Genomic DNA, 72,089 nt, shown 5'->3' with positions numbered 1-72,089 from the left:
TTTAAAAGGTTGACCATCACTGCCCTAGCACCACACGATGGGGTGAGCTCCCGTCCTTGTTTCAGGTCCTGCCAACCTAGCGGTTCGAAAGCATGTAAATTCGAGTAGATAAATAGATACCAGTTCTGTGGGAAGGTCACAGAGCTCCGTGACGTCATACGGGCCACATGACTGCAGAAATGTCTTTGGAAAGTGCTGGCTCAATGGTCTTGAAACAGAGCTGAGCACCGCCTCCTATAGTCGGCAACAACTAGCGGAGTAAAACCCTCAGGGACGCCATACTTTTACCACCACAGCGCTACTGAGCACTCAGGTTTTCCACAGGATGAGACACATGAAGTAGTTACAGATGTATTGGTTTACTTTCCTATAAAAGAGATGTGATTTTTGTTTTAGTGGTGATGGGGGGGGGGAGATGCCTGGCAAAGGAGAAAGAAGCCACAGCGAGATAGATGCAGCTTTTTCAAACTTCTGAATATTCCAGTAGAAGCTTCTCGTGTGCCTCCTTCTGCCATCACCTACCCTCCACCAGCACAGCCACACACAAACACAAATACTGAAGGTAGGGCTGGCATCTTCATTATGTGGATTATGCTTCAGAGTAAGGCTCCAGCCAAATTTTGACAATGGCCGTTTAATTGCTTTCTGTGTGCCAAAGGAAAAGGGGAAGATCCCTATTGCTCCCTTATTGGTGTCTCTCCCTTTCCTGCAGTCTTATAATATTAAAGTTTTACCTCCTGGTCAAAAAGCAAGGGACATCAATATTTGCAGAGGAAGTTAACCTATGGCAGGCTCAGTGAGAAATAATATGCTTATATAAAGGTAAAGGTTCCCCCGCCCATGCGTGCTAGTTGCTTCCGACTCTAGGGGCTGGTGCTCATCTCCGTTTCAAAGCCGAAGAGTCAGCGCTTGTCCGAGGACGTCTCCGTGGTCATGTGGCCGGCATGACTAGACGCCAAAGGCGCACGGAACGCTGTTACCTTCCCAACGTAGTGGTCCCCATTTTTCTACTTGCATTTAAGAATTATTTAGGCTACTGACCTAAGAGTTAAATTCCAGATGCAAAAAATAAATAAATAAAATAAGGCGCAAGGTCTCGTTCATTGCCAGATGCAGGACAAAAGTTATCCTTTTTCATCATATCTGTAAAGAAGCCTATAATAATAAAAGGCAATTTTTACAAATGCTCAAAATACACCTCAGTGTCCAAAACCGTAGCATACGTCTGCAGAGCACAGTCAAAACAAGCATCGTTTATAAGAAAGATCTGGTTGTGGGTATATCAGAGGCCTGTTTAGGTTTAGTAGTATCACAACTGGGAAGTTTTCTTTAAAACTCATTTTTTGTTTTAGGGGTTGTTTTTCCCCCCTTCCAAAGCGAGGAAAGGAGCTTGTTAGTCCTCCTTGGGAGGGAATTCAACATCTGTGATTGTCGAATCACAGATTGAATAGGAAAAAAAAATCTGATTTCTTTTTTTTTGGAAAAATAAATTTGCTCGTCAGAACTTTACTAATCAGGGATCTTAGGGCCTGATTTCTGATCTTAATTTTAATGTCTAGGCAAATTTGGTTAAATAAATGGGGTAAATAAATTTTCACTTTACAAATCCGTAATTAGTATACTGCTGACTTTATTTTGACTCGGAAGCTAAGCAAGATCAAACCTAGCTAATACTTCAGTGTGTGTTCATTGGGGAACTGTAGAGCTATCGGCTAGACCAGGGGTAGGCAACCTTGGATCTTTTATGACTCGTGGACTTCAACTCCCAGAATTCCTGAGCCAGCCATACTGGTGCAGGAATTCTGGGAATTGAAGTCCACGAGTCATAAAAGAGCCAAGGTTGCCTACCCCTGGGCTAGACAAGGAAGTTGAAAACCTTTCCAGAAAGTGTCCGCATCACATCTTTTCGGAAAAGCTGCCAAGAAAACTGTGTTCCTATATCCAACAAATCACCAAAAGTTGTGTTCTCTTAGAAGAGACCTCACTTGTATTCGCTGTTTATGCAGGGTCAGGAATACATTATTCATGTAATAGAATCAATTACTCTCCTGCTTGTTGGTGAACCCTGTTTATACACATCATTGTTAATGAAGCTGCATTTAAAACGCAGTTTACAGTTTAAAGAGCAGGACATTAGTCAGGTTTTCATGTAATTACAGGTAATCCTCGGCTTACGACCACAATTGGGACCAGAATTTCCATTGCTAAGCAAGGCAGTTGTTAAGTGGGTCGTGCCTAATTTTACGACCTTGTCTGCCATGGTTGTTAAGCGAATCGCTGCAGTTGTTAAGCGACTCAACACAGTCATTAAGTGAATCTGGCTTCCCTTATTGACTTTGTCGGACGCCAACTGGGAAGACCACAAATGGGGATCAGGGGACCCTGGAAAGCCCCATGCTGGTTGTCAATCACCCACATTTTGATTACATGACCCTGGGGACACTGCAACAGTCATGTTAATGAAGTGTTAAGTCACTTCAGTGTTGTTGTAACTTCAAATGGCCGTTAGATGAATGGTTGCAAGTCGAGCATTACCTGTAATGGACAGAAGACCATTTTTGTCTTAATAAGGGCACAACTGAGAAATTTGCTTCAGACAGTAAAAAAATATAATCCCATCCAATTAGGTGCCTTCTTGTTGTGGTGCTCTAATAATATTCCCCAAGAGACCCACATAGGTCCAACCTGAAGATGCTCAAAATGTTGAAAACCTGGCCGTTTCCCCAGGACCTATAAGGTAGGCACTCAGCCTCTATGGATTATTATCCAGTTTTTGTCTTTGGGATGTCCATGTTCTTTGCTCTTGTTGTCCTCCTGCTTTAACATTGTAAGATAGCCAGAGACTTCTGGAGTTAGATAGTTTCTAAATCAGCCTATATAATCTCATCCATCCATCCATCCATCCATCCATCCATCCATCCAAGCAATTTAGAGCAATGTTTCTCAACTCTGAGAACTTTAAGATATTTGGTCCTCAGCTCCCATAATTCTCCAACCAGCATGAGAATGCTAGCTGGGGAATTCTGGGAGCTGAAGTTCACACATAAAGTTCTCAAGGTTGAGAAACGCTGCTCTAAATTACTTGGATGGATAGATGGATGGATGGATGGATGGATGGATGGATGGATGGATGGATGCGATATAACTGAATATATCCACCCACATATTGCTTTCCTGAGGCAGTTCTTTGATCACCCTGGGAGACAGGACCCGGAACTCAAAATAGGGGACAATTATTAATCGCTGTTAATGCTTGTGTTTTAACACAATTACCCAGAGAATGTGTTGTCTACAAAACTCTTGCATGTCCCCTGAAAATATGTAGCCCATTTTCATGAAAACCATCAAAATTCCTCTTTCCCAGTCATTAATAGACAAATCAAAGCACAGCCATCTTTCAGCTTTTGCTGTACAAACATGCACATAAAATTGATGTGAATGTTGCTCTCTCTCTTTTTTTAAAAAAAAAAGATTCATCAGGAAACAAGATTCTCTAGACTTAGGAATGAGTGCATAAAACTGACATACAGCTGAAATAAGAGTAGTGGGTGCCCTTTCGTTGGCTGAGGTGGCACCTCCAACAGTGCCTTCTTTATGTCCCTTCTTTTATTTCATGCAACAGTTCTGAAACCAAATTTTGATTTGCTCCTTGGTCAACCCCAGAGCGCGAGTGATCTCTATCCTCTGCCAGATAGCAACTCAAGTAGAAGTAAAGGTATCTAATGGAAGAGCCAGTTTGATGTGGCGGTTAAGGCACCCTACTAGAAACCAGGGGATTGGAGTTCTAGTTCTCCAGGCACAAAGCTATCTGGTTCATTTTGGGGCCAACCATTTCCTCTTAAATTTAGGAAAGAGGCAGTGGCAAATCACTTCCAAAACCTTGCCATGAAAACTGCAGTAACTAGTTCAAGCAGTTGCCAGAATCAGCACCGATTCAAAAGCACCCCCTCCAAAAAAGAAATCCATCTAATACCTTATGCTATGAAGAAGTCACCGAGCAAGCCAAACGCCTTGAATTAGTCTGTGAGTTTATAGCATCAGGAAGCAAAGGATAGGCCATATGCTGCTTCTGGACATCAGCATCACATCCCTGGTCAATTTATTCTAGTAGTGGTAAGGAAGTAGAAGGGAAGCAAGGCCATCACTAGCCCATCACCCATAAAGTAATGATACCACAAGAGATCCAATGTGCATTTTTGCTTTCTATACTAAAGAGAATCGAGATGGGAGAATCCTGAGTTTCTTCTTCACGCCTTCCTGTTTTTTCCTAGCAAATTTCATACAGATAGTCCTCAATTTACAACCACAACTGAGCCCAAAATTTCTGTTACTAAGCAAGACATTTGTTCAGTGACTTTTGCCCCACTTTACTATCTTTCTTGCCATCGTTGTTAAGTGAATCACTGCAGTTGTTAAGTTAGTAACATGGCTGTTAAGTGAATCTGGATTCCCTGTTGACCTTGCTTGTCAGAACATGACAAAGGGTGACCACATAAATCTGGGACACGGCAACCATCATAAATATGAGTCAGTTGCCAAGCATCTCATGGGGATGTTGATCATATGGGGATGTTGCAATGGTCGTAAGTGTGAAAAAAGATAAGTTATATTTTCAGTACCGTTGTAACTTTTAACAGTCACAAAATGAATCATTGTAAGCCAAGGACTAGCTCACAGGTCAGCAACCTGCGGCTCTTGAGCCACCTGCGACTCTTTCAGCCTTCTCCTGCAGCTCCCAGTCATCCTCTGCCATTTGCAGAGAGAGAGAGAGACACAGAGAGGCACTTGTGCGTCTCTCTCTCTCTCTCTCTGAGTGTGTGTGTGTGTGTGTGTGTGTGTATGTGTGTATGTAAAAAAGAGAGTAGCCTCACACTGTTCTTTGAGAAGCTGACAAGCTTTTTCAGTGGGGCTCCTGCCTTTGCTGCGTCTCCACAGGAAGCAGCAGAAAGCAGCAGCTCTCAAGGACAGGAGAGCCAGCCCAATAAGAATGTGTGTCAGCTTGTCCGAGAACAGCGTGAAGCCAGCTTGCCAGGTGAGCAGAAGATCGGAGAGAGGGAGAGGGAGAGGAGGAGGAGGGAGGGAGAGGAGGAGGAGGAGGGAGGGAGGGTGGGTGGGAGGGAAAGAGAGAGAGAGAGAGAGAGAGAGAAAATTCATGCACAGCAGCCTCTATTTCTTTTAAATTAAACTCTTCAGGTTTTGCGGCTCCCAGTGGTTTTTTTCCTCTGGGAAACGAGTCCAAGTGGCTCTTTGAGTGTTTAAGGTTGCCGACCCCTGGACTAGCTGTACTTTCCTCATACTTGCTGCATACTGTTATTCAAGGCTCTCTCCATACCCTTCTACAGCTATGAAAAATAACCTCCCCCATTTACCACATAGGCTGGTCTTCATCCACCTTAATTTCCAAACCAATTTGACTCCCTACAGTAAAATCTGTTGATTTAATTGACTAGCTTAATTCTTAATACTATGTGTGCTTTTCCCCTGTCATTCTAAAGTGTTTAATATCTACTATGTGTGTCATTATTATATAATCCTAGGATCCTTTGAAAAATCCTGTAAAACAGATGGTGTTACCTATATTCCACTATGTAGGGACGCGGTGGCTCAGTGGGTTAGAACGCTGAGCTTGTCGATCAGAAGGTTGGCAGTTTGGCGGGTTGAGTGCCACGTAACAGAGTGAGCGTCTGTTACTCGTCCCAGCTTCTGCCAACCTAGCAGTTCGAAAGCACGTAAAAATGCAAGTAGAAAAATAGGGACCACTACGGTGGGAAGGTAACAGCGTTCCGTGTGCCTTTGGTGTATAGTCATGCCGGCCACATGACCACGAAGATGTCCTCGGACAAGTGCTGGCTTTTCGGCTTTGAAACGGAGATGAGCACCGGCCCCTAGAGTTGGAAACGACTAGCACACATGTGTGGGGGAACCTTTACCTTTACCTATATTCCACTAAACCTCTCCTGTATGTTTGTAACCTTCAGTTGGCCCAAATGGTGCATCAGGGAGTTCCTCAGGGATCGGTTCTCTCGCCTCTCCTGTTCAACATCTATATGAAGCCGCTGGGTGAGATCATTCGTGGTTTTGGAGTTGGGTATCACCAATATGCTGATGATACCCAGCTTTTTATTTCGACCCCAAACCACCCCAGTGATGCCCTCGACGTGATGTCCCGTTGCCTGGAGGCGGTCCGGGTCTGGATGGGGAGGAACAGGCTTCGACTCAACCCTGACAAGACTGAGTGGCTGTTCGTGCCGGCATCCCGAGAAATTCCGATTATTCTATCATTGGCCATGGGGGGTGAGCTATTACCCCCCGTAGATAGGGCCCGCAAGTTGGGGGTCCTTCTAGACTCACAGCTCTCTTTGGAAGAGCATATTGGAGCTGTGACTAGGGGGGCCTTTGCCCAGGTTCGCCTGGTGCGCCAGTTGCGGCCCTATCTAGACCGGGATGCCTTGCGCACAGTCACTCATGCGCTCGTGACCTCTCGTCTAGACTACTGTAATGCTCTCTACATGGGGCTGCCCTTGAGGTCCACCCGGAGACTCCAGCTGGTGCAGAATGCAGCCACGCGAGTCGTCTTGGGAGTTTCCCGCTACTCCCATGTTACACCTCTGCTCCGCGAGCTGCATTGGCTACTGGTTGCTCTCCGGGTGAGGTTCAAGGTGTTAGTTATGACGTACAAAGCCCTTCATGGCATGGGTCCGGATTACCTACGGCAACACCTGCGACTGGCGTCAACTTCCTTCCGTCCAGTGCGCTCCCACAGAGAGGGCCTCCTCAGGGTGCCGCCGATCAAAGAATGCCGATTGGTGACCCCCAGGGGGAGAGCGTTCTCTGTGGGCACGCCAGACCTCTGGAACCGCTTACCGGTTGAGCTCCGGACGGCCCCCGACCTTCGCTCCTTCCGGCGCGATCTTAAAACCTTCTTTTTCGAACAAGCTGGCCTGGTCTGATGGGATAGGGTTGGGTTTTTAAAATTAGTTTTTAACTTAATATGTATTGATTTTATGGGCATGATGTTTAATGGTTTTTTAATGGTTTTTTAATTTTTGTATTTGATTTTTATTGTGTATTGCCCTGTTCACCGCCCTGAGTCCTTCGGGAGAAGGGCGGTATAGAAATCAAATTATTAAATTAAATTAAATTAAATTAAAATAGTGCAAAAATATTTGAATAAAGGGACCGCAAGTCCACTTATTTAAAGAATGCATACAAAATCTGGAACTGTATCATGTAATTGAAATTTCAAGGATCTTCACACTCGTTTTCACAAAGTTGTGGCTGCTGCATTGTGGCCAGAGTCAGCCACAGTTGTGCGATCCTCATTTCCAAATATTCCTTGCCAGATTCCCACAAGGAAAATCAATGGGGAAGGCAGCAGGAAGTCAGAAATCACTCCCATTCCCCCCCCCCTTTTTTTTGTCCACCCACGCTCATTTTGTTTCTCGGTTTAGGTAAGGAAATATCTCTGAAAGGATAACTCCATCAGTCATGGGTTGTCCAGTTAGTTCTAAAATGCAGAAAGTGGGGCTGAAGCATTTGTAGACACTGAATGCCTGACAAAAACTAAAACTTAGAGAAAATACACATATCCTAAGGCTCCAGTTTGCCAATTTTCCATATGTAAGAAGTTTGCTCTGAAACATGTTTCGTGCCCTGTTTTATATTCTGCTTTTCCTTCCTTCCTTCCTTCCTTCCTTCCTTCCTTCCTTCCTTCCTTCCTTCCTTCCTTCCTTCCTTCCTTCCTTCCCTCCCTCCCTCCCTCCCTCCCTTCCTCCCTCCACAGGAGTGGTACGAGCCTCAAGCATCTTTCCTATCCTAAGTGCTCTTTTGCTGTTGCTAGGGGGTTTCTGCGTAGCTGCCAGCCGTGTCTACAAGTCGAAGCGCAACATTATTCTAGGTGCTGGCATCCTGTTTGTTGCTGCAGGTAAGTGGTGTAGTGAGGGTCGTACAGGTAGTCCTTGACTTACGACCACAATTGGGACCGCAACATTTGTCACTAAGTGATGTGGTCATTAAGTGAGTCCTCATGTGAGTGTGTCCAATTTTACCTCTTTTTTCCGCTGGGATTGATGAGTGAATCTAGCTTCCCCCATTGCCTTTGCTTCATGGAAGCTTGCTGGGAAGGTTGCAAACGGCGATCAAACGGGATGCTGCAACCATCGTAAATACTTGTTAGTTGCCAAGCAACCTAATAGCGATCATGTCACCATGGGAACACTGCAACAGTCCTTAAGCGTAAGGACCGGGTTCCAAGTCATTTTTCCCCAACACCATCTCAACTTTGAATGGTTGCTAAATGAATGGTCGTAAGTCAAGGACTGCTGGTACAGTAAGTAGATGCAAACTGTCCCTCTCTGGATCTGTAGAGAGATTAGTGCCATAGATAGTTTGTTCATCAGAGCTCTCAGCCAAACGCTTCATCCTGTAATCTAAGGGTCCCCAACCCCCAGTCTGTGGACCGACACCAGGCCGCAGCATGCCAGAAACCGGGCTGTGCAAACAAGCGAAGCCCCAACCATGGGATGCAGGTATCACACAAAACCATGCCCTCTCCGGTCTGTGGGAAAAACCTCTCTCCATGGAACCGATCCCTGGTGCCTAAAAGGTTGGGGGTGGGGGGAGGGCGCTGCTGTAATCCATCTCTCCTGATCCATTACTTGCTTTGTACCATTTTATGCATCCTTCTTCAGCTTCACGACGGTTGCCACTTTCCCCTTCCGGTTGTGTCCATAGCAATCAGAAATGTAACTGGCAATTCTAGGAATTGCAGGCTTGGTTTATGAATGGATCTATGAAGGGATCTAGAGTGGGGGAAAGCCGTTCTGATATCGCATGCATTCTTAGAACTGAAGAAGCTTCTTGGATGAGAAGCAAAATGTCTTCAAAGTCCAGCTGCCTTTTGGAAAAGCACCTTTGGGTTGCTGCAAGAAAACTCTGCATCAGGGTCCTGTCCAAGCTGGGAATAAACAAAATGGAGACTGCTTTAGAAAGAAGGTTGTGGTTTATTGAAGAGCAGAGCCAGACAGAAGAATGGCTCTGGGAAAGCTGACCACATGTAGCTGGGAGTGGTGGGTTTTTATACCTTTCTAGGGCTCTTGAGGTTGTTTCGTATTCCTGTTTGAGGCTTTGTATTTCCTGGGTCATGTACTTTGACCTGAGTCTGAGTGTGCTCTTTTGGTATAGGTGGGCTAATCCTATTATGTCACCAAAGGTCATGTCTTTTAGAGTATGGGTGGAGTATGTAGATTTTGGAGGTCTTTGTCTTCCTAATCTCATAGCTTTTAGCTTCCTGGCTCCAACCTTCCTGAATGGATTATTACATCTGCATTTCTAAAAGCTGGTTTCTGCTGAGTTTTCTAGCTTGGGGGAGGGAGACGTTTCTGCCTTTTTAAAGATCTTCTCCATTATTCCTTTGGAGAAATATATTCTGCCTTTTTAATATTCCCCAAAATATTTCTTTCTCTGGATCCTTCCCACAGGGTCATTCCTATTTGCCATAGATTCCTTTCCTACTCGATATGGAAGGGTTTAGAACTGTCCTGGTTTACAATATCTCCAGGATATCTTATTAGCAAGCCTAATTTTAGCCAGAGGTACAGGTTAAGCGTTGCAATACAAGTGTGCTACACAGCCCAAATGGCTTTACCGTTTGAAGGCGCTAAGCCCATATGTCGCATTATTTCATATTCATAGACATGCCATGTTTTCTCCGTCTTCCCGCTCTTTATTTATTCATCGTTCATCATTCTTATACCCATCCATTTATCTATCTCTTCCTTCTCCAGTCCTGTAAAATAAGGCAAGGGCTTTAAATGACTCCAAGCCCTCTCATTTTCCTACTCCTCCCATTGTATACATCTAAATGTAATGGATCCTCTATCTTTCCATTCAACCAGCCATATAATCAAAATCTGCATCTTGGCCCTTATCAGCAGGACCCGAGGAAAGTCAAGGACCACCAAGTACCAATAGAAACCACGGATGTTTCAGAATCAGAGGCCTTGCAGAAAAGTGTTTGCAATTCTTTCTGTGGAGTCCTTGCTGCACTATGAGCTTGGGGGGGGGGGGGGGTTGCAGACCTTTCATTAACCAATTAGTTAACATCATCAATGATTCAAACCCCATCCCCCTCTAGCACTTATGATGTTGCCTAGTTGGCTAATGAAACATTTGCAAGAAAACCACAAAGCTGAGAGAGCATCAAGGACCCTGTAATATATTGGGCTTTGTCTTGCTAAAGGAATATCAGGTGGGGTTAATTGCTGGAAGGTTGCTCAAGCAGGGAAGCTGGCTAATGGCTCCCAGCTCCTCAGACAATCCGTCTCCAGCACCGCCATTGGCTGCCTCTAGGGTGGCAAGAGGTTGCTTTAAACCTATTGGCCGCCGCCTAGAGGCCAGGGTATAAATTGCTGCACTCGCAGCCCTGTTTCTCAGTTCAGTTCCAGCAACCAAATAAATGATCTTTGCTGAACTCACTCGCCTCGTCTCGTCAATCAAGCAACGAACCCAGTATCTAACAGACCCCACAGTCCAACCTTGAGCTACAAATATTCTGTTACAGGCATTTCTTTCTGAATAGGGGAATGAGAGGCCAATCTCTCTCTCTCTCTCTCTCTCTCTCTCTCTCTGTGTGTGTGTGTGTGTGTGTGCGTGTGTGTGTGTAGGTGTTCTCTGTCATCCAGGGTAGAGTGTGCAAGCTGTGATCCATGGATCACGTTTTTTGTAGCTTTCAGAGCTTCTCAGATTGCACTACTCAAATTAGTAGTTAATGACCAACTTATACCAGTGTGCTTTTCAGCTTTTTAAAAAACAAAAGTAAAATTAGGGTATTACTCCCCAGTCCCTCTCCTCCTCCTCCTCCAAAGAAGGAGAGAAAGGAGCTGAGAAGTTCTTCTCCTGTCTCTTAAAGGGATAGTTCTCAGCCTACCAATACAAATGAAATAAAATCAGCTACAGTATTGCCAGAGGTCCTTCAATCTGAAGCTATGCAGCTATAGTCCTGCTATTGAATCGTCATTCAGGTAGTCCTCAACTTACAACCACAATCAGGACCAGAATTTCCATTGTTAAGCAATAAAATGAATTGTACCCAATTTGATGACCCTTTTTTGCTGCAGTTGCTAAGCGGTTCACTGCAGTTGTTCAGTGAATCGTGTGACTGTTAAGCAAATTGGGCGTCCCCCCCCCCATTGACTTTTCCTGTTGGAAGGCAACTGGGAAGGTGACAAATGGCAATCACATCACCGTGGGACGCGACAACTAAGTACATCACAGATGCCAAGTCCCTGAATTTTGGTTACATGACTCTGGAGATGCTGCAATACAGGTAGTCCTTGATGTACAACCACAGTTGAGCCCCAAATTTCTGTTGCTAAGTGAAACATTTGGTGAGTTTTGCCCCACTTTACAATCTTTCATGCCACAGTTGTTAAGTGAGCTACTGCAGCTGTTCCGTTGGTAACACAGTTGAGGGTGAAGGTTCATTCTCCAAGCTTGTGGGTTGGTTTCTGAACGTTTCATTACCAGGCTAGGTAACATCTTCAGTGGAGTTTAGGGGAAGTCACTGTCAGTGCTCCTCTGTTTATAAGGGCTTCGTGTGGTCAGTGGGTCTTGTGATGAGTCAGGTGTGCGTGTGTCAAGTGAGAGTCTTGTAATGAGTCTTGTGGTGGGGTCAGGTGTGAGTCATCAGTGGGTCTTGTGATGGGTCAGGTGTGTGTCAAATGAGGGTCTTGTAATAAGTCTTGTAAAGAGTCAAGTATGAGTGGCAAGTGTCTTGTGATGGGTCAGGTGTGATAGTTCAAGTAAAGGTCTTGTGATGGGTCAGGTATGGTTGTGTCAGGTGAGGGTCTTGTAATGGGTCTTGTGATGGGTCAGGTGTGGGTGTATCATGAGGGTCTTGTGATGGGTCTTGTGATGGGTCAGGTATGCTTGTCTCAAGTGGGGGTCTTGTGATGGGTCTTGTGATGGGTCAGGTATGGTTGTGTCAAGTGACAGTCTTGTGATGGGTCTTGTGATGGGTCAGGTGTGGTGAGTCAAGTCTTGTGATGGGTCTTGTGATGGGTCAGGTGTGGGTGTGTCAAGTGAGGGTCTTGTGATGGGTCTTGTGATGGGTCAGGTGTGATAGTTCAAGTGAAGGTCTTGTGATGGGTCAGGTGTGTCAACAGTGGAAGTCTTGGGTCTTATGATGGGTCAGGTGTGATGGGTCAAGTAAAGGTCTTGTGATGGGTCAGGTATGGTTGTGTCAGGTGAGGGTCTTGTAATGGGTCTTGTGATGGGTCAGGTGTGGGTGTATCATGAGGGTCTTGTGATGGGTCTTGTGATGGGTCAGGTATGGTTGTCTCAAGTGGGGGTCTTGTGATGGGTCTTGTGATGGGTCAGGTATGGTTGTGTCAAGTGACAGTCTTGTGATGGGTCTTGTGATGGGTCAGGTGTGGTGAGTCAAGTCTTGTGATGGGTCTTGTGATGGGTCAGGTGTGGGTGTGTCAAGTGAGGGTCTTGTGATGGGTCAGGTGTGTCAACAGTGGAAGTCTTGGGTCTTATGATGGGTCAGGTGTGATGGGTCAAGTGAGGGTCTTGTAATGGGTCTTGTGATGGGTCAGGTATGGTTGTGTCAGGTGAGTGTCTTGTGATGGGTCTTGTGATGGATCTTATGATTGGTCAGGTGTAATGGGTCTTGTGATGGGTCAGGTGTGGGTGTATCATGAGGGTCTTGTGATGGGTCTTGTGATGGGTCAGGTATGGTTGTGTCAAGTGACAGTCTTGTGATGGGTCTTGTGATGGGTCAGGTATGGTGAGTCAAGTCTTGTGATGGGTCTTGTGATGGGTCAGCTGTGGGTGTGTCAAGTGAGGGTCTTGTGATGGGTCTTGTGATGGGTCAGGTGTGATAGTTCAAGTGAAGGTCTTGTGATGGGTCAGGTGTGAACAGTGGAAGTCTTGTGATGGGTCTTATGATGGGTCAGGTGTGATGGGTCAAGTGAGGGTCTTGTAATGGGTCTTGTGGTGGGTCAGGTATGGTTGTGTCAGGTGAGTGTCTTGTGATGGGTCTTGTGATGGATCTTATGATTGGTCAGGTGTGGGTGTGTCAAGTGAGGGTCTTGGGTCTTGTGATGGGTCAGGTGTGAGTCATCAGTGGGAGTCTTGTGATGGGTCAGGTATGGTTGTGTCAGGTGAGGGTCTTGTGATGGGTCTTGTGATGTGTCAGGTGTGAGTCATTAGTGGGAGTCTTGTGATGGGTCAGGTGTGGGTGTGTCAAGTGAGGGTCTTGGGTCTTGTGATGGGTCAAGTGTGAGTCATCAGTGTGAGTCTTGTGATGGGTCTTGTGATGAGTCAGGTGTGGGTGTGTCAAGTGAGGGTCTTCTGAGGGGTCAGGTGTGAATCATCAGTGTGAGTCTTGGGATGGGTGTTGTGATGGGTCAGTGTGGTTGTGTCAAGTGAGGGTCTTGTAATGGGTCTTGGGATGAGTCAGCTGTGGGTGTGTCAAGTGAGAGTCTTGTGATGGGTCTTGTGATGGGGAGGTTACCTCAGGTCAGAGTTATTGGGAGGTGAATTGCTGGTGGGAAGCAGTTTGCATGAATCGGTTGAGGGTTGGTGGTCTCTGGTTGGCTGTGCAGTTGATTTGGATTCTGAGGGGTTCGTAGGCTGGTTGTAGATCAATGTGCCTGTTGATGGAATTGCTTGTGGAGTGCCATGTTTCGATGAACTGACGAGTGTGGTGGGTAGTAGCATGGCCGATGGTTTTTGTGCTTCTCCAATCAAACTAGTGCTGTTTGGTGTCAGTGTGGGTAGCGATTTAAGGATTTGGGATTGTGGCATTTGACTGCCAGCCAGTGTTTGTGGATCCTGGTTTTTCAGTGAGGTGATGTTTGTCCCACATAGAATTGGTTGCAAGGGTTACAATTGATTTTGTAGATTACCTCGTTTCTTTCATCCTTCTGTATCTTGTCTTTGGCTCTGGATAATTCCTGGTGGAGTCTGGCTGTGGGATTATGGGCTATTGCTCTTCCTAGCGGTTGGAGAATTCTGGCTGTCATTTCCGACACCCGTTTTGTGTATGGTAGAGTTCGTTTTTGCACAGTGGTTGGCTGTGTGGTGTGGTGTGATTAGGGTGCTGTGTGTCGGAATGTGAAATTTTGGGGATTGCCGTTACAGAGTAAGATGTCAATCAGCCATTTCTCTTCATGCTTTTCTTAATGTTGTGCTACGGCAGTGTGCCCTGGCCTTTCTGAAGACAGTCTGGACACAGCTTCTTTTGTGTGGGGTGGGGCATTTGCTTGCAAAGCTGAGGGTCTGGCCCATCACAAGACCCAACACAGACCCTCACTTGACACACCCACACCTGAAGTCGTTACAAAGAAAACACTGACACCGACGTCCCCTAAACTCTGCTGAAGATGTTACCTAGCCTGGTAACAAAATGTTCGGACACCAACCTACAAGCTCGGAGAACGAACCCCCACCCTCATCCTCCCCCCGAGCTACGGATATTTGCCACTATTGCAAGTAATATGGTTGTTAAGTGAGCCCAGCTTCCCCATTGACTTGTCTGAAGGTCGTAAAAGGTGATCACATGACCCTGGAACACTGCAGCCGTCATAAATACATGCCACTTGCCAAGCAGCTCAGTTTTGATCACGGGACCATGGGGGATGCTGCAATAGTCGTAAGTGTGAAAAATGATCATAAGTCACTTTTTCCCAGTGCCGTTGTAAGTTCGAATGGTCACCTAAATGAACCGTTGTGAGTCAAGGACCACCTGTAGTTGTAAATGCAAAGATTGGTTCCAAGTCATCTTTTTTTAAAGTTCTGTTGTAACCTCAAATGTTTGCTAAACAAATGGTTGCAAGTTTAGGGGTTTTCCTTTTTCCTTCTTCTTTTACTAATCAGTCCATTGTTGCCTTCTCTGTGCCACAGGCCTCAGTAACATCATCGGCGTCATTGTCTACATCTCGGCCAATGCTGGTGATCCCGGCACAAAACGTGACGATGAGAAGAAGAGCCACTATTCTTACGGCTGGTCCTTTTATTTTGGTGGCCTTTCCTTCATCCTGGCCGAGATGATTGGCGTGCTGGCAGTCAACATATACATCGAGAAGAATCGCGAGGCCCATTGCAAAAGCCGCACAGAACTCTTGAAGAACACTTCTTCCTCCTCCTCGGCAATCTTGCGCCTGCCCAGTTACCGTTTCCGATACCGCCGTCGGTCACGTTCCAGCTCCCGCTCCACCGAGCCATCCCAGTCTCGAGAAACCTCTCCCGTTGGCCTGAAGGGCTTCCCTTCCACCGACATCTCTATGTACACACTGTCTAGGGACCCATCCAAGGCCAACGTCAGTTCCCTCTACGGCGGTGCCAGTGAGACCGCCTCCACAGGGGCAACAACCTCCGGGGCAACTGGGACTGGTGGCGGATTCTTACAGTTGCACAATACCTTCCCCAAAGATCCCGGAGTGTCCGTCACGGTGACTGGGGCCGGGGTAGCAGGAGCCACTGGTACCCTGGGTAAAGATGCTTCCTCCAACACCAACACACTCAACAGGAAGACCACGCCAGTGTAGGGATGGACTTGAGAGAGGAGAGGGCATGGGAAGGAAAAAAAGGGGAAGAAAAAAAATACTGTCCAGAGGACATCAGGCGAGTCAGAATGTTGAGAAGCGAGAAATCAATCCACCCAGTGAGCACTTTTCTTGCTTGCTTTGCTTTGCTTCTTCATCTTCTCCCCTCCTTCCTCTTCTTTCCACTCCTCTCCCTCTCCCTTCCCCTCTTTCCTCTCTGCTCCTTTCCTTCTCCTTTCCACTCCTCTCCCTCACCCTTCCCCTCTTTCCTCTCTGCTCCTCTCCTTCTCCTTTCCACTCCTCTCCCTCACCCTTCCCCTCTTTCCTCTCTGCTCCTCTCCTTCTCCTTTCCACTCCTCTCTCTCACCCTTCCCCTTTCTCTCCTTTCCATTCCTCTCTCCCCTCCCCTCTTTCATCTCCTCTCCTCTCTCACCCCTCCCCTCCTCCCTCTCCCCTCTCTTTCCATCCACTCCTTTCCCCTCTTCTCCCTCTCCTTCATTTCTCAATCCATTCACCCAACCACCTAACCAGGAATTTGCTTCCCCTGATTCACCCAACCACAGGATCCAAGACGACAATTTTAGTGGAACAGAGATGGAGGAGTCAGGCTAGGCTCAGCAAGAAGCTTTCAAAAAGGGGTGCAGGGATCACCCATTCTTATTCCCCAGATCAAAAGAAATTACTCAAACATCAGTCCTTTCAAGCAGGCACCTTGAGGAGAACCAGAATTGATGGTGGACTACTCAAAAGGAATGCTGTGATTATTTACTCTGTAGCCATGGGGAAGAAAGGTAATTCTTCTTATACACTAAGAAGTGAAGACCTCTCCTACAGCCTGCCAAGTGTGGATGAAGGCCCAGCCCCCACTCCTAAGCCTCCTACAAATGGCTTCCACAGCATACCGTGCCAAATTTGGGGCTGCAGTGTAGATCAAGAGATTATTTGTTTCCTCCAGGGGTGAAAGGAAACCCTCTCTTCCACTGCAGCTTAATTAAGGGCTGACAAAAGTTTGTGCCAAAACAGTGCTGGAGAAAAGTACAAAAAAAAGGGGGTGGGTGGGTTTGAAAATCGAAATGGACCTACTGCCCCCTAGTGGTTGTCAGAAGTATTTCGAATCCACTAGCTTTGCCATATTTCCTTCCTTTTTATCCTTGACTTTGGCCCAACTCTTAAGACCGAGCCATAGCTTTTCCTGAGATGAAGCTGCCTCTGGAGAAGAGGGAATCCTTGCTGTATTATAAAATTGTCCCTTGTCCATATTGAATGATATTCTACCAACTAGTCCTAGTGGTTTGTCTTGTCCACCCCACAGAGCAGACTTCCCCAGATACGTTCAACCATAGTTCCCTAGTTGTCAAGACAACCATAAGGGGAGATCTGATCCATCACATCTGGAAGAGAACTGGTTGGAGAAGGCTGCTGCAGTAGAACAACTGACAGATTTTTCCCAGTGTTATCATTTTCTTTTCTACATCTGGAAGAACTTTAAAACAAAGAAACAGAGATGGTTTATATCTCTGCTTAGTCCTACCTACCCCAGAATCAGCTTCCTAGGAAGACTTTTTACATACAGTATATGATAAATTTATAAGTGCACAGAGACAAATATACGCAGAGAGATATTTATGAAGAGACTACTGAAATTATTGAAATGTTTCATAGGACTTGGTTAACGAAACTTTTGGTCAGTAGTGAAACACAGGATCTTCCTTACCCTCATATTTCTTTCACTGGTGGATGCTTTCCCTGAATCTGCAAATCCTCACTGCCAACCTCGCCTCTCCTTGTTATACCATTGCAGCACCCAGGGACCCCTTAAGAGCCGGGGCAGTTTTTTTTTCAACCTTGGCCACTTAAGATGTATAGATTTCAACTCACAGAATTCCCCAGCCAGACCTATTGATTGGGGAACTCTGGAAGTTGAAGTCCGTGCATCTTAAAGTTTCCAAACTTGAAAAACACTGCTCTAGTGCATAATTTATATGCTACTTACCCCATCTCCCACTTAGTGACATTCTCACCCAAAGTTTACTTTGGCTACATCCTGACTACAAAGCAAAAGCTGAAAGTTGCTGGTTTACCAAGATTATTAAAAGACTATGTGGGTTGACTGGCAGTCAGGTGCCAGATAGATACTGTTTTATTTTTATTTTAATTTTTATAGTGACCCTGAAACATGGACTCAGGGAAGTTTTCGGTAAATAGATATTAGTAAAATGGAGAACTGTAATCTAACGTATAGGGAAGTGGGATGGAAGAGAAGCTGGTAACATTCCAAAATTAAATGTAAATTAAAAGATGGATCACCAGAATCTTACTTCTCCTTCCATGAATGAGAAGTACTGTAGACCAAATGATCCACATTCTGCAGTATATTAAACAAATATTCAAATCAGCTGAAACTACATAGGCAGCCCATGGAGGCTGTTGCAATCTTGCTTAGTTAGTAAGTATTAATTAGAAGCAGTAGAACTGTGTCTAAGCAAACCTACTGTCTGGTTGTTCAGTGAATTAGTATCATTCTGGCTACTGAATTTTGCTTTGGAATTCACAGGTTACAGAATTAATAGCAAAGTCCTATTTGTCTTTACTATATCAGCCCTACTCCTAATGGGGCTTATTCCCTACTAAGCAGGTTTAGGATTGCCACTCTAGGGTCACACATGCAGAATTCCAGGCCAGAAGAGAAGGTGATTTGACTCAGCTCTCATCACGATACCATTGGAAGACCTGAGGTTAGAGATAAATTAGACAGTTAGAATAATTAACCAGTGGAACGACTTGCCTCCAGAAGTTCTGGGCGCTCCACCACTGGAGGTTTTTAAGAAGAGATTGGACGACCATTTGTCTGAAATGGTGTAGGGTTTCCTGCTTCAGCAGTGGGACTAGAAGACCTTCAAAGCCCTTTCCAACTCTGTTATTCTGTTAAATTATCATGGAGAAAATCTATCTGTGTGGTTGCTTGGAATAAAAAATGACTTGATGGCATATAATCAATCACTTGTCATGAAGAGTAACTAAAACCTTTGAACAATTTATTGTTTGGGTAATAGAAATACAGTTTGCCAAGATGTTCATTAGGGACATGCTTTGTTCTTTCAGTAGCTAATATTATGGGAAAGCCATGTCTCAAAAAACAGTTAGAAACTGTTAATTGTCTCTTTAGTGTTTCCTCTAGCCTTTTGAGAACTAGTATTTTTCTCTCTCTCTTACGTTTTAGTGAAAATGTATTCTTTGTTCGGAGGCAGGTCTTAGAAAATGTAGAGAAGGGTGAGATTTTTCCCCCCATTCTTTTTGTGACAATGATATCATTTTTTTAAAAAAAAACTCTTCAGAAAGAAGGACATTTAAAACGTGGAAAGAGAAAGGGGACACTGTTCAGTGGAAAAGCAACATCCGTTCCAAGTTTTTCTGTATAAAGTGGGTATATATATATATATATATATATATATATATATATATATATATATATATATATATATATATAAAGTATTCAAAATACAAGAACAAAACACTGACAAATATCCAGTGAGTGTGCTACACAGAGAAACTCATAGCTGGAGGGGGGAAAAAACAACAATAGAAACATGAACCACGAAAACACTTGTCTGTCTGTCATAATAGCAACAAACAAATGCATGGATTTTTACTGGAATCTACCTTTCAAATAAAGTCCTATGAAAACACTTTCTGGGAAGATGTTATTGAAGGGGAAGACAAGCATATCCAAGCTGTGAGTGGCAGAAAGGCCCCACACATTTTGTGAGCCTTGAGAACAGATAACTCATTCAGGGGCCTGTGAAGGAAAACCGAGGCTTTAATTCCAGAATGTCTACAAGGTAGGGTCAAAAAAATGTCAGGGTGGGAACTGCAGTGGTATGATTGAAAATCTACCTGGTTTTTTTTAGTGTGCATATACAAAACAGGTATAGCTTTTATTACACCTGTTGAGGCCACCTAGTTGGTTTTTATTTTTTATTTTTTTATTTTTGCCCTACAGACACTTCTACAATGTATGGACATTTTTTTTAAACAAAACAAAACGTGCTAGTCTGTCTAGAATGGATCTGTCTGGCTGGGCAAAGCAAGACACATGCACTTGTCTCATACACATATTATCCAGTTTATTTTTGCTTCACACCTTGAGGTTTCTCAAGGGTGCTTTCCCCCCCCCCCAAAAGGCAATAGGACTTTCTTTTGTTTTTTTCCTTGAAAAAACAAAGGAAGTCCAATTGCCTTTTGGGGAAAAAAAACAGGACCTTTGGGACAAAGGTTACCTGGATGACTGAGAAACTCAGTCACATTTTCTTTAGCAAGAGTAAGTTGCCTAATTGCCAAAGAAAGGGTTAAGAGGGCTTAATTCCATCCACAAACCTTGCCTAAACTGGCACTTAATTGCAGCCCAACCGTGTGTGGCATTTCCCGTTTGGGTAGCTTTTGATTCCACCAATATTTCAAAAATATAAATTTGTTGGGCCAGTGACCCACTGCCAATGCTCAAAATCGCTCATTCCCTGGCACCTGCTGGATGCGCATCTATAACATATGTGCAGTCCTATTTGAGATACAAATTTAAAAAAAAAACTAAAATTCACTCATTCCTGCAATCCTATTCCTGGCTTAACAAAGTACAATTGCCCTGTTCGCATATTGTATCATAGCGTTTCCAAACGCATAATATATATTTATTTGGTTTTGGCCCCATTTTTAGCCTTTTCTAAAACTCCAACTCACCGCCCTGTTCTTAGGACGCATTTAACTAAGTCAATGGGCAAGTTAGGAATTACCAAGCAATGAATGAAGCGATTCTGACAATTAATCATAGCAGCTTAGTTGTGCCATTCGGTCTACATTGTTGCTGCCTGCATCTTATACCCTGCCACTAATACAGGTAGTCCTCGACTTACGACCACAAGTGAGCCCCAAATTTCTGTTGCTAAGTGAGACATTTGTTGAGTGAGTTTTGCCCCATTTTACGACCTTTCTTGCCACAGTTGTTAAGTGAATCCCCGCAGTTGTTAATTTAGTAACACAGCTGTTAAGTGAAACCGGTTTCCCCACCGACTTTGCTTGTCAGAAGGTTGCAAAAGAGGATTCACGTGATGCTGGGACATAATGACGGTCATAAATATGAACCAATTTCCAAATATCTGAATTTTGATGACACGATCATGGGGATGCTGCGAAGGTTGTAACGGAAAAACGGTCATAAGTCACATTTTTCGGTGACGTTGTAACTTTGAAAGGTCACTAAATGAACAGTTGTATGTCGAGGACTACCTGTACGTTGGGCTCTTTCTGAGACCTCTCTACATAGATTGCACCTGTGTCCTGTCTAGTGTGGTAGAGCCCAGGATCAATGGATCTGGTGCTTAGTGTCTGTTCTTAGTGCGGCTATGATCGGTGCCTCAGTGCTGTGTTTTAATCTAGCTCTTTCCAGCCCCTGGCAGGATTTCCCAATGTTTGCCTACCCAGCTATCTGTTGATGGCACATCCCATGCAAGGTCTTGTCTTTTCAGGGCGTTTCCTCCCTTTGATCGTCTTCCCACATCTGCTTCTGATGCCTCAGACCAGGGGTAGGCAACCTTGGCTCTTTTATGACTCATGGACTTCAACTCCCAGAATTCCTGAGCCAGCCATGCTGAAGGAAAACGGAGAGGATTCTAAGCTGAGCCATGCTGGCTCAGGAATTCTGGGAGTTGAAGTCCATGAGTCATAAAAGAGCCAAGGTTGCCTAACCCTGCCTCAGACCTTCCCTCAGAGCTCAACTTAGGGTGAAGTATTCATGGAGCCTCTGAGCTTCGTCCAGGACAGTGTTTTTTTGCAGTCGGCAAATCCTGACCTCCTTCTGTTCAGCTGATGTCCAGTCTCTGGAGGTTTTTCTTCTTCTGTCCCTAGATCAACCTTTAAACTGCCAGAATGAAGCCATCTTCCTGGCTTGTTGTTGCCCCAAAATGAGTCATGTTTCTGGTAGTAGCTAACATACTAGCAGATGCCTCGAGCTCTTGGTCTCTTCACATTCACACGTGTCTCTGCATGTTGAACTTATGGGACTGATTAGAGGAGGGATGAATCAGCTTTTTGATGATACAAATCGTACTACAAGCCAGTCTCCTGAAGCTTTTTTCCATCAAAAGCCTTAGTTTTTGCCTACTCCTACTCCCCCCCCCCACACAACTTCCCATTAATTTATGTCTAGATTTTAGAGCACTGTGTGCCTTCCACGGATTGCCAAATACAACACATTTTTAAAATTTAAGAGTTTTACTGCTGAGGGGCTGCCAGGAAAAGGTGCACATTATTTATATAAGCAGCAGGAAAAAAGAAATCAAACCAGACGGTTTTCTATAGGTCCTGCCAAATGAAGGGATCATGAAAGTGACTACATCTGCTTTTTAAAAAAAGAGGATCAGATTGTGTGTGTGATTAGCACCCCAGTGATACTTGGCAGAGGAGGAAGAAAACGTTCTCTTCTCTTATTTTTCCTAAGATGATTGAGGGGCAGAAATAATGTATATTCTTCTTTTGCTTTTTTATAAATGTTATTGCTTTTAAAATAATGACAGAAAAAGAAATAAAACAAAGGGAATGAAGCGCAAAGATACATACGTTATTCTTTACATTACTGAAATTCATTTTCAACATTAAGCAAAAAGCAAGAACAGAAGGGTATAACCTCATACTGACAAGGAGGGATGTTAAAAAGTAATATTCAAAAGTATTACTTCATAGATAGAAAGAGTAGTGGAAGACTGGAACCAACTTTCAGTGGAGATAATGGGTCAGTAACTGAACATTAAACATTCTTGGGATAAACAGATGTCCATCATCCAACAAAAATGTAAAAAAATAAAATAAAAAAATAATTAAAATATTAAATACATGAACAAAACACAAAAACCTGAAAGGTCATTTTCTGTTGTCCATTTTCTGTTTCTATGTTTCTATCCAAAAATACTTACCGTAATCGAAGAAGACTACAGCAGAAAAAAATTAAAATATTGTAAGGTGTTACACTTAGCCTCACAATTGCCCCAGTGTTACTCAGGAATTTAAAAGAGCCAAGGAAACTCCTGAGCCGAGGTTTCAGCAAGCAAACAACTTTTATTTTGATCAAAACAGAGTTTGGGTGGCCACATCTCTCTTCGTGGCTGGTAGAGAGATGAAGGCAACAACCAGGAAAGATGTCTTCCACCTTTTATACCTTTCCAGAACAAAGTGATCTGGTCTTTGTAAAGTCGTGTGCTTCACATAGAGATGGACACAGAGCTGGGGTAAAGATGAGTTTATTCTGAACAGAACGAACTGGGGAAACAGGGAAGCCTGGCGTCTATTTGTACTTGCCCAGGTGGATGGCATCCAATTAGTTCAAACCTGGGCTTCCTGCCAGTGCACGTGACAATGGGTGTAGATCCTGGCCTCCCACCAGGCTGACCATGCCTGGGGCTGTCAACAGCTTAATTCATTAGGCTTATCCTGAGTGAGCAGTTATCGCCCGGAGCTGTCCAACCCCTCTGCTGATCTGCACCATCAGCCTCCTGCTGTGCTGTCCTTTGCGTATGCTGGGAGGCATACACTGCAGTCTTGGTACTAGGAACTAAAAGGTACCGAAAAATAATTCCTAGATGATGACTCATATACAGCAACCCAGGCTCCACCATAACTCCTTTCCCCCCTCCCCTTACATGCTCTTTTCATAAAGAGCACCTAGAGGCAGGGATGCCCTTTATCACCATTGTTGTTTGTTCTAACACTGGAAATATTATTGATTAAAATACGTGAATCAAACAAGATAAAGGGAATTAAAATTAGGCATCAAGATTATACATTGAGAGCGTTTGCAGATGACTTGGTTGTTACTTTAAGTCAACCTACTCAATCGGTTTTAGAATTACTGGATGTGATAATACAATATGGACAAGTTTCTGGATTTAAAGTTAATAAGCAAAAAACATTAACAAAAAATATGACTATAAAACAAAGAGAAGCGTTAGAAAAATTAACAGGATTTGAAATAGTAAAAAAGGTTAAATACTTGGGGGTATATATCACAGCATTGAATGTGAAATTATATAAAAACAATTATGAATTGTTATGGCAAAAAGTACAAAAGGAGATTGATAGATGGAAAAAAATACAAGACAATTGTATTTTTTTCCAACTATCAATCTCCTTTTGTACTTTTTGCCATAACAATTCATAATTGTTTTTATGAGAATAGCAGCCGTGAAGATGAATGTCTTACCAAAATTTTTATTTTTGCTCCTAATGATACCAATACCTAAGAAAGATGCAAATTTAAATGAGTGGCAAAAAGGTATTAACAAATTTATCTGGGCAGGGAAAAGACTGAGAGTAAAGCTTAAAATAATGCAAGATGCACGTGAGAGAGGGGGTTTGAAGATGCCCAATTTGAGATTATATTATGATGCAGTTGTGTTATCAACAATTAGTGATTGGTTCAATTTAACGGATGAAAGAATATTGAATATTGAGGGGTATGACTTATTGTATGGATGGCATGCGTATTTATTTTATGACAAAAAGGTGGATAATATTTTTAAGACTCATATCTTAAGGAACGCTTTGTTCCGAGTTTGGAAAAAGTACCAATATATATTAAATAATAAAATACCTATATGGGCAATACCTAGACATGCAATAGGAAATATAAATGTGGAGCAGAAACAAGATGTGATTACTTATCAAGAACTTCTTAGGATGGAAGGGAATATTTTGAAACTGGAACCTTTAAATGTTTTAAAGGAAGAAAAGATAGTACAGACTTGGTTTCAGTTTATACAATTACAAGCTAGATGGATAGAAGATCAGAAAATTGGTATAGTAAAAGCTGGTGAAAATTTGATAAAGCAAATTAGAGATCAAAGTCAATCGCATATAAAAAAAGTTATATAATGCTCTTATAGAGATTGATTCAGAATCGGAGTTAGTTAAAGATTGTATGATAAAATGGGCTCAGAATATTCAAGAGTCCATAATGATGGATACTTGGGGAAAAATTTGGGTTAGAAATGTAAAATTGACACAAGCACAAAACCTAAGAGAAAATTTTTACAAGATGTTTTATAGATGGCATTTAGATCCTAAAAAGTTAGCATGTATGTATCCAAATCAACCACCTAAGTGTTGGAGATGTGGTAGTGAAGAGGCAACTTATTATCATATATGGTGGACATGTAAAAATGTTAAAGCCTTTTGGATAAAAATATGGTGGATTTTTCAGAAGGTCTTTAAGAAAAAAAATAAGATTTACTCCGCAGCTATTCTTATTGGGGATTATTTCGGATTGTACTGTTATAGAAACTAAATTAATGTTAATAATGGCAGCCAGACTGTTGGTGGCGCAACATTGGAAGAAAGAAGATTTGCCTACAATAGAACAATGGATACTTAAAGTAATGAACGTAGCTGAAATAGCAAAAGTTTCAGCATATTTGAAAGAACAGTCACAAGAAAAATATATTTTGGAATGGAAAAGATGGATTGATTATATTAAGAACAAATATGGGACTAAAAAGTTTCAAATAGCATATGAATAATTTTTTCAATTATAGAAGTGTTATTATAATTACTTTAGTTTAGTTATAAGGGAGTTAAAGGGTGGAAGGTTTGTTAACGTTGTAATAGATATTTAGCATATGTTTGCATAAGATTGCTATATGTAATACCCTGTATTCTGCTTTGGGAAGTCCGGGGGGGAGGGAAGGGGGGAGGGTTAATGGGGAAGGGGGGTTATTATTAAAAATTTTGTAAAACTTTTCAATAAAAAAGAGCACCTACAAAGCTGCTTGCACATAAACAAATCTATCTATCTATCTATCATCTATCTATCTATCTATCTATCTATCTATCTATCTATCTATCTATCTATCTATCTATCTACACACATATATATATACACACACACACATGCGCGTGCACGCACGTGTGTGTGTGTATGATTATTAGGGACGCGGTGGCTCAGTGGTTTAGGATGCTGAGCTTGTCGATCAGAAGGTCAGCAGTTTGGCGGGTTGAATCCATAGTGCCGCGTAACAGAGCGAGCACCTGTTACTCGTCCCAGCTTCTGCCAACCTAGCAGTTCAAAAGCACGTAAAAATGCAAGTAGAAAAATAGGGACCACTCCGGTGGGAAGGTAACAGCGTTCCATGCGCCTTTGGCGTATAGTCATGCCGGCCACATAACCACGGAGACGTCCTCAGACAAGCGCTGGCTCTTTGGCTTTGAAACGGAGATGAGCACCGGCCCCTAGAGTCGGAAACTACTAGCACGCATGTGTGGGGGAACCTTTACCTTTACCTTTATATATATATATGATTACAAAGTATCCCTACTAATATCAACCTTAAGCATAATAAAATCCCTTCAATATAATCCCTTTTTAAGAAGAGACTGGACAACCATTTGCCTGAAATGGTATAAGGTTTCCTGCCTGAGCAGGGGGTTGGACTAGATGACCTCCAAGGTCCCTTCCAACTTTATTATTATTATTATTATTATTATTATTATTATTATTATTATTATTATTATTTACAATATCTCACTATAACAGTAAACAGTTATAATTCTATATATAATTACAGGTAACCCTGGACGTACAACCATTCATTCATTAAGAACCATTCATTTAGTGACCGTTTGAAGCACTGGAAAAAGTGACTTAGGTCCAGTTTTCACAAGACCGTGGCAACATCCCCAGGGTCACTTGATCAAAATTCAGATAAGCCTGGCAACGGGTTCATATTCATGACAGTTGCGGTGTCCTGTGAGCAACTTTTGTGAACTTCTGACAAGCAAAGTTAATGGGGAAGACAGATTCACTTAATAGCCGTGTTACTAACTTAACCGCAGTGACTCACTTAACAAATGTAGCAAGAAAGGTCGCAAAATGGGGTAAAATGGTCTTGCTTAGTTACGGAAACGTTGGGTGCTCAGCTGTGGTCGTGAGACTTACCTGCAAAGACACAGATAAAGTGGAGAAAATAGAAAATCATAGATAACAAGGAAAATAAAATCAAGGCCTCAAGAGAAGAGCCAGACTTTGAGGGACTTTCAAAACATTTTCGGGTAGGGCAGAGCGACACATAGGTGTGGCGACAGAGCAGGCATCCTTCCAGGATCCCGGTGGACCCATTGTTTAATCAGGGGAGACAGAGACATCTGGGGCACATCTGGAAAATTGAGGGTCGTGGAGTCAAGAGATGAAGGATCGCGCATGAGCATGTGGAATATCAACACTGGAGAAACATGTTCACCTAACACTGGAGTCCTCGACATATGGCTACAACTGAGCCCAAAATTTCTATTGCTAGGTGAGACATTTGTTAAGTGGGTTTTGCCCCGTTTTACGACCTTTCTTGCCAGAGTGGTTAAGTGAATCATCGCAGTCGTTAAGTCAGTAACACGGATGTTAAGGGAATCTGGCTTCCCTGTTGATTGCGCTTGTCAGAATGTCGCCAAGGGTGATCACATGACCCTGGGACACTGCAGCCGTCATAAATATGAACCGGTTGCCAAGCGTCTGAATTTTGATCATGTGACCAAGGAGGTGCTGCAATGGTCGTAAGTGTGAAAAACGGTCATAAGTCATTTTTCCCCCCAGTGGCCTTGTAACTTTGAACAGTCACTAAGCTAACCATTGTAAGTCGAGGACTACCTGTACTTTTCTGGGGGCCCTATCGCCACTCAGTAATTATCTCCACAGAATTATAGGAGGGAACAGAAACAGAGAAACCACCCCAAGGATTCACTATCCAAATAGAAGCAGTCCTCAAAAGTGGGACCAGAATTTCTGTTACTAAGCAAGGCAGTTGTTAAGTGAATTGCATTTGGTTTTACCTCCTTTTTTTGCCACAGTTGTTAAGCAAATCACTGCCGTTCTTAAGTGAGACATGCAGTCGTGAAGCGCATCTGACTTCTGCCCCACTGACTTTGCTTGTCGGAAGCCAACTCAGAAGGTCACTAATGGTCGATTACCCGACACCGGGGTGCTGATGCCTTCGTAAATTTGTTTATTTATTTATTTATTGACCACTACCGTCCCCTGTCTCGCCAAGGTGACTCTAGGCCCCTTGCAGTCATATAATACGTGCTTGTTGCCAAGCATCCACATTTTGATCATGTGGCCACGGGGATGCTGTAGTTGTTGCAAGTGCAAGGAGCAGTGGTGGGTCACTTTTTTCAGTACTGTTGTAACTTTGAATGGTAACTAAACAAATGGTTGTAAGTTGAAGACTCCCTGTACTCTTAAGAATATAGTACCCTAATCAAGGAACTACCAAAGACAAAACAAAGCAGCCACCAACACTGGCAAGTTACTGTATTATAAAAAGGGAGCAAGGCCCACACTCACTACCGCTGATATTTATTTTTATTTATTTTATTTTAATTCGATTTATATCCCGCCCTTCTCCAAAGACTCAGGGCGGCTTTACAAACTTAGCAGTAGCCTTCATTCTATGTATATGCCTGCTTATTAGGGCTTTCACACACACCCCAAGCGGCATTATTACAAAGTCAGCTTAATTGCCCCCAACAATCTGGGTCCTCATTTTACCTACCTCGGAAGGATGGAAGGCTGAGTCAACCTTGAGCCTGGTGGGACTCGAACCTGCACTAATTGCAGGCAGCTGGTGTTACTTAGGGAGGCATTAGCCCACTGCTCCACCAAGGATATTGTCACCTAGTTCAGAGGTAGGCAACCTCGGCTCTTTTATGACTCATGGACTTCAACTCCCAGAATTCCTGAGTCAGCTGACTCAGGAATTCTAGGAGTTGAAGTCCATGAGTCATAAAAGAGCCGAGGTTGCCTACCCCTGAACTAGTTGGATAATGAAACATCTGCAAGCAAACAACGGAGTTCAGACAGCACCAAGAACTCCCCCAAATGTGCCTGTTTTAAAGTAACGGCCTCGTAAAGGCATCATTCACAACTGAGTGCCACATCAGGACATGCAAGCACCCTGCTTCGAAAATAAATCAGGGCTTTCTCCACTTTCTCCAAGGGACATCTTAACTTTTTTTGTAGGACTTCAAAATAATAAACCAGACCAGGACAATTCATTGCCTCAGTCAACCCCATCAAGCCCATGCATGAAGAAGAGAGCAAAAGGATTTGATACGTTTGCCCACGATAAACAACCACCGGCACACGGAGAAGATTTACAAGCCTGTTGGAAGCAAACCAGGTTCCACAGAGCGGTGGGGCAGAGCTCTTCCGTGCCCAACAGGGGGTGCTGTGGGAATGGGCAGCTGGCGCAAGAGCCCCCCCCCCCCGGTTCCTGAAAGGGTCCAATTTAAGCGTCTGCTTTTTTAAGAGCACCATACCACTGCACACAAACACATCCAGACTGTCTATCAACCTCACGGCTTAAAATAACCCTCGCTGCCTGGAGGATGGCTGAGGAACACTAACAGGTGCTCTGTAGGCTTGCCAAGGCACCAGGGTGGCTGAGGTAGCCGCTGTGCTCCTTGCCAAGTTGGGGGCACTGCCTCGAAAACACAGGGGCACGGGGAGAGTGCTCGACAACTTTTCAGCACTGCTTGGAGTGTGTTGACCTAGATAAAACTCAGAAAAAGCTGGGCAACAAACCCAAGCACAAAACCTGGCTCAGAGCTTGGGTGTTTACGGGCAGCAGACAAGCTAGCTTTTATTTATTTTTATTGTTTTTTTCCGGGCAAAATAGATTCCCTAAACAAGCAGGGATCAGGAAAAGGGGCAATGATGTGGCCCAACCTTTTCCTTCAGGACCGGGAGCAGCGCATGACCGTGCACAGGAGGGGAGAGACCCAACGGCAGAAAGTTCTGGCGGACGAGCAGGAAGGCAAGATCAAGCTGGCATTCTTTGTGGCCATTGTGGGGATGACCCTGACGGTGCTGGCGGTGGGCACAGAATTCTGGGTGGAACTGAACACCTACAAGCAGAACCATTCCGCCATCTGCGAGGCCGCCCACTTAGGCTTGTGGAAATTCTGCTATAAGAAACTCTGGGTCTACGATGTGGGAGAAGAGAGAGACACCTGCGGGCCTGCGGAGCTACCTGGTGGTAAGAGTGCTTTGCATTAATAATAATAATAATAATAATAATAATAATAATAATAATAATAATAATAATAATAATAATAATAATTGAATTGGAAGGGACCTTAGAGGTATTCTAGTCCAACCCCTTGCTCAGGCAGGAAACCTTATACCATTTCAGACAAATGGTTATCCAGTCTCTTCTTAAAAACTTCCAGTGTTGGAAGTATTTGCTCTTCTTCTCTTTGGTAAATTCTTCTAAATATGTTCTCCAACTCTGTTTGGAATAGTCAACTTTGTAGACCTCTTTAGTGTCTTCTGCTGGTCTCCTTCAACTCCATGTCCCGTTGCTGCTTCTTCATACAAAGACTTTTGCTGCTGCAAGGAGCTTGTCCCTGTGTTGCAGGAAATGTGCCTGGAGGTAGGATGGATGAGGCCAGTCCTGAAGAAGATAGGTGGGTTTGCTGCCCTTCTCACCTCCCCAGAAAACCCAACCCAACTTTCCACGCAGGTTATTTCTGTCACACACACACATACACACACACGTAATTGGAAAGACTTTGCGCTTCTGTAGCCATTCACCGTCTACTACTCCATCACCAGTGGAGTCCCCTTAGCCAACCAAACAGCTGCTACTCCTGAGTGGTGCCCTCCTCATAACTGTTATGCCACCTGGCAATTTATGAAGATGTTGCTGCCACTCAGGGGAGAATCGTGCAGCTGAAGAGAAATGTGCACGGGGAAGAGACTGTGTGTGAAGCCTTCACACACACAGTTTGTGGGCACTGATGTCACACAAAATTCCTTACAGTGTTTTTACGTGGAAGCATAACATCTGCGTCTTGCATAGAATCATAAGGCATGGCCCAGGCAAGGCGATGGGGGCAATTTGAAAATAAGGTTTTAGTAGCCATCACTGAATCTGGGGTTCTTCTCCTTAATGTAATGGAATCACTGCAGGGCTTACTAAATTACACTTTTCAGCAGTTCCAGCTAGCAAGACCAGGGGAGAAGGGCGTTGTTGCACTCCCGTCTTGACAGTAATGCTAATTTTCCTGCTTAGACATATTCACTCTCCTCATTTATTCACAACCCCCAAACTGATGCACGGCATCTGTCTCTCCTCTCTTTCTCCCCCTCCCTTCCGTTCCACATATATACCAAGGCTGCTTATAATCAAGGCTCATGACTTCAGGCTTGGCGTCTTTTTGCAATGATAGGCAAAGAACTTGTTGTGAAGAATTGCTGAAGTGTTTATTCCCTTTGACTAATGATGGGTGACTAAGGCCCTGCTAGCACATTTTGCAGGACCCACTTTCCACAAGCACATTCCCTCCTTGAATGGAGAATTGCCTTAACAACAGCCTTCTACATCCGGATGGACTAGAGCCAGTTACCCTGTTGTCTGGAGGATTGTAGGAGTTCTTCTCCCAATGCATCAGGAGGCCACTGAATTGGTAAAAATGATTGTTTAAAAAACGACAGCATCAGTTCATGAGTGTCTGAATTCAGCCCCCCTTATAGGGCCCCAGGAAACAAATCTTCCTGATTAGCACATTTTTCTTTGATCCCATCTATCCACCTCATCATTTCCCCCAAACCTTTATTCCATTCCGTCATCAGCCTCATCAGACGCCCCACGTATTTCACTATCTGAAGCAATCAGTCTTTGTTTAATTCAGGATTGAGTGGTGGGGTTCTCCGTGCAATCCCTCTGTTCTATCTGAAGGCACATATCATGGTTCTTTTGTACTTTTTAAATGTCCAGCTCTCATCGTCATACATAATTACTGGAAGAACTAAACGTGGTCCTCAACTTAAAACCGTTCGTTTAGTGACTGTTCAAAGTTACCATGGCACTGAAAAAGGGACCATTATGACCACTGTTCACACTGATGACGGTTGCAGCATCCACGTGGTCACATGATCAAAATTCCACACCTGGAATACTGCATCCAGTTTTGGTCACCATGATGTAAAAAAGATGTCGAGACTCAAGAAAGGGTACAGAGAAGAGCAACAAAGATAATTGGGGGACTGGAGGCTAAAACATATAGGGAACGGTTGCTGGAATTGGGTATGTGTAGTTTAATGAAGAGAAGGGTGAGGGGTGACACGATAGCAGTGTTCCAATATCTCAGGGGCTGCCACAAAGAAGAGGGAGTCAAGCTATTCTCCAAAGCACCTGAAAGCAGGACAAGAAGCAACGGATGGAAACTAGTCAAGGAGAGAAGCAACCTAGAACTAAGGAGAAACTTCCTGACAGTTAGAACAACTAACCAGTGGAACAACCTGCCTCCAGAAGTGGTGAATGCTCCAACACTGGAAGTTTTTAAGAAGAGACTGGACAGCCATTTGCCTGAAATGGTATAGGGTTTCCTGCCTGAGCAGGGGGTTGGACTAGATAACCTCCAAGGTCCCTTCCAACTACTTCTTCTTCTTCTTCTTCTTCTTCTTCTTCTTCTTCTTCTTCTTCTTCTTCTTCTTCTTCTTCTTCTTATTATTATTATTATTATTATTATTATTATTATTATTATTATTATTATTATTATTATTACGGTGGGCAGTGGTGGGATTCAAATATGTAAACAACTGGTTCTCTGTGTGGATGCCGCTTTCCGGAAGTTCATTCTGGGCCTGGGCAACAAAAAATTAGCTCCCAGTTAGCTGCCGAAGTGGTGCGAACCGGCTGAATCCCACAAATCATCCTGGGGTCATATGATCACTTTTTGCAATCTTCTGACAAACAAAGTCAATGGCGAAAGGGAAAAGTGTCCTTCCTGTCTCTCCTCCCCTCCGCACAAAGGCATTGAGAGAGAATTGTTCATGCTGTGGTTCAGTATTTCAAGGTGCAGATTTTCTTGCAAGATCACACAAATTGGCCCCAGCTAAAATCTGGCTCAGTGGGTTAGGACGCTGAGCTTGTCGATCAGAAGGTCGGCAGTTTGGCGGATCGAATCCCGAGTGCCGCGTAATGGAGTGAGCGCCTGTTACTCGTCCCAGCTTCTGCCAACCTAGCAGTTCGAAAGCACGTAAAAATGCAAGTAGAAAAATAGGGACCACTACGGTGGGAAGGTAACAGCGTTCCGTGCGCCTTTGGCATCTAGTCATGCCGGCCACATGACCACGGAGACGTCCTCGGACAAGCGCTGACTCTTCGGCTTTGAAACGGAGATGAGCACCGGCCCCTAGAGTCGGAAACGACTAGCACGCATGTGCGGGGGGACCTTTACCTTTTATATAGATAGGCAAAGGGACATGGTGGCTCAGTGGGCTAGGACGCTGAGCTTGTCAATCAGAAGGTCGGCAGTTTGGCGGATCGAATCCCAAGTGCTGCGTAACGGAGTGAGCACCTGTTACTCATCCCAGCTTCTGCCAACCTAGCAGTTCGAAAGCACGTAAAAACGCAAGTAGAAAAATAGGGACCACTACAGTGGGAAGGTAACAGCGTTCTGTGCGCCTTTGGCGTCTAGTCATGCTGGCCACATGAACACAGAGACGTCCTAGAGTTGGAAACGACTAGCACACGTGTGCGGGGGAACCTTTACCTTTACGTAAAATCTCCTTTTATAATCCAAGCGCATTTTCTCTTTGCTTTACTGTTTGCTCAGACATTGTGAGTTTTTAGAGATAGCTAATGCTTGCAGTTGCTTGGCTTTGATTTCTAAATTTCATTTGAAGCACAACAGAAATTCCTAGGGATCTCCAGCTGGGGTAGATATTAAGAGACAAGATTATCTTGGAGTATTTCAAGCGTTGAAGGAACAGGTGTTGTCAGGGCTAAAACTTCTTAATTGCATCTGCTATTTCAGAAATGCTGACACTTATAAATTTTCAGTTATGTACCATTTCATTTATATCCCATCCTTTCTCTAGGAATTTTGCGATTACGCATGTTGGCTGGGTTGCATCAGGCTAGCCCTGTCATTAAGCCGAGTCAAAGTATAATCTTTAGTATACATATCCTTTGTCTAATCCCTGGACTAATACTAACGTTATCACTTTCAACAGTTTTTAATTTTGGATGTTGATGAGCTGTCACAGCAAAAGATTTTTTTTAAAAAAAAAGCCATGCATCTCCCATCTCAATTTATAATCTCTGCCATCAATGCCAAATTCAAAGGGAAGAGGAGAAATCAAGAACTTAAGATGCAATTATATTTATCATTCCAAATCTATCATCCCATACTTAACAACTAAAGCCAGGCCAAATATTTAAGCTTATTCTGAAAGGTTTCCTGTTTTTTAAGGACTAGTTTTTTTATACTTTATGTCAGAGGTCTTCAAACTTGGCCTTTATGGCTTATGGACTTCAACTCCCAAAATTCCTCAGCCAGTGCCTGGCTGAGGAATTCTGGGAGTTGAAGTCCACAAGTCATAAAAGGGCCAAGTTTGAAGACCCCTGCTTTATGTGCTACTGAATTTGCAAAATTAACTCAGTCTGTGTGGCTTGCAAATTATTGGGAGCATGGAGTTAAAGTGGGTGAGTTTCCTTCAGTAGTGTGGAAAATGTAAGACCTTTCTTGGGTTAAGTTTGACTTGGTAGCCTTACCCATTTAGTTTCCACGTACACAGAACTGGTTTACCTCTGCCTTTCTCTAGGACATGTTTTTAACTTCCCAATTTAATTAACAGTTTCTGCTTTACTTCTGAACCCCTGAGATCAACTACTATTTGAGATTTTCTCTCACATTAGAATGTTTCCTTTGGAGAGTTTAATGCAGACAGAGATTGTGTGGAGGTGATGCTGAATGATTTGTCTTGGACTAGCTTGAGTTATCCTCACATCACGAAAGCACAAAGCAGGTCTCTAGCGTTACAGGTAGTCCTCAACTTTCAACCATTTGTTTAGTGATCATTTGCAGTTACAACAGCACTGCAAAAAAGTGATATGACTGGTTTTCACACTTACAACCGTTGCTGCATCCGCATGGTCACATGATCAAAATTTTGGCACTTGGCAACTGCAACTGGTATTTATGACACTTGCATTGTCCCAGGGTTCCTGTGATCACCATTTGTAACCTTCCCAGCTGGCATCTGACAAGCAAAGTCAATGGGGGAAACCAAATTTGCTTAATAACCACATGATTCACTTAACACCCTCCTCTTTGTGGCAGCCCCTGAGATATTGGAACACTGCTATCATGTCACCCATCACCCTTCTCTTTGTTAAACTACACATACCCAATTCCACCAACTGTTCCTTATATGTTTTAGCCTCCAGCCCCCTAATCATCTTTGTTGCTCTTCTCTACACTCTTTCTAGAGTCTCAACATCTTTTTTACATCATGGTGACCCAAACTGGATGCAGTATTCCAAGTGTGGCCTTACCAAGGCATTGTAAAGTGGTATTAACACTTCACGTGATCTTGATTCTATCCCTCGGTTAATGCAGCCTAGCACTGTGTTGGCTTTTTTGGCAGCTGCAGCACACTGCTGGCTCATATTTAAGTGACTGTCCACTAGGACTCCAAGATCCCTCTCACAGTCACTACTATTGAGCAAGGTACCACCTATACTATACCTGTGCATTTGGTTTTTCCAGCCTAAATGTAGAACCTTACTTTTTTCACCATTGAATTTCATTGGTGATGCCCATTCCACAAAATCTCTACTACATGAAGTCCTCAACTAACTACGTTCTTTTAGCAACCGTTTGAAGTTACAATAGCACTGAAAAAGTGACTTATAATTGGTCTTCATCCTTACAACCGTTGCGGCATCCCCAGGGTCATTGGATCAAAATTCAGGTGCTTGGCAACTGGCGTGTATTTACGATGGCTGCAGCATCCCAGGGTCATGTGCTCATCATTTGTGACCTTGCCAGCCAACCTCTGACAAGCAAAGTCAATGGGGATGAGGGAGGGAAAGCTGGATTTGTTTAACGACCACATGATTCACTTAGCAACTGCAATGGTTCAGTAAACAACTATGGCAAAAGTCATAAAATCAGGCACAACTCATTAAACAACTGCCTTAGCATAGGAAATCCCGATCTCCATTGTGGCCATAAATCGAGGACTACCTGTATTGCATATTGCCAGTTTTCTCCTGCATGCACACACAGCAGTGTTTCTGTCTGAATGCGCTATAATGTGCTCAGCTTAAAGCAAAAGATTTGCATGAAGCTCCCCCTCTACCGTCACCCCACCCCCTCTAGGCCTGGTTTCCTTCCTCTGTTTTGAGTTAGATGATAAGTTATTCATCTTCCATTTTAAATTCCCTACACAATGAAGCCGACTTCTAACAAAAGGCTGCTTAGCTGTGCTGATGTTTCCCCCCCCTCTTTCTGCAAAGAAATGCAGCTGTGGGGGCGTTTCAGTTTGGTTAGAGCAGCTGTGCTCCCTTTGTTCTTCTTTCCGGATCAAAGTCTTATCCTCCAGTTCAACTTGTTGCCCCACACTTGGCATATGTGCGGCAGTTATCCCAGATCCAAAGCTGCACACTAAAATTTCACACCATCCTGCCCCGCCATGAAAGAAGCCGATTCCTCCGATTCCTCCGCTGGCCGCAAGGAATGTGACACTGACGCGCTGAGTGTAGGTGATGCTGGCGTTCACCCACCAACTACGAAAAATCCCCCCTACTGATTTTGGCTGATCAAAATCGCATTGAAATACAGGCAGTCCTCGACTTATGACTACAGTTAGGACCAGAATTTCTGGTGCTAAGCAAGCCAGCTTTAAAGTGAGTCAGGCCCAATTTGACAATCGTGTTTGGCAGAATCCTTAAGCAGTTGTGAAGTGAATTCTGCGGTTGTTAAGGGGATCCAGCTTTCCACATTGACTTTGCTTGTTGGAAGCCAGTTCGGAAGATCGTAAATGGCCATCACATGACTTCGGGATGCTGCAAGCCTTGGAAATGCATGCCAGTTGCCTAGTGCCCAAATTTTGACCACATGACCATGAAGATCTGCAACAGTCATGAGTCCAAGAACCAGTCATAAATCATTTTTTTCAGTGCCATTGCAACTTTAACAGGTAGCTAAACAAATGGTCGTAAGTCAAGGACTCACTGTGCCACAGTTGGTCAAGTCTTTTGATTCAGTCCCCTTGCCAAGTGCTGAATGAAGCAATGAGAGACAATCATACATGAGCGAGCTTGTGGACTGTATCAGGGCAGAAATGTGTCCTTCCCTGTGGAGCAATTGCCGTAATATCAGCAACACAGGTAGTCCTCCACTTATGACCACAATTGAGCCCAACATTTCTGTTACTAAGCAAAACATTTGTTAAGTGAGTTTTGCCCCATTTTACAACCTTTCTTGCCATAGTTCTTAAGTGAATCACTCCAGTTGTTAAGTTAGTAACACAGTTATTAAGTGGTTTCCCCATTGACGTTGCTTGTCAGAAGGTCGCAAAAGGTGATCTCCTGACCTCAGGACACTGCAACCGTCACAAATATGAACCAATTGCTACGTGCCTGAATTTTGATCACATGACCATGGGGTGTGTGTGCTGCAATAGCAATAGCAATAGCATTGAGACTTATATACTGCTTCACAGTGCTTTACAGCTCCCTCGAAGTAGTTTACAGGGTCAGCCTATTTCCCCCAACAATCTGGATCCTCATTTCACTGACCTCAGGAGGGAAGGCTGAGTCAACCTTGAGCAGATGATTATCGAACTGCTGGCAGTCGGCAGTCAGCAGAAGTAGCCTGCAGTACTGCCTTCTAACCGCTGCGTCACCATGGCAATCATTGTGTGAAAAACGGTCATACGTCATTTTTTGAGTGCTGTTGTTTTAACTTCGAAAAGTCACTAAACGAACTGTTGTAAGTTGAGGACTACCTGTATTTACATCGTCTCAAGCTGAATGTCAGAAAATTTTAAAAGGGCAGGTGTGCCGAGTCAGATGCATGGTCTTATTATTTCCTTAAGAACTAAGTTCTGATTTTTCCATTATGTCCAGGGGCCACAACCACACAATCATGGCCCATTCTTTTTAGTACTACAATGCAAATTTTAAAAAAGGGTGGAGCTTTAATTGTGTGGACCAAAGCCCCACCCCTTTTCAATATACATCATATGCGCTGCACATCTCCAAAGGGGAGGGGCTTTGATAGCACAGCTGTGGCCACCATCTTGAGTTTTGTCACAAATACCCCTTCCAGGGATGCCTTGTAGAAGATCGAACCTTCCTCATTTCAGCCAAGATTGCTAAAGTTTTATATAATTTTTCTCTTCTTCATCTTCTGTGTGGTTGTGGCCACCACCTTGATTTTTTTGATACAGCCCTTGTGGGCATCCCGTCATCTTGTTAAACTTGAATCAATAATTTTATTCATGGTTACCTAGGTTCACCAAAAGATTTAAAAAATATTTTATCAACCACATTCACAGGATGCCCAGAACTAAAAACAAACCTTGATATTCTCTTACACAATGTGTAAAGCCAGCTTGTGCTGCCCAGACACACCAGAAAATCTTTGGGGCTAGTCCTAGGTTATTGAGAAAATCTTTTGTTTTTCTCTCACACCCAAACTCTCTTTCTACTGTTTCCTCACTGAAGAGCAACTTTTAAATTGCTTCTGTGCAGAATGGTTGTAAACTGAGTGTAACTGGGTGGGGGAAAACCTTTGATGCGGTAATGATGAGCATCAAGACAGTGTTCAGCTTCCCCCTGTAGCACATTCATAAGTGCTAAATTGGCAATCTTACAAACTAGAAAGGATTTTGAGTGCCAGACTAGCAACCAAAATGGAAAGAAATGTTAAAAAAAAACCTTTGGAAAAAAAGAAAGATGAAGCAACAGTGAAATAATTAGCTTCAGATGCTTAGTACAGTATGTGAGGAATTATGACAAAGAATGATCTCACGGCCTATCCTTGATGATGTTACCTGGTTTGGGTCATGAAACGTCTGCAAGAAAACAACCAAGCTCAGAGAACATCAAGCAACACTCGTTTCAACCCTGAGCTACAAATATTCTCCTTTATTGGTATCTCTCATTTCTATCCTAATCTGTTTTGAGAAGTTTGGTGGTTGGAAATTTGGGCCAGATCTATCTTTTTTCCCATCTGTGGTAAGACTGAGGTAAAATGATCCGGGTTCATGAAACACATAGAGTGAAATATTTATTACCTACCTCTCTCTGTATGACACAGTGGGAGAAAATACAGTTAGTTCTTGACTTATGACCATAACTGAGCCCAAAATTTATGTTGCTAAGAGAGACAGTTATTACGTTTGCCCCATTTTACAACCTTTCTTGCCACAATTGTTAAGTGAATCCCTTCAGTTGTTGAGTTAGTAATACGGCTGTTAAGTGAATCTGGCTTCCCCATTGACTTTGCTTGTCAGAAGGTGGCAAAAGCTGATCACATGATCCTGGGACGCTGCAACCGTCGTAAATATGAGCCAGCGGCCAAAGGTTTGAATTTTGATCATGTGACCATGGGGACGCTGCAACGGTCATAAGTGTGAAAAAAACAGTCATGTGTCACTTTTTTCAGTGCCATTGTAACCTCAAATGGTCACCAAACGAACTATTGTAATTTGGGGACTAGCTGTAATTCAACAAAAGAGAACATTTATCTACGGTGGCAGCTCATCTGTGCAACCTTCTTCCTTGTATCTATCTGAGATCCTCCTGAAGCACCAATAGGAAAAAAAAATCTTTTGAAGTGGCTACATTGATGCATTTAGTTCTGCAAAGTTAATGCTTAACTTCACCCACTCCCCAAATTGTTAACATGTACAAAACGTAAAAGAGCCAATTTTGTGTAGCAGTTAAAAGCATCAGGCTAGAAAATGGGAAACGGTGAGTTCTAATCTGTCTTAAGCACTTCGCTCCTCCAGCCCTTTGTTGCCCATTTCCAGATGTGACTGACAATTGTCTGTTGTCTAAAGGCAAGGCTAGTGACGGCCATGGGAATGGGACCCTGCATTGCAGCTCCATAAACGGTCCCACAACACAGGTATGGCAAGGCACTCTGGACAGAAGCCGCTATACTGTATACTAACCTTTGTACAAAAGTGAAGGTTGCTCGGAGCCTTGGAAATGAAAGTGTGAAAGTTATATCTGGATACATTCCAGTTTAGAAATGGGGCTGCTGGTATTGACAACGGGAGCAGCGGCTGACCAGATGGCTGTGGCAGAGAACGGACAGTCCATCAAACTGAAATTAGATGCCTGACTGAAGGTCTCAGCAGATACCATGCTCAATTTAATTCTCCCCTCCAAGTTGATGCTATACTTCTATTCCCCATTCACTTTTTTATGCACAAATGATAGTCAACGGGCACTATTTGGTCTGGCTTCACTCCTGACCTCTCTCCCGGGGGAGGCGTAATAATCTCGGGCCAGCCTTATGACTTGGAATGATGGATGGACACACAGGCATTTTCAAACCAATTAGCCCTCAACATCTCTATTTCAAGAATGAAATGTTGGAGAGAGATATTTCTAGACATCAGATTCAGATCTGTCTGGAAAGAAACGCCATCTGATCTGGATATCCATGGCTCAGACCTCCGGCGTCTGGAAGAATTGCATTCTGCACCTGGACCAGGAAACGCCCATTCCTCTGACTGAATTGTTTAGATATGAGACAAGACATTGGCCCCCTTCTCACAGCAGGCTAAGTTTATTGTGGAGCCCTTGTTGCTGTCTGAGCTTGTTTGTATGCTTGGAGATATTTCATTACCCCACTAGGTAATGTCATCAGTGCTAAAGAGTGTGGGTTTTGCTCCCTGTTTATGCACAGTAGCGTGCCTTCTCAGTGTCGGTGGAGTTGTGTTTTTCTTCTTGGTAGACACATACGGTAGAGATAAGTCACATTTTCATGCCATTCAAAAGAGACAACAGCAAAGCTAAGAAGGAATGGAGAAGAGCAGAACGTATCTTATGCCCAGGCCAGCAGCGGTTAATACCAGATAATCAAGCGGAGAACAATACCCTAATCAAGGTTGCAGGGACGGGGATGTGCTCATTCTGTAATGGCTGTTTCTGGCTCCCGTGAGGGTGTCCCTTTCTTCTGACCACTAAGTGCTTCCCTCAGCTTACACGTTGGCTTCGATTTCAGATAGTCCTTGACTTGTGACCATCATTGGGATTAAAAAAATTCATCATAATTAGCAGTGTGGTCATTAGGTGAGATATCACATGCTTGCACCTGATTTCATGACCTTTTTTGCTGCACTTGTTAAGCAAGACATCACACTGTCTTGATTAGTAAACCTTGCTGTTGGCTTCCCCATTGACTTTAGTTATCAGAAGCCAACTGGGAAGGTCAGAAATGGCAATCACGTGACTCCGGGACACTGCAATCATTATAAATAGATGCTGGCTGCCAAACATGCAAATTGCAATCAAATGAGCATGGGGATGCTGCAATAGTTGTGAGGACCAGTCATGAGTCATTTTTTTTTCAGCACCGTCATCCCTTCGAATGGTTGCTAAAAGAATGGCCATAAATTGAGAACTATCTGTATTAAAGAGATGGGATTCCTGACTCCTGGAAATGCTTCTGCCTAACTGGATATATATGAGTTTAGTGCTCTTTTCAAAGGTGGACAACTTGCTTTTCAAAAATGTTTAGCAATATAGTAGTAGCTGTGAGAGGGATCTCGCAGTCCTAGTGGACAATCACTTAAATGTGAGCCAGCCGTGTGCTGCAGCTGCCAAAAAAGCCAACACAGTGGTAGGCTGCATTAATAGAGGGATAGAATCAAGATCACGTAAAGCAGACATGTCAAACTCGCGACATCATATGATATCACGTGACGTATCGGAGCTTTTTCCCCATTGCCGGCAATGGGGTGGGCGCGGTTTTGCCATGACGCGTCTGGCCCAAGGGCCGGAAGTTTGACACCTCTGACATAAACTATTAATACCACTTTACAATGCCTTGGTAAGGCCACGCTTGGAATACTGCATCCAGTTTGGGTCACCACGATGTAAAAAAGATGTTGAGACTCTAGAAAGAGTGTAGAGAAGAGCAACAAAGATGATTAGGGGGCTGGAGGCTAAAACATACAGGTGAAAGTCGAAAAATTAGAATATCGTGCAAAAGTTCATTTATTTCAGTAATGCAACTTAAAAGGGGAAACTAATATATGAGATAGACTCATTACATGCAAAGCAAGATAGTTCAATCCGTGATTTGTCATAATTGTGATGATTATGGCTTACAGCTCATGAAAACCCCAAATCCACAATCTCAGAAAATTAGAATATTGTGAAAAGGTGCAATATTCTAGGCTCAAAGTGTCCCACTCTAATCAGCCAGTTAAGCCATAACACCTGCAAAGGGTTCCTGAGCCTTTAAATGGTCTCTCAGTCTGGTTCAGTAGGAATCACAATCATGGGGAAGACTGCTGACCTGACAGTTGTGCAGAAAACCATCATTGACACCCTCCATAAGGAGGGAAAGCCTCAAAAGGTAATTGCAAAAGAAGATGGATGTTCCCCAAGTGCTGTATCAAAGCACATGAATAGAAAGTTATGTGGAAGGGAAAAGTGTGGAAGAAAAAGGTGCACAAGCAGCAGGGATGACCGCAGCCTGGAGAGGATTGTCAGGAAAAGGCCATTCAAAAGTATTGGGGACTTTCACAAAGAGTGGACTGAGGCTGGAGTCAGTGCATCAAGAGCCACCACACACAGACGGATCCTGGACATGGGCTTCAAATGTCGTATTCCTCTTGTCAAGCCGCTCCTGAACAACAAATGTCAGAAGCGTCTTACCTGGGCTAAAGAAAAACAGACCTGGTCTGTTGCTCAGTGGTCCAAAGTTCTCTTTTCTGATGAGAGCAACTTTTGCATCTCATTTGGAAACCAAGGACCCAGAGTCTGGAGGAAGAATGGAGAGGCACACACTGCAAGATGCTTGAAGTCCAGTGTGAAGTTTCCACAGTATGTGTTGATTTGGGGAGCCATGTCATCTTCTGGTGTTGGTCCACTGTGCTTCATTAAATCCAGGGTCAATGCAGCCGTCTACCAGGAGATTTTGGAGCACTTCATGCTTCCTTCTGCAGATGAGCTTTACGGGGATGCTGACTCCATTTTCCAGCAGGACTTGGCACCTGCCCACACTGCCAAAAGCCCCAAAACCTGGTTCAATGACCGTGGGATTACTGTGCTTGATTGGCCAGCAAACTCACCTGACCTGAACCCCATAGAGAATCTATGGGGCATTGCCAAGAGAAAGATGAGAGACATGAGACCCAACAATGCAGAAGAGCTGAAGGCTGCTATTGAAGCATCCTGGTCTTCCATAACACCCCAACAGTGCCGCAGGCTGATAGCTTCCATGCCACGCAGCACTGAGGCAGTAATTGCTGCAAAAGGGGCCCAAACCAAGTACTGAGTGCATATGCATGCTTATACTTTTCAGAGGTCCGATATTGTTCTATGTACACTCCTTGTTTTATTGATTGCATGTAATATTCTAATTTTCTGAGGATTGTGGATTTGGGTTTTTCATGAGCTGTAAGCCATAATCATCACAATTATGACAAATCATGGCTTGAACTATCTTGCTTTGCATGTAATGAATCTATCTCATGTATTAGTTTCCCCTTTTAAGTTGCATTACTGAAATAAATGAACTTTTGCACGATATTCTAATTTTTCGAGTTTCACCTGTATAAAGAACAGTTGCAGGAATTGTGTATGTCTAGTTTTAAAAAAGGAAGGAATCAGGGTGACATAATAGCAGTGTTCCAATATCTCAGGGGCTGCCACACAGAACAGGGAGTCAAGCTATTCTCCAAAGCACCTGAAGGCAAAACAAGAAGTAACAGTTGGAAACTGACCAAAGAGAGAGGCAACCTAGAACTAAGGAGAAATTTCCTGAAGTTAGAACAATTAATCAATGGAACAATTTGCCTCCAGAAGCTGTGAATGTTCCAGCACTGGAAGTTTTTAAGAAGAGACTGGACAGCCATTTGTCTGAAATGGTATAGGCTTTCCTGCCTGAGCAGGGGGTTGGACTCGATGACCTCCAAGGTCCCTTCCAACTCTGTTATTCTATTAAGTGAATTATGCGATCATTAAGCAAATCCAGCTGTCCCCATTGACTTTGTTTGTTGGACAGTGGCTGGGAAGGTCACAAATGGTGATCGCATGACCTCAGGATGCTGTAACTATCATAAATATTTGCTGGTTGCCAAACATCCAAATCAAAATTTCATGTGACCATGGGGATGCTGCAACAGTTGTAAGTATGACGACTGGGTATAAGTCACTTTTTTTCCGGACTGTTGTAATGGTGGCTAAATGAATGTTCTAAGTCAAGTGCTACCTATATTCCTTCAGCACTCTGCATAGCTTCAGAAATATATCCGCTAAGTTCCTGCTGCAGGCTACTAGATAATCCTGGATAATAGCCATAGCAATAGCACTTACACTTACATACCGCTTCACAGTGCCTTACAGCCCTCTCTAAGCAGTTTACAGAGTTGGCATAATCAGGAATAGAGTTTTACAAAAGCTTATCGGTCTCTGGGTTGACAACATGCAGAAAGGCAAGAGAACCAGCTGGAGTCTCTTTTTGTTTCTGGGTTGTTTTTTTTAAAAAAATATTATTATTTTACCTTTGTCAAGCAGCTGCTAGCAAAGAAGCTCAGCATGCCCAAGGCAATATATCCAGGCCAATTTTTATCTTCCCAGGATTGTGAAGAACAGACATGTCACTATTGAGATATTCTTGGAAACCTCTGAATTATGGAAAGTTCTGGAAACGCAAAAGACTCTGGAGCTGAGGAACACCCATGCATGTATCTCTGGTTCGGTAATGACAATGTGCTTGTTTCTATCAGAGAACTGAAAGACACAAAAGAGCTTTGGAATAATTTAGAGAAAATTTTGCCGTATAAAGACTATTGGCTGTACAGGGTATCTGATGGAAAGCACGTGCTTTTTAAGAATCTCAGGCCACCCAGATTTGATCTAAGAAGGCTCCTTAAAAATTGCAGTGTATGCCTCCCAGCATACACAAAGGACAGCACAGCAGGAGGCTGATGGTGCAGATCAGCAGAGGGGTTGGACAGCTCCGGGCGATAAATGCTCACTCAGGATAAGCCTAATGAGTTAAGCTGTTGACAGCCCCAGGCATGGTCAGCCTGGTGGGAAGCCAGGATCAACACCCATTGTCACCTGCACTGGCAGGAAGCCCAGGTTTGAACTGATTGGATGCCATCTACCTGGGCAGGTACAAATAGACGCCAGGCTTCCCTGTTTCCCCAGTTCGTTCTGTTCTGAATAAACTCATCGTTACCCCAGCTCTGTGTCCATCTCTATGTGAAGCACGCGACTTTACAAAAATAATGGCACAGAAGTGCAAGATAAAGTTGTTTTCCTTCAAATGTCTCTGGCCCAACATTTTAACATGCTGAAATAATAGCATTAATGCTTCAGGATAGCCTGAGTTTGGATCAAGGAAGATCTAAAATACATCTGCAAGAATCCCCAAGGAGAATAGAGAGATTATTTGAGCAAACAGAAGCTTCTGGTTTGAAAGCTAGAGAAAAATACTCCTTATCTGCAAGACGCAGAACGTACCACAGGGCATTCTGGGGAAGAAAAGAGGATGAGATAAGCTTCCCTAAAGATACATTATATATGCATAATAGAGCAACAGCTCCAGTGTTTGAAAAAAATTTTTTTTGTTGATCTTGATACAGGATACAAAGAGAGACTGAAATGAAAAACAGAAAACAAATATGCTTGCAAAGGATTGATGAAGCTGAAATAAAATGTGCACTGGCTGATGAATTGGGTTACATGTTAAGGATGTACTACAGCTAGTCCTTGACTTACAACAGTTCATTCAGGGACCATTTGAAATTACAACGGCACTGAAAAAACTGACTTATGAACTGACACACTTATGACCATTGCAGCATTCCCATGGTCATAAGATCAAAATTTGGATGCTAGGCAACTAGTTCATATTTATGACAGTTGCAGTGTCCCGGGGTCATGTGATCAACTGTTGTGACCTTCTGACAAGGAAAGTCAAAGGGGAAGCCAGATTCATTTAACAACTGGGTTACTAACTTAACAACTGCAATGATTCATTTAACAACTGTGGCAAGAAAGGTCGTAACATGGGGCAAAACATATTTAACAACTGTCTCACTTAGCAACATAAATTTTGGGCTCAATTGTGGTCTTAAATTGAGGACTACCTATACATTTTCCAGATTTGGATTCCAATTTGTTAAATATTAGTGACTTTGTCAGGAAGAAACATAGAGTTGAATTTCTTGCTAAAGATTGTTCAGTAACAGCAAGAAAAGTATCAACAGATGAAAGAAATAGAAGGTGGATGTTTCAATCAGTTCCCTTGGGATGTGCGAATCCTCTAATAAGTGAAAAGCAACAGAGCTTGTACAGCCAACAAAATGTCACAAACAGAGAAACTGCATTGAAACTAAAACAGCACAAAAAACTAAAATATCAGCATAGATGTAGGAGATGAGTAGGATGAGCTGGAGGGAGGAATCAAGCATGTTATCAGCCTCAAGTCCCTTTGTGTCCAGAAGAGATCTAAGTATGTTGAATTCCTTCAATTCCGTTTACTCTTATCTTCTGCCAATTTGCTTTGACTATTAACAGTTCAGATTCTTATAGTGTTAAGTATGCAACAAACCTGTGTTCATTTGAACCGCCTTGTTTCCTGATTTCTTATGCCTGATAATATGGAGTGAATCAGGCAGATATAAATCAAGGAACTCATCACGAATTTCAAAATTGCAAATGTGCCACTCAGCCCATTTGACTTGTCCACCCAAACCACCCAAAATACAGGAATCATGGAAAATAAAGGAAACATGGCCCAAAAGCAATAATAGATGATTGATAAAATCTGCAGGGACCTCTATACCTATTGTATTAAGTCAAATAGGAAAAATAGACATTTTGTCATTTCCTTGATGGAGCATCATGTTTTTGTGGGTTATAACTAACAAAGCATAAGTTATTCAGTTTGTCACTTATGTGGAAAATACATTTTGAAGAAAACCACAGATTTTGCAATCCAATAATGGAACAGGATTTGTGAATGGACAGATGTTTGACTATTAAAACAAAAACAAGATTATTCATCAGATCTGTTGTTGTTACACCAGACTAGAATGAATTAGCAGAAAGAAAGGATCGTTCTGTGCTGGAAATGTGTACAAATGTGTTAGTTGACTCACACTTGGATTAAAAAAAATAGTGGGGAGAAGCTATTTCTATGGATTATTACTTTCAAGAGAGGCTACCCACTATAAAATGTATTCCTTTTGAATTATGGTTGAACAAAAAACACCATTTGAAACATTTTGGATCAGAACTGGATGCCTTTTGGATCAGAACTGGATGCCTTTTGGATCAAAACTGGATGCCTTCCTCCAGTTTCTTTTTTTCTCTTTGTTCAGAAAGAAAGGCTTTAATTGTGGAGTTGTGACTACCATCTTGATTTTGATCACTCCCTGTCAATGCCCTGATAAATGCTTGGGAAGGGTCACGCTTAACGTTTTGAAAGAATAAGAGAGATCACAATTCAGGATGCAAAATGCAATGACTTTTTTCAAATTTGGGGCCTGGTTTTCTGAGATTTGTTTGTTTGTTTCCTAGATGAGGAAATATTTTAAATTTTTAGGGTATCAACTAATGTTTTGGAGTGTTGACCACTTCAGAATGACAGGAAGCCATGCCAAAAACTTGAGACATAGAACAGGGGTGGCGAACCTATGGCACGTGTGCCACAGGCGGCACGCAGAGCCGTCCCTGTGGGCACGCATGCCATCACCCAACAGGGAGGCGGGGCCTCTCCATGTGGTCCTGTGCTCTTGCTCTCTTGCTCTCTGCACTAAGAGTCAGGGAGCAGCTGCAAGAGCTGGGTGGATCCAGGCTGGATGGTGGAGGCAGCTGCAGCACGAGTCCAGGTAAGCCTCCGGAAGGATTTCGCACCCCCCCCCCCGGCCGATCATTTTATGATGCTCCAGCGGTCTGATCCGGGCATTGGAGGCTTGCATAATGCTTCTGCTGCCCAGATCTAGGGCTGCAGAGCGATTTCACTCCCCCCCCCAAGCCAATCTGGGCAGCAGAAGCGTTTTCAAAGCTTCTGGAGTTTGTATCCATGGCCGTGGGGTGATTTTCCGATGCTCCAGAGGCCCGATCCGGGCATTAGAGGCCTGCAAAACGCTTCTGCTGCCCAGATCTAGGGCTGCAAAGCGATTTCGCTCCCCCCAGGCCGATTTTGCAGGCCTCTGAGGCCCAGATCGGGTCGCTGGAGCATCGCCCACTCGGTGGCCATGCCCCCAGCACCCAGCAATGCATAAGTGGGTTTGGGGTTGCAGTTTGGGCACTCGGTCCCAAAAAGGTTCTCCACCACTGACATAGAAGGAACTTAGGTGATGTCATTGATGGAATGTATTTCTATGCAACAACTACAGTAGTATTCAGACAGTAGATGGCAGTATTTACAGGTTTGGATCTAGGGTATATACCAGGGGTGGAGAATGTATGACACACGTGCCAGAGGCGGCACTCAGAGCCCTCTCTGTGGGCACATGCGCAGTTGCCCCAGCCTCACCTCCCACCGTGGCCCTCTCTTCACCAGCAAGCAGAGTGGGGGCGGGTTTGGGGCACTCGATCTCTAAAAGGTTCACCATCACTGGTATATACTTTATGCTCTTTTGTTCTCAGTAAAGTTTCCTGTTACAGTTATGTAGTTGAGCAGTAAAGCACATGGTGACTGTACTCTTTGTGTGCTCTGTGCGGAGCTTTATATAGCTTTATATAAACAGAATTTCTAACAGGTGGAAGATCTGAATTAAAGGAGAAAAAGATCCAGATTATAGATTGGTTATGTAAACAGACAAATTGTATCCATGAATGTATCTCTATGGCTTAAAGGCAAGAATGTTGTAACTTCAGAGGGAATGCCAGAGCTCTTGGCTAATCTATGTCATGACTAAGATACACCAGTGATTTTTTTTTTATCAGATGGCTTGGTATGACTTTAGAAGTTTAGAGAAAGGCTGTTTCTGGCTGTCCACCATATTGAGTTCAGGAAGGACTCCTTCTAAATCTGACAAGGTTGAGTGCCTTTGGTAGGACACCACCATGGGCTACTGCGCTGGGCAGAAGAGAAGAGCATCACCTGGCCAAAAAGGAATGGGGGCCACTTGATAGCTGATATGCCTTCATAGAGAGGGACGCGGTGGCTCAGTGGGTTAGGACGCTGAGCTTGTCGATCAGAAGGTCGGCAATTTGGCGGGTCGAATCCCGAGTGCCGCGTAACAGAGTGAGCGCCTGTTACTCGTCCCAGCTTCTGCCAACCTAGCAGTTCGAAAGCATGTAAAAATGCAAGTAGGAAAATAGGGACCGCTACGGTGGGAAGGTAACAGCGTTCCGTGCGCCTTTGGCGTCCAGTCATGCCGGCCACATGACCACGGAGACATCCTCGGACAAGCGCTGGCTCTTCGGCTTTGAAACGGAGATGAGCACCGGCCCCTAGAGTCGGAAACGACTAGCACACATGTGCGGGGGAACCTTTACCTTTACCTTTATGCCTTCATAAAAAGAGCCATCCTTGCCTTTGACTGAGCTGGTCCAGCTCTCTGTACAGGTAATCCTTGACTTACAACTAATCACTTAGCAACCATTCGAAGTTACGTCGAACGGTTCAAATGTATTCAAACATATTTATGACAGTTGCAGTGTCCCAGGGTCATGTGATCACCTTTTGCAACCAGACAAGCAAAGTCAGTGGCTAAGCCTGATTCGCTTAACAACCGTGTTACTAACTTAACAATGATTCACTTATCAGCTGTGGCAAGAAAGGTTGTAAAGTGAGACAAAACTCACTTAAGAAATGTCTCACTTAGCAACAGAAACTTAGGGCTCACTTGTGGTCATAACTCAAGGACTACCTGTAATTAGCACATCTAATGGCTCTGACATGGACTTGACCTCACGTCAGTCACAGAATTTCTCTATTGTCAATATTGTGTAAAAACTGGATGGCTTTTTCAGGGGTTTCTGCAGGGAGGGGTGAATGCACAGTCAAGAGGATGATGGCATAAAGATGGCATAAAAGGGGACGGAGCTTAGATTGCATGGCTGTGGTTGCCATCATGACTTTTTTTATGCTTTCTCTGCTGGCAGCCCTATGGCATAAACCATTTCTCAAGTCTCTACTTCCTCCTGGATTAAACTTCTCACAGCTTCCTTGCTATCAAGTCTTGCCATTTTGCAAATGCTTTGTCTCCAGCCATCCAGCTCCTAACTTACAATGCTGTGTAAAGGGGGTATCTTTTCTCACCAATCCAAGGCCCATAAAAATAATTTTTACATTGGGCAAAAATCTGCCGGGTTGGGCAAGAAATCCTGCTTTGGGAGGGTGCTACAATTTTAAATCATAGTTAATCTGAGTGCAATCTTCTTTCTGTCTTTCCGCTCTTCACCCACAGAGGACTTGTCACCCTGAGGCTACTTGGAATTTCTCCAGTTCAAAAAGATGCAGTTATTGCTCAAACTTTCCTTTGGGGACACAATTAAATCCACTTCACTAGGTCATGCAAAAAAACAAAACTTGGAAAGGATGAGGCTCAAGGCATGAATCATAAAGAATATCTGGGGGGAAGGACTCTGAGCCCTGTGCTCCAGCTGCCAAATTCCAGAAATTGCATCTCTCTTGAATAAAGTTTGTTCACATGTAAAGAGAGAGATTAGCAACTGCAGCAGCTTCATTCTCATTGCCGGTACTACCCTTATATTCTCTCTCTCTCTCTCTCTCTCTCTCTCTCTCTCTCTCTCTCTCTCTCTCTCTCTCTCTCTCTCTCTCTCACACACACACACACACACACACACACAAATATATATATATATATATATATATATATATATATATATATATATATATATATATATATATATATACACACACATATACATACACATACACATACACATATATACACAATATATACTGCTCAAAAAAATAAAGGGAACACTTAAACAACACAATGTACTGTATTTAATAGTAGGATGTCTTATCTTGTGTTCCCTTTATTTTTTTGAGCAGTATATATATACTGTATACACTATATATATACACACACACAGTATATATACTGTAAACATAATGTATGTATACACACACATATTTATCTTTCATTTATATGGTGTTTGTGGAACAATATTTTTATTTTATGGGGGGGAAAAATCAAGAGCAAGTTGCTAGTTCTTAGGACTGCAAAATCAGCTGGTGCATTGCAGATATCCAGGAAGAAACTGGTGGCCATGTCAGTCTACAAAGCCAAAGAATGCTTAAAAGGAAAAAGTGTTTTCTTTTCAAATATTACATGCTTTTTTGTGGCAGAAACATCTGGCAGGCAACAATTTTTTATATAATATATAATGATGTAAAGGAGAATGCTGTAAGAAATTGTTGGCAACTTGGAAAAAGCATGCGCCAGCAGAAATACAGTAGGATTACAGTTGTCATTTTAATTGCAACCGCTTTACATAATTTACATCTGAAAGCACCTGATTCATAAGCCACAAAATATATCAGCTCTTCAATCCACGGAGTACTACATTTATCCTTCATTGAAACCAAAATGATATTATTGGGTTATTATCTGTGTGCATATGCATAGGAATTCTCATATAAAAATGTTTTGTTGTTTTGTTCTCTTTTCTTCCATTTTTTTGTTAAGTAATGTCTCCCCAAATTGAAAACTATAAGAGAAATAAGAGAAAATTGCCAAGAGGTTACTTCAGGAATCTTTAGTTAAAATAATTAAATCATATAAGTACAATGGGCAAGCTTTCTGTAACATGCTGTCATCTAATTATTTTTGTCTACAACTCATAAGAGTTCAGATTGGTTACAATGATACTGAAAAAAGTAACTTCTAACTGATCCTCACAGTTACAACCATGGCACCATCCCCACTCAGAGGATCCAAATTCGGGTACATGGCAGCCAGTAGACATTTACTATGGTTGCAGCTTTCCAGGATCATGTGACCACCATTTGTGATCTTCCTGACAAGCAAAGTCAATGTGGGAAGCCAGATTCAGATCCAGATTGGTGACTGTGAGATTCACTTAACAGCTGAAGTGATTTGCTTAACTACCATGGCAAAAAAAGGTCATAAAATCAAGCAAAACTCACTTAACGACCACCTAGCTTAGCAATGGAAACTCTGGTCCCAGTTGTAGTTGTAAGTCAAGGACTATCTATAAATCTATTTCACCCCTGCAGTCAGCTATCAATACATCTAAACTGATTGTATTTTCACTATTTTAATCCTGATTCAAAAGTATTTAATTTACCTTATAAACTCTACAATTTCTTGGCAACTAACCTGATTTGACCAAAGACGTACTTTGCTTTAAATCCGGAAAATCATTCAATATAAAATTAAACAGTGCATTTTCTCTGTTTTCAGACTTTAAACTTTAGACCAGACATGTCAAACACAAGGCCCGGGGGCCAGACCTGGCCCACGAAGTGGTTTCATGTGGCCCACGAAGCCATCCTGGAAACAGTGAGGGAATGCCCCCCTCTTGGCCCTGGCCCAGAGACCCTCCTTCCGCCAGAGACCCTCAGATCTGTCCCACTCCTGCCCAGGCCCCCTACGATGTAGAGCTGGCCATGCCCACCTAGTAGGCCACGCCCACCCTGGCCATACCCACCCGGCCCCCTGAGAGCAACCGCAATGCTGATGCGGCCCTCAATGAAATTGAGTTTGACACCCCTGCTTTAGACAAATGTTTCATGAAATCAAGAAATGCACATTTCCAGTTTTACAGTCATTGCAGTGAAGGAGTATTCTTGATTAAATAGCTTAAATAATGACAAGTTAACCACAGTTCTTTGCTTCAACTTTTGCTGCATCTAAATTGTAATCTAGATTTTGATACAAAAATATTTCCTTTCATGAAACATTCATTAAAACACAGGAAAAGTGCATGTGATTACATACAACTAAAATGGTCTTATAAATATAAAACCTAATCGAGTTACTGTCTAGTAATGTATGCAACCTTCCTTCCTTCTATCTTAAAAGGGCTTCAGTTAAAACGTGCTTCTTATCTTGTGCAACTGTTTTACTCTATCAGCATATATTTGATATTTAATGCTTCTATCGTGAATATTTGGCAAAGATTTATACCAACGTTTATTTGGCGTGAAAGGCATACAAAAATAGTACGTTATGGTGTTAGTAATTAAATTATTAATAGTAACCAGGGCAGCAATTCTGTGGTCCCTGAGAAAGAGATTTAATTTCAGAGGGGAAATTTGATGTCAGAAACAGCCTCCAGTACAGTCCAACAGAAAGGTCTGAGTGTGGCTGTTTCTGAAACTGGAAAGGCAAAAGGAATTACACTGGAAAAGGATTATAGAAGGAGATTAATGCTAGTCTACATGGGATGGCAAAGCGTTTCCCCAGACAAAGTAAAGGGGCCCATCCTGAGGTGATTTTCTTAGGTTCATAGCAATTCTTAAGTTTCCTTGCTAGAACTGTTCTGTATAGCCAGTATTTGGAAAGAAAACAAAACAAAACAAAAACATAATGGCCTTTTTTGGACCAGGAATTGATTTATTTATTCTTTTAGTACTTAAAGTGGAAGAAATATTGAGAGATTTATGAGAAATGAATTTTGTTTGAGATAATTTGAAGAAATTAGGAGGAGGAATATAGTAAGGTAGTCCCTGACTTATGACTATAGTTGGAACTGTCCAACTGTCCATTGCCATACAGTTGTTAAGTGAGTTGTATCCGATTTTAAGACCTTTTTTACTGTGGTTGTTAAGCAAATCTGGCTCTTCCCCCCCCCTTGACTTTTCTTGTCAGAAGCCCTTTTGGTCACAAATGGTGATCATGTGACTCAGAACGTTGCAACCGTCATAAAGACAAGTCGATTGTGAAGCACCTAAATTCTGATCACGTGACCATGGAGACGTGACCATAGGGATGTGTCATAGTTGGAAGTGCAAAGACCAGTTGTAAGTCACTTTTTTCAGCACCACCATAACTTTGAAGGAGTTATTAAACAAATAGCCTAAGTTGACAATGACCTGTGGCATAAATCTCTGGAGACTCTCAGTCATCCAGATGCTGGTTGTCCCAAAGGTGCTTTTTTCAAGAGGCAACTGGACTTTCTTCGTTTTTCCTTGAAGATGTTTCGCTTCCCATCTAAGAAGCTTCTTCAGCTCTGATTGGATGGGAAGCTTCTTCAGCTCCAAGTGGCCTCAGCGACTCTCTAAAAAAATGCAAATGACCAGCTGTCTGCAAGGAGTATAAATCCTTCCATTCCCCACCATCCAGTCAGAGCTGAAGAAGCTTCTTGGATGAGAAGCGAAACAAGGAAATCCAGTTGCCTCTTGAAAAAAAGCACCTTTGGGACACCTGTGGTATAACTTAATGACAAACGAGATAAATGCTTTCTTTCTTTTCAGAAGCTAACTGTTCTTATTTCAAATTCTTCACCACTGGGGAGAATGCCAACATCTTCTTGAGGACTACAAAAAAGGGTAAGTCCATTGCAGGAATTCAGGTTGAAGTGTTGTGTGGCAGGAAAGAAAGGAGCTACAGTCCGTCCATGTGTCAATTGAGAGCTTCTGCATCCCATACTTTTGAAATTAGAAAGGTTTTTTGTGCCTATGCTGATTCAAGGAGGTTTGGAGAGGGGCTGTCTGAACTGATGAGGGGGCTACACCACAGTTGTCCTCAAACCCACCATTAAGGACAAAGCATCACATTTCCGTTGTTCTAAGGGATCTCTCTTGTTGAATCGGCCATGTATTATCCATCAATCATGCTGAATCATGCAGAACAGAGGGGGAAAGGAGCAAGCCATCTCACCAACTTGCAAAGCAGTGTTTCTCAATGTCAATAAATTTAAGATATATGGACATCCCAGCTTGGGATGATAGGGGAATTCTGAACGTTGAAGTCCATGCATCTTAAAGTTGCTAAGTGAGAAATCCTGCTTTAAACGATTGACACAATCCTAACCTGCTGCTCTAACATGGGTGCAACATGCTGCGTTCTCTCTACTCAAACCAGAATTTGAGTATGGGCTACTGGTAACATTTACATTTTCCGAGCCTGTGATTGGAGACTGGATGAACGTTGCCCAGTTCAACTGGATTCAAGGCTGGCCTGTTGAAGAACAGGCACGCCACACTATCTTTTTTCAAAACCGGTGGAACCATCCCGCTTCTCAAAGACACATTTATCCCTGCATCCCCAGAGGTCTGAAGCAACCAGGAAGAGCGGGGATTTAATGCACAATTGGCCAGACCCACAGCTACAAGAACCATATCCATTTTCTCAGGACGAACAGACTCCAACTCATCTCTGAGAACATCACAAGACTGCTTCAGCCAACTGTTTAGGGCTTCAGGTCTAGCTGAAGGCCAACTCACAGTGAATCGGAGCAATGTTATCTACTGGGTGTTTTGAATAGCTCTCACGGGGGGGTTTGCAGATGCTCCAGGTCTAGAAGGATCTAGATTTCCCTGCACAAGGCTACTGGCCAATGTGTAGAAGAGAAGGGTGGAGAAATAAAGCTTTTTTGCCACCCTTGTCACCACGTGGTAAGCTCTAACAAAAAGCTTTTATTTATGTCTGGTTAGATCCATTCCTAATTTTCTCCCAGTGGGGATCTAGGTGTCTCTTCTGTTGCTTTATCCTCTTTATCCACAAGCCACAACAAATGTCTATGGGAAGTCTCAATCATCCAGGTCATCGTTGCCCCAAAGGTAATTTTTCCAAAAGATAACTGGACATTCTTGGAATCCAGTTGCCTTTTGGGGGAAAAAAAGTCCAGTTACCTTTTGGAAAAAAAGCACTTTGGGGAAATGGCACAACAAGCAGGCCAAAAGTCTGCATGCTACGATTCTGCAATCCAACCTAAACTTTTGTTTGTTTGCTTGCTTATATTTCGTATTTCTCAACCACCCATCTCCCTCAGAGATTTTTACTGCCACCACCTTATTCCAGATGGCAACTGAGGTCTCAAGGAAAATGTTTATCAAAATCTAAGTACTAATACCACTTTACAATGCTTTGGTAAGGCCACACCTGGAATACTGCATCCAGTTTTGGTCACCACGATGTAAAAAAGATGTCGAGACTCTAGAAAGAGTACAGAGAAGAGCAACAAAGATGATTGGGGGACTGGAGTTTAATGAAGTTTAATGAAGAGAAGGGTGAGGGGTGACATGATAGCAGTGTTCCAATATCTCAGGGGCTGCCACAAAGAAGAGGGAGTCAAGCTATTCTCCAAAGCACCTGAAAGCAGGACAAGAAGCAACAAGATGGAAACTAGTCAAGGAGAGAAGCAACCTAGAACTAAGGAGAAACTTCCTGACAGTTAGAACAACTAACCAGTGGAACAACCTGCCTCCAGAAGTGGTGAATGCTCCAATGCTGGAAGTTTTTAAGAAGAGACTGGCCAGCCACTTATCTGAAATGGTATAGGGTTTCCTGCCTTAGCAGGGGGTTGGACTAGATGACCTCCAAGGTCCCTTCCAACTTATTATTATTATTATTATTATTATTATTATTATTATTATTATTATTATTTCAGAAAAAAACATTATTCTGTTTCTGAATTAAATTCTTAAACTATGCAGCAGTCACTTTGGAGAATAAACATTTTTCTGCTCTCCAGGTTCTGTAGCTCCTGCTTCTAACTTGGCTTCATCTAGATTTCTTGCTGCAGTCATCCTAAATGCCCTCCAGATGTGTTGGGCTAAATCCCATAATTCTCAGACTGTCACCCATGTTGGCTGGGGACTATGGAAATGGAAGTCCGAATCATTACGCAAACATAAAAAAGCAAAGGCCCAGATAATTACAGCTAATCAGAAAATGAATGGGCATTTAATGTTTGTAAAAATAAATTTGTTGGTGCTTCTATGCGCAAATGTACTAACACCTTGTCATCTTAAAGGGTGGAAGGGGGTTAAATTGTTAAATTGTGAATTTTTAACTGAGGATCTTTAATGTTGTACACTGCCCAGAGTCACTTTGTGTGTTAGTTGGCTATATGCATTTGTTTAATAAATAAATAATTAGCTCTCCTAACTATAGAAAACATTGAGTTGATAATGGCACAGTCACAATTCAATAATCCTGTTACAAATTATGTTGAAATCAATTACTACCACCTTTCATGGATTAAATTTAAGAACTCCACCACCCAATAAATCTGGGCATTCTTTTAGTCATTACATTTTTGAAAAATCTCAAACAGTGAATCACTGCAGCTTTCCTTTAGGGTTGTAACTGCAGCTTTCAATCAAAAAAGATCTTTAAATGTTCATGAAAAATGCTCCCAGGGTATTATTCAAAAGATCTCAAATTACACTGAAGGTTGCTGGGACTGAGAAGAAATAGCTGTTCATCTTTTGGTAAATATGATTATATCCCCAAAAGACAGAGAGATAGATGGATGATAGACAGATGAAATAGATTAGATTAGATACATGATAATGAGAGAGAAGGAGGCAGGCAGGCAGGCAGGCAGTGGGGGGACGTGATAGCTCAGTGGTTAAAGACACTGAGCTTGCCAGCTGGGAAGCTGACAGCCTGAGTTCGAGACACAAGTGCCGTGTGACAGGGTGAGCTCTTGTTACTTTCCCCAGCTCCTGCCAACCTAGCAGTTAGGAAGCATGAAATGCAAATAGATAAATAGGTACCATTTCAGTGGGAAGGTAACAATGTTCCATTCACCTCGGCAAATAGGTATGCTGGCCACATGACCATGGAAGAGTCAGACATGACTAGATAGGGGAGACCTTTACCGTTACCTAGATCAAACTCACAATGTCATGCAATGTGTCGTGATGTATCGTGACTTTTTTTGCCATTGCCGGCAATGGGGTGGGCATGGTTTCACTATGATGCATCCAGCCTGCAGGCCGTCAGCTTGACACCCCTGACCTAGATAGATAGATGATAGATGGAGAGAGAGAGAGGATGGATGGATGGATGGATGGATGGATGGATGGATAGATAGATAGATAGATAGATAGATAGATAGATAGATAGATAGAGTGTATGTGCTGGTATTTGACTTGTGACTCCACTGAGATAGATAGAAGATAGATAGATAGATAGATAGATAGATAGATAGATAGATAGATAGATAGATAGATAGATAGATAGATAGATAGAGTGTATGTGCTGGTATGTGACTTGTGACTCCACTGCTTTTTCTCTTCCATTCTCATTGCTATTAAATCCACATCTTTCTGAGGTATACCTAATAACTGCTCACATTATAGCCCTGAGCATCACATTTATGTATGATACTCATGCCAGTGTTTATTGCTCTAAAATGGCCTTCACCAACTTGATACCTCCAGTTATGCCTGGCTGTAGTCATGCTAACAAGAATTATGACTTGGTGGTCAACACGTGAAGAGGGAAGCAGCGACTTTAGATCAATGTTTCTCACCCTTAGTAACTTCAAGATGTGTGGACTTCAACTCCCAGAATTCACCAGGCTGAAATCCATGCATCTGAAAGTTGCCAAGGTTGAGAAACACTGCTCTTGATATTGATGATTTCTTGCTGGCCAACATCAGAGGTAGGGCACAAGTTATCCTGCCAGTATGGCCCTGTCTTCCTCTGTGAAATGTTGGGTAGAATGAAATGACTTTTTCTCCCCTGCTTGGCAACACTGCGTAGAACTGAACATCACGGCAGCCGTTGTGTCCCTCCTCAGCATCACCTTGATGGCCATGGGATCCCTCTGCATCACAATGGCCCTGAGCAAAGGAGTTGAGTTCCTCCTGAAGCCAGCATCGTGCTTCTTTATAATATCAGGTATGAATTCTGCAGAACCTTCTATTCTTTCCTGAAGTAGATGGGGTGGGGGGGAATGGGGGGAATATTCTTTTAACCATGACATTCCTTAAAACAGAGGTGTCCAATCTGGCTGTGGAATTCTGGGAGTTGAAGTCCACAGGTCTTAAAAGTTGCCAAGGTTGGACATCCCTGCCTTAAAACATAAGGAGGTCACAGATCCACCTAAGGATAGATAAAAGGAGCCACACAAGGCCCTTCTAAGTGGCCCAGCTTAATCCAATGTTCCTCCCTATATTGCTTGTTTGTGGTCTTGGTTCACAGCTGGATATGTCTCAAGGGGAACATCCTACACCAGTGATTTGTAAACTTACCAACTTTAGGGCCTACGGACTTCAACTTCCAGAAATCCACACATCTTAAAGATGCCACATTTGAAAAACACTACCCTACACTGTCTTCTTGTCAGGCATAAAGAATCAGGAGCCTTCGCAAAGTTTCCGCATAGATTTATTCAAAACTACAGATAAGAATCTAGTCAACTAATGGTCAACACAAAATTGGCACTAAGTAAGGGTCAATGAAATTCATGGGCTGGACTTGGATCTCTTGTGGTGATGCAAGACTTATAAATTGATGACATGTTTAACTCCACCCACTAGTTCGGCCTGCTCTTCTCCTACATCCCTCTCTTTTTTATTTCCCTTCCAGGACTGATGGTGTTGGTGACTTTGGAGATTTTCCGACAATCGGTCCGGTGTCTGATCACCTCCAATGAGACCATCCCACTGGAATATGAGTATTCCTGGTCCGTGGCTTGTGCAGTGTCTGCAGGAGTAATTCTGATCTTTGGGGGAGCCTGCTTCATCCTATTGTCTATCCCAGCTTTGCCCAAAAAGCCTTGGGAATATTGCATCAGAAAGAGAAGCACCAGTGACCATACTTCCTAAAAGCTTCAGAGGAAAAATCAAAGTCTCTCTTTCTCTCACTCTACAACCTTTACAGACAGAGGCGGAAAGAATCAATCTTCCCCATTCTACCTCCCACCCTATTTTTCCAGCTTCTGGACACACTTTTCTTCCCTGTTTTGTGACTTGTAAATAGAACCAGTTGTGCTTGTGTTGTTTGAATTTGGGGTGGGGGAGCCAGGGGGGACTGTGAGAAAAGAGCTCTGTTGATGAATGAGAGACAGCTGTGTTCGTGAACTGAGACACTAACAACAAATCGAGGGAAGATAAAGGGCTGTATTTAAAACCCAGTTTTTACAAATAGTTATTTTTAACTCAACAAGAAGACCTGTTTCTTGAAAGCCTTGTAAATTCACACTGAGGTCAGACAACAAAATCTCATTTCAATTTCCAACTTTAGCCAAGTTCCACCCAGAACAAAAAATTACAATTCTTCTGTTAGAAAATTAGAAGAGCATAAAAAGAACAAAAGAATCTTGCAATTTGGTTTACCTGTTTGATTTTTTTTTCTTTTTTGCATACCCTTCCTATTCACCACAAAAATACGATCTCTAGCTATGTCCTTTAAGAATGATAGGGTTACCAACCTAACTTCCCAAACCACAGGTGAATTCTTAACCTATCATTTGGGGAACCTGAAAAGGATCCGTAGGACTTGAATACTTTCTGTTCAGATGAATTTCCACCCAGCATCTTGCTAGTTAACTAGCCAAGATTTACAACAGTGAGATCAATGGAGAGGCAGAATTTTCAAAACTCATTTTTTCTCTCCCCCCCTCCCATTAAGTGTCATCATTAAAAAAAATAGCTCTTGCAACTTTTCCAGTAAATAATATTTCTAAGAGCTCAGTCCAACTGATAAGCTGATATGAATTGCAGCTTTCCGCTCAGAGAAGGCCCACGCAGACAGTGTAGGGAAACCACTTAGAGGAGGAACTTTCTTGATTTAAGAGTAATTTCTGAAGGGAAGTGGAGAGAAAGTTGCAAGAAACTACAGGTCTACACCATGAGTTTATATGTTGATGCCTAACCAGCATCCTTTGTCTGCTTTAGAAACCTTAGCCACTCTCAAGTGACAATGTTTATTTTGTCGGTTTGAAACAATTGTTTTCCACTGAGTGTCTCTTGAATTCCAGAATGTGAGACTGGATATATGATGATGGTTTAAAACAATTGAAAGCAGTCACGTGAACATAGGGAATTCTGGGAGCTGAAATCCACATAGCTGCTGAAATTGAGAAACACTGTTTCTCATGACTACCTTATAGAAATGAGCCACTAAGAAAACTACATCGGACTTTGCTATTTTGTGCTGATTTTCCTCAAAATCCACGTATTGCCTTGGATTAACAGGGATTAATGCATCAATGAGTCTTGGAAAGGACTGCAAGCCAAGTTGCTTTGATGAAGGAAGGCAGAGTTTTTCAACCATACTGGCTAGGGGATTCTGGGAGTTGAAGTCCAGCCATCTTAAAGTTGCCAAGATTGAGAAACACTGATATAAGAAATAAAGATGCATGGAAGATATTTCTCTTCACTTCTTCAATTTGTTCCGAAGATAACCTCTGTTTCTATGGAGACAGGAAGGACCATTCCCGTTTCTTTTACCAGAGTCAAAGTTGGCTGCTTTGCTTTGCTGTATTTGGGGAACGAGGGAGAACGGTGGCAAAATTATTATTATTATTATTATTATTATTATTATTATTATTATTATTATTATTATTATTATTATTATTTGGGGGGGGAATTATGCTTTTTGTTTTCCAGAGAAAGCCCTGTTCAGTTTTTTTGCAAAACTAAATAAATGTTTGAAGTACATCATCATAGTGGGATGCTATTTGTGGTAAATCACACCTTATAGAGCAGGGGTGTCAAACTCAATTTCATTGAGGGCCGCATCAGCATTGTGGTTGCCCTCAAGGGGCCGGGTGGGTATGGCCAGGGTGGGCGTGGCCTACTGCGTGGGCGTGGCTAGAGTGCGTATGGCCTACTGGGTGGGCGTGGCCAGCTCTACATCGTTTGCATCAAGGGTGCCTATGCGGGCCTGGGCAGGAGTGGGACAGATCTGAGGGTCTCTGGCAGAAGGAGGGTCTCTGGGCCAGGGCCAAGGCAGTGGGGGCCGTTCCCTCACTATTTCCAGGATGGCTTCGCGGGCCGCATGAAACCACTTCGCGGGCCGGATCTGGCCCCCGGGCCTTGTGTTTGACATGTCTGTTATAGAGCCTTGGTGGAGCAGTGGGCTAATGCCTCCTTAAGTAACACCAGCTGCCTGCAATTAGTGCAGGTTCGCATCCCACCAGGCTCAAGGTTGACTCAGCCTTCCATCCTTCCGAGGTAGGTAAAATGAGGACCCAGATTGTTGGGGGCAATAAGCTGACTTTGTAATAATGCCGCTTGGGGGGGGGCCTGAAAGCCCTAATAAGCAGGCATATACATAGAATGAAGGCTATTGCTAAGCACATTTGATTTGTGCTTAGATTGTAAGCCGCCCTGAGTCTTCGGAGAAGGGCGGGATATAAATGGGATTAAAATAAAAATAAAATAAAATTATTATGGATGGTACAGAGTCAATAAAATGGTTCTACAGAATAATACCAGGGGGTGAGCCCTTTCATTGAAATCATTTCTTTTTTTCTTGAATTACTAGACCAGATTTCATGAATCTTTAGCTAAAACTGCCTGAGAAAGTTTTCTCAGAAATTCTTTTGCCATAAATTGAAGTTCTTTGATGGGCAATATTAATTGTGAATTAATTTGGAATTGTATTCAGGGGCACAACTGAAAGCCACTGAATATTCAGCTGCAGTCAGATGTCTGTAAGATATGGACAAAAAGAACAGCAATGGTGCAATTTAAGCTCTGCCTTTTAAAAAAAAAAGAGAGAGGAATTTTAATCGCAGCATTGTGACCAACAACTTGACTTTGTTATTATTATGTATCATCACACAGTCAGACAGACATTTAGACTAGGTTTGGCATCTTTATCCAGTCCTTCCCAACGACGGGGTAGGCAAATATTCTTGCTTGATGATATTAAAGGTATCATCACAGGATATAAACTGTTCCATGCAAAGCTGCCTTTTGCAATTGACCGAAGGTGATTTTGTCAATGATAGTGTTTAGGTGATATATTATTATTATAGTACGCCCAATATAATATGCTGGCATCCCTGCATAACTTCCATAGCATATTAACTTAGATCAGGGGTAGGCCACCTTGGCTCTTTGATGACTCGTGGACTTCAACTGGCTCAGGAATTCTGGGAGTTGAAGTCCACGAGTCATCAAAGAGCCAAGGTGGCCTACTCCTGACTTAGATGATGCAGTCTTTTAAAAGTCCAGTTTGAATCGATTTGTTGTATCTCCAAGTCATCATAAGACAAGTTAAACCCATCTATGTAAAATGTAACAGAAACAAGCCCTTTTAAAAGAATTTTTGTTCATTATTTAGGGCTGAGGCCCTGAGGTTGGGGAGTGAAAAGAAAAATTCTGGAGTCTTGTGAGAAGAGATTACACAGAGGAGGGGGGGGAATGCGAAGGCACAAAATTACATGTGGGTTTTCCCCAGCTAACCTTACACAGACAGCAAGGAGCTCAGCTTCTATTCCTCCATGTCAGCATCTCAGCTTTAGGACTCTCTCCTCAGTTATTCTGGTTCTGCTCTGGGCCTCTCCAGTTACATGCTGGGATGTAAACAGTGCCCTGATTTCTCTTTTTGGTCTCTGCAGAGTTTTGCACAGCAAGGAAATAACTTGTCACAAAAAGACAAGCTCTAGGTCCTGTTTCTAAGCAACCACCAGCTTTCCCTTTAACCTGGATTCCCCTACAAGGGGGGCTTGAGCGGGCATTCCCCCAGGGACAGTTTCCCCTTGCTTGTTAAGGATGCAGCAGTGTGAAATCATCCAACCTTCTTATTCAGGTTTAAAGATACAGATAACCTGGTCTGCAAAGGGAAGATTGTTTAAGTGGCAACTGTAAGGCTACTTACTGCCTTGAAGCCAGAACAAGCCAGGGCTGGCCAGGATTTCCTCCAGCTGGCCAAACAGAGCAATGCCAAAATGGGTGCCCCTCTCCCCAGCCACACACCCAGTTTGCAGCAGAAAAGCAACAACAAGCGTTTTAAAAAAGCAGGTCGCTATTTGCAAAGCTGCTCCAAAGCCCAAGGCCCGGACAGTGGAGCACAATGGCAGCTTAACAGCTTTAGGGAGGGAGGGAGGGAGAAAACCAAAGAGCTGGAAAAGGGGGGGACTGGCAGGGGTCCAAAGGAGCTCCGACGCTGCAAAAATGAAATTTTGCTATTGGAACTGCAGTGCAGCTGAGCTGAGGAGAATCAATTCAGCTGCTTCCCATCCATGACGGTATGGGGTTATGGGGGTGTGGCACCATGCTGGGAGCGGTGCCAATGCTCAGTGTGCAACTAGAACAACCCATCCAAGCAATTAGGAACAGGGCTACTAATTTAGTGCAAATTCTTGTGCATTTGACCACAGCTTGACTTGCAAAAATTCAGGAAGTGAGGGAGATTAAAATAGGGAGAAATGTATGGTAGATTTATCGGTGATTAAACAACCTAATGGCTTTCAAAGAGGCTGCTTTGTGGCTGATAAGTTTAATTTTGGATCACTGAGACTATCTGGGTTTTTTTCCCCTACCAATTTATCAGAGACCCCACTTTTCCCACTTAGATATAGTCTGGGTGTGAACAAGTTCTTTTTGCCAGATCTTCATGACATTCCCTTCATCTCACTTCTAACCCGTACCTGAGACAGGTATCCTCAAGTCATCCTTAGCAGATTAGCTGTTAAAGGAGCATTTCCCCCACTAGACAAGCCATAAGCTATAGCTGTTTTGCTTTGGATGAAGTTTAATGCCCTCATCACTGTCACAGTCAGGTGACCTCTGGGGTCATAGGATCAGCTCACCCCCACAGTAGTCCTTGACTTATGACTACAATTGGGACCAGCATTTCTCTTGCTAAGCAGGGCAGTTCTTAAAGAGAGTCACACCCAATTTTACAACCTTTTTGCCACAGTTCTTACAAATCTCTGCAATTGTTAAATGAACCACACAGTTAAAATGAATCCAGCTTCCCTTCTCTTCCTATGTTTTGTTGAAGGAAAAGCCTTCATCATGGTTCAGTCCAAGCCGGGAATAAACAACATGGCGACTGCTTTAGAAAGAAGGTTGCAGTTTATTGAAGAGGAGAGCCAGACAGGAAGATGGCTCTGGAAGAAAAGAGAGAGAGCACATGTAGGGAGTGGGTTTTTATACCCTCGGGGCTCTTGAGGTTTTTTCCTGTTCCTGTGTCATGTACTTTTGACCTGAGGGTGCCCCTTTGGCATCTGTGGGTTAATCCTCTTATGTCCTGTCTTAGAGTTTGGGTGGGGTATGTAGATTTTAGGTGTCTTTGTCTTCTTAATCTTCTACCTTCAACCTTCCTGAATGGTTTACATCTGCATTTCTATAGAGCTGGTTTCTGCTTGGGGGGAAGGAGACTTAGTGTTATGAAGAAAACTGGGCATGCTTTTCTGCCTCTTTAAGATCCTTTGAGGAAATACATTTTTCTGCCCTTTTAATATTTCCTTCTCTTGGAGGGGGGGGCTGAATTCCCACAGTTTTGGGGAAGCCAGCTGGGAAGGTTGCAAATGGTGATCACATGACCTCCGGATGGTGCTACAGCCATCATAAATACAAGCTTCCAGATTTTGTTCACATGACCATCAGATCGTTGCAATGATCATAAGTGTAACGACTGATGGGAAATCACTTTTGTTAGTGCTATTGGAATTCTGAACAGTCGCTAAACTCACTGTTGTAAGTCAAGGACTACTGTATTAGCCATTCAGGCTGGTGAAGGCCCACACTATTCTCATCACCTTGATTTGCTGGACTATTTTCCTTTGCACAGAGGGACATGGTGGCTCAGTGGGTTAGGACGCTGAGCTTGTCGATCAGAAGGTCGGCAGTTTGTCGGGTTGAATCCCGAGTGCCGCGTAACAGAGTGAGCACCTGTTACTCGTCCCAGCTTCTGCCAACCTAGCAGTTCAAAAGCTCGTAAAAATGCAAGTAGAAAAATAGGGACCACTACGGTGGGAAGGTAACAGCGTTCCGTGCGCCTCTGGCATCTAGTCATGCCGGCCACATGACCACGGAGACGTCCTCGGACAAGCGCTGGCTCTTCGGCTCTGAAACGGAGATGAGCACCGGCCCCTAGAGTTGGAAACGACTAGCACACATGTGCGGGGGAACCTTTACCCTTACCTTTCCTTTGCACACAGGGAGAATCCATTATTTCCATCCAAAACCTTAGTGGGGGGAGTCAGGAGGGGGAACAGGGTTCTGTATTTCAGGCTTATGAGGTGGTTAAATTGTCCCATATATTATAGCTAATGTGTCATGTTTTTCCTGCATTGCTTGGAAAATCTGGGCTATTCAGAGAGTAGGAAGGAAAATTTGAAGTGTATCTGGTAGGGACTGGGCTTGGCAAGCACAGACAAAGCTACAGCCCCAACAGGATTGCAATCCATCTTTGTAGACAACCAGCTTCTCCAGGCAGAGTGGAGAAACTTTCATTCATATTTTAAAACCAACTGTATTGAAAACCCTGAGATTTAAACACCCAGGAAACAACTTAATTTCTATTTAATTCTTGTGGTTTGAGCTAGAGAAAATTTGTCCCATGCTGGTGCATATATTCGTGACTCTGGGCAGAAAATTGTGTAGCTTCTACCCAGTTTTTATCAGAAATGTGGCCAGAGAATTTAGGATTTCAACTGATGTCTCTTAATTAATAAGGGCTTTGTTTAAATTAGATGTGTTTCCCATCGATATTAAAAAGAGCAGGGTGGGAGTTAAATAAAGATAATGGTTCTTTCCAAGCACTCATACTTGGAGGTGTTTTTTTTTCCTTCTCTCTTCAATTTTTTGAGTTAAACAAGGACCAAATTTTCAGACCTCTTTTTATTAAGCAACATCATCCAGCTTAATATGGAAGATTTTTTTCTGTCAGTCTTCCAAAACCATTATATTCCTCAAGGGTTTCAATCTGATGTTAATTAAATTGTATTATTTAAAGCAGAATCCTGAATTTGTGGTATTAGGATGATAAGGAAGATCAATTCTATTTTAAATTTTACAGCAAACTTTAAGAGCATCCAGTCTTATTGGCATGGGTGTAACTCATCGTGTTATCTTTGTTTAAATAATATACCTTGTTCTTAGATGCATTGCTACACTCTACTTAATTTTTTGTTAGAAAAAGAATTTGACAAATTATTGGTGGAACCAGGCCTAATTTACATACATAATACTTCTTGTACTTAAGTCTCCAAGGCAGATCTCAGATCAGATCCCAACCTCCCTCTCTGCTCCTCCATGTTGAAACTTGCTTGTGTTTATCTCCTGTTGTTCAGGTTGATTTTGAATGTACGTTTAGTGTTTTTCTAGCATAAATGTGGAATCAAAATACAAGACTCAAAGCAGGATTGGCCAACTTGACAAAGTTAAGACTTGTGGACTTCAGCTCCCAGAATTCCCTAGCCAGCATGGAATTCTGGTAGTTGAAGTCCACAAGTCTTAACATTGCCAAGAATGGAAATCACTAACCCAAACTAATAATCTAGCCTTGCTCCAGTGTTTATTTGACAGTAGATACTGGAAGGATCTCTCCAAAGGAATAGTGAAAGATACATCCCTGAAGACAAGAGATGCTCTCATTTATTTCCAAAAGGAGGGGGGAAATGATGCATGCATATATATTCACAACTAATAATGTAATAGATGTCACATTACTTCCTGCCTTTCTGTTATCTACAGAGAACAATGGTTTCAGAAGAAACATTTGCATCTTGAGATTCAGGGATTGCTATGGGAATGTTCTGATAAAACTTACCATGAGCCATTGTGAGCTACAAGGCCGTTCATTATGTCCCAATTTGTTTGTTTCCTGCCTTTATTATTTTTTACAAATAACTCAAGGCAAACACATCAAATACAGCTTCTTTTTCATATTTTCTCCACAACTCTGTGAGGTGGGCTGGGCTGAGAGAGAGTGACAAGCCCAAAGTCACCCAGCTGGTTTTCATGGCTAAGGGGGACTTGAACTCATGGTTGCCAACTTTCTAGTTTAGTGCCTTAACCACTGCACCAAACTGGCTATTAAACAGTCCCATTCTGGGGAATTCTGGAAGTTGAAATCTATACATCTTAAAGTAGCCAATTCTGACAAACACTGCCATAGACAATCATAATAAAAGTCATTTTAATCTTCCTGTGGAGTTGATTTCTTAGTCTGGTCTATGTAGTAGGGCTAACAGTATCCCCAAAACTGTGGATTTTATTCAATTATAGTCCTTTTCCTCCCTGTCATGACTTTCCTTGGAAAACAGGAAATCTCTTCTCCTGCAATTACTTACTCACTTCCATCTTTAAGGGTTTCCCGCCCCCCCAGGGAAATGAAAGACACAATGATGCCCAGCTGTCTCTCTGTAGCTCTAGCAGTTGGTGACTAGAATGTGAATGTTGAACCACTGCAGATAGAGTGACGTCACAGACAGAGAAACATTCCTCTCTTTTACCTCTTCAGCCTGAACATCTGGATGAAAATAGCCACAGAAATCCCGGGCAATAATAGAGAGATTATTGAAAGGGAAGAAGGAGGACAACCATTACATATGGGACATGTCTCAGTTGGAATGCAAAATAAGATACATGCAAACATAAATATACATTTATTTACATAGCAGAAAGTCGGTCTCCTCTATTCGGAATCAGCTTTGATGAATGTTGTATCTAACTACAAGCCATTTGCTCTGGTGAATTGTCTTTGCTTTAACTATGACTTATGATTCAGATACACACAAAGACACATATATACAGAGTGGGTATCAATAATAATATAGCACACCCATATAGTATGTTCCTCAGCATTTTTCACTGAAAATGAAAAATGTTTAACAGAGCTTTTTTTCCCTGTCAGCTCATTGATGTAGGCAGGATCAGGAAATATGGTCCTCAATTTACGACTGGTCGCTTAGCAACCATTCAAAGTTATGACAGACCTCCCTGGGGATACCTAAAACCCAGTTCTGAAATTCCAATGACCGCCTCCATGCCTTAGGGTCACATGACCACATGTGATCTGCTCGGCAACCGGACAGCATTTACAATCCACTTGCAATGCTTCCAATTTTTGGCAAAACCAACCCCTAGCCCAGGGGTAGGCAACCTTGGCTCTTTTATGACTCATGGACTTCAACTCCCAGAATTCCTGAGCCAGCCACGCTGAGGAGAAATGGAGAGGTTTCCAAGCTGAGCCATGCTGGCTCTGGAATTCTGGGAGTTGAAGTCCACGAGTCATAAAAGAGCCGAGGTTGCCTACCCCTGGACTAGCCAAACCATTGGTTCAGTTTACGACTGCCATGTTCACTTAACAAATGCTGCAAAAAAAGGTTGTAAAATTGGGTCAGTCACATGGGTCACCTGCTTTATAACCATCGTGACTTATGACCATGATGGGCGGGCTCCATTAAAGTTGTATAATGTAGGAATAGATTGGAACCTTAACATGGTTAAGGTATTGTAACCAAATCTTGAAAGTCTGTTGTATCCCCACTTTCTACTTAACCCAATCAAGGTGTTGTTTTGAGTTTCTTTCTTACACTTTCTCTGTTCCCAAGACTCAGATATTTTTTCTTTATCAACTCACCATTCTCTTTCCCCTTCTCTCAGCAGATTCTATCACATTTTCCCTGAAACTCAGCATAAAACTGCAGCCAGGTTATTTCTTTTTTTCAAAATACGCCAAACATTTTCCAAGTTCTTGCTTCGGGGAGCAACAGTACAATCCCTATAGTTATATTTAGTCCATGAAATTTGAAAGTTGCTGGTAGCAAAACATCCTTTTTCATATAACAAAACACTGTGTATAGCAGAAACTGCCAATATTTCTATATCTGGTATTTGCAATAAACATTTCTGGGGAGGAAGATAGTATCTATTGTATGTGTGGTAATGATGTAGGGTGGACAGGAGCATAAAATGATAGAAATGAAAGGGTCCCACTGAGGCTATCAAGCCCATCCCTGTTTAGAGCAAAAATCCAAAGTAAAGCATCCCATTCTCTAACAGGCAGTAAAGGGGACCCTGTGCCATCTGGTTCCAGGAAGTCCTTGCTTAATGACCAATTGCTTACCCTGCCCTCCCCCCAAAGGTACCTACAACTCGATTTTGAAGTTCTGATGCGACATATGGCACACACATTTCCGTGTGATCACATTGTGGGTGCTTGGCAACTGGCTAATGTTTACAGCCATTTGCAGCATTCCGCAGTCATGTGACCATGGTTTTTGACATTTTTTCCCTGTTTTCCAGGGTTTACTTCCAGTTTCCAGCAAAAAATACCCTTTGATTCTCTTAGCAACCATGGATGGCGTTTGCTTAACAATTTATAGCATTAGTTAGCAACTGCAGCATTGGCTTTATGACCACTAGAAAAAAAGGTCATAAAATCAGGAGTGGTCACATGGCGACCCACTTAATGACAGCAATCATGACTGTAATGCAGGCATGTCAAACTGCCAGCCCGCGGGCCAGATGAGTCACGCCGAAACCGTGCCTACCCCATTGCCAGCAATGGGTGGAAAGACACGATACGTCGCGCAACATCACGTGCCTGCTGTAATTCCATCTCAATCATAGTCAAGGCCTAGCTACAATTGGTCATCTTACATAGAAGAAGATCAATGTTTTTTTTTTCCTTTCTTTTTTAGAGAGGGGGACTTTGCAAAATGTATTTCTAGAAGTTACATTACAATTCTCCCATATTCCCTGCCTCAAAATGGCATGACATGGGGCCAACAATTTCCAGCTATTGTGGTTAGAAGGCAGTTTCAGAGGCTACCCTAAGGATTTGTTGGCCATATATAGTTGACTCACTTTTCACACAGTGATGCAATATATAATTGTACTCCCAAATAGTTTGTACTGTCCAAATAGTTTGCAAAAATCTGCACACTGGTTGGAAATTTTCAGGTTGCCTCATCAAAGGATAAGCAACCTGGTTGGATGAAGAGTCCCAACGACTCAATTCTACAGAACTCTACAACTCTCGTTTCTCTTCTCAACTTTACTCTTATAGTTATGGCTGCGGTGGAAGGATTCAGAGGATGAACAGCATCAAATGCTAAAATTTTAAAGACATGGGAGTTATGGGCATACCTGAATCTCAAATCTTCACCAGCTGGTTCAACATCTCCCAGCACAAGAGAGCACGTGGTGGCCAACCTAACCTAGGATCATAAATCTTCCTGAGCTCTTTGTCCGCTGTGTTTCTTATTTTGCCTTCTTCAATTTCCTGAGCCTTCCAAGCCAAGATCAGAATCCACGATACATAAACATATAAATGTTTGAGGAGCTGTTCTCTCCCCCAGCTATTCTTGTACCAGGTATGGTTACATACCTCGTACAAATGCTAGAAATTCAGTCTTTCCAGAATTGAGGAAAATCCTCACCTATTGGTTCTCTGTTACACAGCTGTTCTGAAAGCTGGAAAGACCCAGAGGTGGAAAGACCCAGAAGGGATTAATTCTTCCCCCTCCCAAAAGGTGGTGGTGGGGGGGAAATACTGCTTTTTATCCTGCAGTGCCCTCTAGTGTTCATAAGTCCTAAGTACATCTGTTCCAGGTAGGAAAAAATTCCATTCCTGATGCGAACTATGTATTTTTGTTTTAAAAAAAAGCCCTGCACTTCAGCCTCTATAAAGATAGTGGTTCATCACTCTGTCAGAATCATTTCCAAGACTTCCAAGATATAATTTCCAAAATATAATTGCCTTCCCCATCAGCAGGCATGAAAATCCAACCCAGGTAGTCCTCGACTTTCAGCCATTTGTTTAGGCTGTGAGTGGCTTCCATTTTAAAAGCAGAAACTTTTAAGGAAAATACAGGTAGTCCTTGACTTACCACCATTCATTATGTGACAATTCAAAGTTACAACGGCACTGAAAAAAGTGACTTATGACTGTTTCGCATGACCACTGCAGCATCGCCGTGATCACATGATCAAAAATAGGATGCCTAGAAACTGGTTCATATTTATGACGGTTGCAGTGTCCTGGGGTCATGTGATCCCTTTTTGCGACCTTCTGACAAGCAAAATCAAGGGGGAAGCCAGATTCACTTAACAACCACGTTACTAATCTAACAACTGCAGTGAGTCACTTAACAAATGTGGCAAGAAAGGTGGTAAATGGGACAAAGCTCGCTTAACTGTCTCACTTGGCAATGTAAATTCTGGGCTCTATTGTGGTCGTACGTCGAGGACTACTTGTAAGGCAATGTTGGGTGGACTTCAACTCCCAGAATTCCTCAGCCAGCATGAATTTTGGGACTTGGAAGTCCACACATCTTAAAAATTGCCAAGTTTGAAAAATGCTGCAGCAAGCCAACCAGTTTCTTCCAGGTGACCAGTGGAGTAAAACAGTAATGGCAATAAAAACTACCCAGCTAATGCCCCTCTCTGCATATACAGTGTGTTCACTTGTCAAAATCCACTACCATAGTCAGGAAAAGCTGCCACGGCTTCATTCTTTTCTCGGCGCTCCTGCCAGTGAAAAAAAGCACCTACCCACCAGCTTTGCAGAGCTCTGTTTCAGCTGGAGAACTAAACTCCCAGTGAATTTGGAGGCATGACTGCTGAGCTGGAAATAAATGGGCCCAGCTGCTAAGCAGACACATTATGGCATCCCAG

At 42.9% G+C, this 72,089-nt stretch overlaps 2 protein-coding genes across 2 annotated transcripts in view; both read left to right on the top strand.

Moving 5' to 3' along the window:
• CACNG8 (calcium voltage-gated channel auxiliary subunit gamma 8) overlaps positions 1 to 15,607 on the top strand; it is a 21,012-nt gene extending 5,405 nt beyond the window's left edge. The window contains exons 3-4 of the mRNA XM_083376731.1: positions 7,784 to 7,924; positions 14,911 to 15,607. Coding sequence (XP_083232857.1) covers positions 7,784 to 7,924; positions 14,911 to 15,554 — 785 coding nt within the window. The 3' untranslated portion in view covers positions 15,555 to 15,607. The remainder of the gene's footprint in view (positions 1 to 7,783; positions 7,925 to 14,910) is intronic.
• Positions 15,608 to 29,069: 13,462 nt separating this feature from the next.
• Positions 29,070 to 61,207, top strand: CACNG6 (calcium voltage-gated channel auxiliary subunit gamma 6). Its single transcript, XM_083376538.1, has 4 exons — positions 29,070 to 29,617; positions 54,012 to 54,086; positions 58,258 to 58,395; positions 59,086 to 61,207. Exons 1-4 carry the CDS (start codon positions 29,293 to 29,295, stop codon positions 59,322 to 59,324), a joined length of 777 nt encoding a protein of 258 aa, XP_083232664.1. The 5' UTR covers positions 29,070 to 29,292; the 3' UTR covers positions 59,325 to 61,207.
• The last annotated feature ends 10,882 nt before the right edge of the window (positions 61,208 to 72,089 follow it).

Source organism: Vipera ursinii (genome assembly GCF_947247035.1).
Source record: "Vipera ursinii genome assembly, chromosome: Z".
NCBI lineage: Eukaryota > Metazoa > Chordata > Lepidosauria > Squamata > Viperidae > Vipera > Vipera ursinii.
This window is presented reverse-complemented; position numbering and strand designations above follow the sequence as displayed.

Bases quoted from the DNA above. Each gene is read 5' to 3' on its own strand.
- CACNG6 (XM_083376538.1), top strand. From the start codon at position 29,293: ATGATGTGGCCCAACCTTTTCCTTCAGGACCGGGAGCAGCGCATGACC. The intron at 29,618-54,011 runs GTAAGAGTGCTT...CTTTCTTTTCAG, and splicing joins GCCTGCGGAGCTACCTGGTG to AAGCTAACTGTTCTTATTTC. The intron at 54,087-58,257 runs GTAAGTCCATTG...AACACTGCGTAG, and splicing joins CTTGAGGACTACAAAAAAGG to AACTGAACATCACGGCAGCC.